Raw genomic sequence first — 53450 nt, forward strand, 5'->3', positions numbered from 1 at the left:
ATTTATTTGGTTCTCACAAATTGTCCACTGAGTACCAAAAATTCAAAAGGTACTAAGCACAGAATGAATCAGTAAATGGCACATTTCACAGATAAAACTCTAAAAGAAAAGGGGACAAGGGATGTCCCTGGTGGTCCAGTGGTTAAGAATCTGCCTTCCAATGCAGGGGGCCTGGGTTCTATCCCTGGTTGGGGAACTAAGATGCCACATGTGAGGGGGCAACTAAGTTCTTGCAACCAGAACCCATGCACCACATCAGGAGGAGCTCATGCAGCTAAAGGAAGACCCAGGGCAGCCAAAAACAAAAGGGGAGGGGCAAAACAGGGCTATTAAGAGGTACTAGCTGTTCTTTATAAAATAAGCTATCAGGATATATTGTACAGCATAGGCCATATAGCAAATATTTTATAATAACTATAAATGTAGTATAACCTATAAAAGTTTTGAATCAATATATAGTGAATCTAGAACAACATACTATTAAAGGAATGTTCTACATTTGTTATAGCTTATTAAATTTTTGCCATTTTTATGTTTAATCTAAAATAATGTTTGTTTTTTAAATAGTTTTTTGAGGGAGTTCCCTTGTGCCCTAGTAGTTAGAATTCCACATTCAATCTCTGATCAGGGAACTGAGATCCCACAAGCTGGGTGGTGTGGCCAAGAAATAAATAGTATCTTGCATAATCTTTTTTATCATGGGATGGACAGATGGACAAATAAGTGGCTGTTGATATACCCATGAAACAGCTCTTAAGGACGAATTTATGCAAATTCCTTTTGGATATGTCACTACACTGCCCCTGACATTATGGCCAGTAGTCAGGCAAGTATGTGAAATCAATGCCAAATTCAATCTTTAAGTAGATTGATTATACAATCAAGTCCAAATGAGGGTGGAGGGGGATGATTTGATCCTCCCAAATCAGGCAAAAGTCATAAGGCTGGCAAAATTACCTCCACTAGTGTGAAATGGGATTAAGTTTCTCATTGTTACAGAGACTTAGAGGGAAAAAAGAAAGTTCACAGTGTCCCCAGAGGCTCAACAATTGCTGGAATCTGCCAGGTAAAGCATGCAAACAGTTGTTGGTTCAGGTCAGAAACTCTGGCCAATCAGAAACCTTGGTCCTCTGAGATAATATCTGAATTCTTTTGGAATGTTAATATCAAAATTTTTTGAGATAATAAAACCTTTCTGTTATAAGCATCTTTTTATACAGGGAAATTTCAATTTAAAGACTTAAAACTTTCATATTAAGAATGCTTTGTACATATATATGTTATATGTTAGTCACTCAGTTGTGTCTGATTCTTTGTGACCCCAAGGACTGCAGCCTGCAAGGCTCTTCTGTCCAGGGAATTCTCCAGGCAAGAATATTGGAGTTGGTAGCCATTCTCTTCTCCAGGGGACCTTCCTGACCCAGAGATCTATTCAGGTCTCCTGCATTGCAGGTGGATTCTTTACCATCTGAGCCACCAGTGAAATCTACTTTATACATTTCTGTATTTAAATTGTAATGTTTAAAGGAACTTGAGGTACTAGAAATTCAGGTAAAAAAATATGATTAAGTAACTGACGAGATTTGTCATTTTAATTGGAAAAGTATAAGACTACATTAGAATATTTTAAGAAAATTTAAAACACCATATTTGTGATTTTAATTTTTTAGGTTTAGAAGAGTTTATATACTTGTAAAAGTTTTAAAGCACTCAAAAATAACACATTAAAAAAAAACACCATGTTAAACTGACAAAAGCATACTAAATTTGAGGACATTTATCTAACATAAATGGGACTGATTTTTTGAAGGGAGTTTAGTCCATTCAATTTGAATTCAACACAATATTAACAGAAAAAGTGAAGATGATTCTAATATTCTAGTTAGATTTATAAATAAAACAAATTTTCTAAGTCAGTCTTAGTCTCAAGGAAACTAGATTAAAATGCACTTATTCTATACATTGAATGTTAACTTTTAAAATGCAAGTATGAAAAATAGCATCTTCTGTCCATAGAAGTCATACATGAATGTTAAAAAACTCACACTGGCAAAATATATTTAATTATCAGCCAAATTCTCTAAGCATAACATCTGCTACCTTCTTTATCCCAGGCCCTTAGTTAGCCTATGGTCATCTCTTCACAAGTTTTAAGATAGAATGATATTCTTGGTGGCGATGATTTAACCCAATTAACTTCGAGGCAAAAGAATTGAGAACGTAATGATGAAAGGGGAAGGAGTCCATGAGCCAGACAGAGTGAGAGTTTTGCATGGTGAATAAAAAGCATATCATATTTTTAATATTTTTTTAAATACATAAAAATACTTTCATTTTAGAGACTGAGTTTTCCAGTTGGTGTTTCTTGTTTGTGTGCTAAATTGCCAGGTTCACTCTGATCATTCTGGGACAGAAAACAATTTAAGGGATATTCAATACTCAAGTACGGAGAAGGCAATGGCAACCCACTCCAGAACTCTTGCCTGGAAAATCCCATGGACGGAGGAGCCTGATAGGCTGCAGTCCATGGGGTCGCAAAGAGTCAGACGCAACTGAGTGACTTCACTTTCATGCATTGGAGAAGGAAATGGCAACCCACTCCAGTGTTCTTGCCTGGAGAATCCCAGGGACGGTGGAGCCTGGTGGGCTGCCGTCTATGGGGTCGCACAGATTCAGACACTACTGAAGCGACTTAGCAGCAGCAGCAATACTCAAGTAACTGAGAGCTTAAAATATTTCTCTTCTCAAATAAGAAGTCTAGAGATTAAAGTCAGATTCTGTGCAGTCATATTCCCAAACAAACAAAATTAAGTAGGGACCACCATCTATGTTTTAATATTTTCACAATTAACAAGTCACAACACTAGAATTAAAGGGAAAAACAAAGGCAAAGGTTAGCTTGTCTTTTCTAAAATAATTGTGTTTCAATATAATGTGATGATTTTCAACATTCAAAAAATGAAAAACATCTGAGTTTTCAGGAAAAGAAGTTAAGGGAATATTACTAATTATGCAAAATCTATTAATTCTCTAAAAGAAACACCTAAGTGCAAAGTTAATCTGAAATGCAAAGCCTCTTTACACCAAGATTTCCTCTAAATATTTTATTTAGAGATAATAGAAGTTAACGTTTTTGAGGATTAAATATTTGCCAGGCATTTTACATGGCAAAAGAGGCTATTACCTCATTCAATCCTTTCTATACTCCTATTAGGCCTTCATTCATCCATTCATTGATTTAATGAGTTTCTACCTGCGCATCTGGCTAAGTGCTGACAGTTCACTAGTGAGCATTACTGGCCTTCCTCACTAATAAGAAGTTTAGTAATTATACTCTTCTTCACAGGAAGAAATGGAGGGTAGGTTCATTTACTTGTCCAAGGTCACAGTATTGAAGCAGCTAGACAAACTCATCTCAAAGCTTTGCAGTCAATCATTAAGCTGCCAACAGACTTCTAGATTTTCTCTCAAGATTTTTTTGTTTTTAATTTTTTTCTCTCTAAATTTTTTCAACCATTTTTATCTTAAAGTCTTGTAGACAATGACCTCTGTGCTCTCCGCTTTTTCACCGTGTAGACCAAAGAACAAGTGGTGACTGTACGTTGTAACTGCCATGCATCTGGGAGACTTCAGGGACAAGGAGCCAAGTCCCAGGGGGATTACTGTTCACTGGCTAAGTCGTGTCCAGCTTTTTGCGAGCCCATAAAATGCAGGTTTCCTTGTCCTTCACTTTGCTCGGCTTCATGTCCATTGAGTACATACCCAGGGGAATGGGGTACATTTCTGAAAAAACAATAGCAACCCCCACACAAGGTCAGATTATAAATTCGAGGGGCACAGAACTGGACCACGCCTAGGGATGCAGTGTTTTTTCACCTTCTCTTTGCCTTTGCCCACTGCTTCCAAGGGTATTTTGAAGCTAGGCAGCCAACACGGTGCCTGGTCCACTGGCTCCACAGGCCGAGAAATCTTTTTGTTTCACACTCTTAGCCCCCTACCCCTGAACGTCTCTTTTCATCTTCTCTCTTGCTTGCTGTTCACTCCGTCTTCACCCTTGGCAGATAATCTGTATAAGAGCCTTTTCGTTTTATTCTAGAGCCATATGGACTAGATTGGTTTACAGCGACCTTGACAGACACCTGGGTGGGAGGCCTGGGGGAGGGGGCAGCCGTCATCTCAGAAACCTTCTGATAGCTCTGGGGCGGTGGCCACGAGGAGGCGGCGACCACTGAACTCCATTCAGTGATGAGTTTTCTGGAAGATTGACAGTACGTGTACCAACTGTCTTTGCGCTAGCAGCTTGCGCGATCTCGCGAGATGTGGACGCTGATCAGGAGTATGGACTCAAAGGCGCCTTTCTGAGTGGGGGATGGGAATATCTGTGGCGCAATCATTGCGCGAGATTGGGCCATAGTCGCTGGGGGCCGATGCTTAAATCTCGCGATATTTCCGCTGCTCCGGACTGGAATTAGGAGGTGCTTCTCGCGAGAGCCCGTGCTGAGGGCTCTGTGAGGCCCCGTGTGTTTGTGTGTGTGTATGTGTGTTGGTGACTGTGAGTACGGGGAAGCTGCGGCCGCCATTTCAGAGAGCTTGCCGACACTGTCGCAGGGGTGGATCCTGAGCTGCCGAAGCCGCCGTCCTGAACTCCCGCGCGGGCTTCTCTAATCCCATTGTCTCTTTTAGATTCGCTTGGGCCTGTCCGCTCTCTGAGCCCGAAATTCGGGCTGGGTGGTACCGCGGCCTGGGCCTAGCGGCTTAACAGTAGCAACAGCGGCGGCAGCCACAGCCCCCCTCTTTCTGAATACGAGCACCGCAGGGACCCGGAAAGCCCGCACAGGTGAGGAGGCATCGCGGACCCGCGTATTTTCAGGGCTTTTTTGAGGTTTGGTTCTTTTCTGGGTTGAGGGGCACTCGTTAGGCGATTTTAAGCGACCGGGTTGGGGGTGGGTGGGGGGAGGTTTTCTAGAAATCGTCGTCTTTTCGACGACCGCGCCCTTTTCCGGTCGAATATTTTTCAGGGTTTTCTGGTGGCGTGGGCTCGAGAGAGGCTTCGGGCAGATGGCGACCTGTCCCTTCGAGGCCCGGGCCGACCGCGACCTCCCAACATGGCGCCAGCCGAACGCTGCCATGGCACACAACCCCTCCCAGCCGAGGGAGTTTCCCTTTGCCCCTAAAATGGCAGCGCGGGGTTTTGCGCGAAAGCGGCGCTTTGGCTCGAGATTCTCGGGTTCTGTTTTTTGAGGCGCTGTAGGCTTTTTAAAAATAGAGTACCTAATCTGTCTAGCGTGTTTGATGTTGGGGACATTTTAGATTAATTTCCAAGCCTACTAAAGTGGTCCCGCTTTAGTCATTCTGTGGGACCTCTCTGAGGTTTTGGAATATGTCCGGTAAAAAGGAAATTTAGCACAATTTAAAATTGTTTACTCACCGAATTTTCATTCTTGCTTTTTACCTAGTCGTTTAGAGAAAATGGCAGACGATATTGATATTGAAGCAATGCTTGAGGCTCCTTACAAGAAGGTGAGAAAAAACAAGTCGGTGAGGTTTATCTATTTCTTAATTTAGCATTATTCACGAAACTACTGCTGAAATGTAAACTAACCTCCCCGGAGCCCTCTTGATTTACCTTATCAGAGATGCATTACATGTAACTTACAAAAGTAAATATATGCTATTGATGTAATAATATTGTGCAGTAGTTTCACTTCAGCGTGATGAATAAATGCCCATCTATCTCTCTTTGTAGACTTGCCTAACGATATCTCACCTCTACTCCCATGAATTCACCTTTGATTCCAGTGTGAACTGTCAATCATAAGGTAGTAATTGAGTGACTTATCGCTGTACCGTGGTCCCCTAGGTAAAATGACTCAACTAAGAATTACCAGCTCCAGTTTGGTATAGCAAAAAGGTGAATGTAGTGGTTTGGGAAAACAGCAGGGGTCCAAGAATAACCAAGCATAACCAGTCTGTGGCAAGTAAATCTTTAAATAAGACAAGTCTTACAAGAAGAAATGGGTGAGATTTAAAATTTATCCTATACATAAGACTGGTGATAGTAAATATTAAAACAGGCAGGTGATGATCTGCTGCTCAGTTAAAAATTACTAAAATTCTTGGATCCCTGAACAGGAAAAATTTCTTAAAGCAAAAGAGGCAATATCACAACTTAGAGTCACTTGATGACTGTTTAACTGTTCTCCATATTGTTTTATTTTTAATTCGTCCCTGCCATAATATTTCACACTAAAAACTACAAAGGAGTTATTTTTGCTAATAACGTAGATCCATTTCAGTATCACAGTAAAAGTAAAGTGTCTTTTCATTCTTTCACCACCAGTTGGTGGTGAAAATAGCAGTATGCATGCGTTATCACTGATGTCACAAACTGTAAGCTTTGTAAGTTAGCACTTATACTCTATACTCCTATAGCTGATGTGATCAAACTTGAAAATAAACATTTCGCTAAACCTTTTAAAAATAATACATTTGTTTTGGAGTGTATAGCTCGACCATGTGGTACCAATTTGGATGAATTCTTTAAAGCTTTGAATAGTGTACTTAGTTTGTAATACTTAGACTCTTGAAGCTCTACTTTCTATTTTAATGTTAAGATTCTGTCTTAGTTTAACATGGATGTAATTCCATGTGAACAGGTATGGAAGTAGGACTGGTGGATTATTAATTGACTTTCTTGGGTTCTTGGGAGTCAACATTACTAAAGCAGTGTGAATCCCTGTTTGCTTCAGGGCGAGATGTGTGACAGAGGTGGCATCAAGCTCTTACAGTCCCAACCCTCCAACGGAAATGGGCGAAGATCTCAGGAATGGCATCGGTCACAGGAAATCGATAGTGGCTGGCTGCTAGCATGGCCACTTGGGGCTTAGGCAGAAATAGAGCCATGGTACTGATCAAAGGGGCCATAGCACATGGAATAAAACTCAAAACAGGACTTCATTCATGTTTTATAGAAATTCTATTTAACCACTTCAACACTGTAAATCTGGATAACTTAGTATCTAACTATATAAGAAAATTTAACATGTTAATATGCATTTTTATTTTTGTATCTTGATGACTTAATTTGTAAGCAACAAAGTGGTTAAACATACATCCATCTAAATTTTTTTATAGCCTTCCATGTTAAACTGTAAATAAGTAATTAGTTTTAAAATTGTTCTGTATTTTCTTATTCCTATTCCCTTTACCCTTTGACAACTTGAAATGTTACCACTTCGTCCTCATGATGTTCTTCTATCAACCCTGCTTAGGATGAGAACAAGTTGAGCAGTGCTAACGGCCATGAAGAACGTAGCAAAAAGTAAGTTTCAAGAAGGGACCTGGGTTGGGGGGGAGGTGCTGTTCATGATTGAGACTTTAAGTTGTACCCCTGTGGTTAAAGCGTTCTCTCCTGAAGCTTTTCTTTGCCTGTTTTAGAAAAGTGGGTTCTTTGGGGAAGAGACTATTTGAGGATGTAAAACTATGGACTCTTTCCTTAGATTTCAGGAATTGGTGTCATTGGACACCTCCTCCTCCAAGTCCATCCATGACAATCTGGAGGAGTTCTTATATTCGAACTTGTCTAAAATTTGTTAACTTTGGCTTAATATTTATTACTTAATGTCATCAATAAAGCTATTATATCCACTGAAGATGGGTTAGAAAGAAGGTGATAACTGTGAGAAATGTATTTTGCCCTACATTACTGAAGGAGTCAGAACTATGAATTATTCATGCTCCTTGATGCTTTAAGATTCTTTTTGTAATAATGTTACAGCATACTTTAGTACTTCTTAATCTTAATGTTCTTACGTGGCTTTCATTGTCTTAAGCTTTTTAAACTCCGATCGAGTTAATAGAATGGAATTTCGGAAAATTATGCATGTTATTTGTGCAAATAACTAACCCTTAATAGGAACTCAGTGACAGATGAGTACAGAGTACAGTGTGAAAGAAGTCTGAATAATAGTATAAACCAAATGCACTTTATAAGATTTGATCCTATTGAGTTTTCTTTAGCTCTAAAGTAAATGATGTTAGCATCATATGTTCTATATCATAAGCATTAAGATGTTTTATTAGCCTTTGTGATGTCATATTCAAATGTTTTGTTACATTCATGACCTCGTAATACGTAACAAAAAATGATGGTAATGTGAGTCACTTACTTGATTCTTTTTGGCTCTTCTAAGAGCTCAAAGTGTTTCATAGTATACCACCTCAGTATCTCACAAGAAGTTTGTAAGGTAGGTTAATAAAATTTCATAAAATGGTTGAGATTGTCTAGACTGGATTGTTCAGGCTTTGCTGCACCAGTATTCTTAACCCTTAGAGTATTGTAGGAATTGATAAAAATGGTAAAATTTGTAGGATATTTCCTATATTTTTTCTGCATGGATGGGAGTCTGTTATCTCTCTTCACTAATCACATGTTATGGGTATTGAGTTGGGTTTAGTCTTGAATTGTTTGAGGCAGTCAGCCAACCAATCATTGCATGGTTTAGTGTCCTTTAATTTTATACTTTTTACCAAAGTATGTTTCCTAATTAACAGTTCTGATTTGCAATTCTGCAATTAAAAGGTAGGAAGGGGTATCTATATAAATTGAAATTATCCAGTCTCTAGATAACATGCCTAGTGGACCAATAAAGATCTCATCTATAATGAAGACATTGGTAGTGCACATGCTTTCTTTGTTGTACCATCTTTAGATGTCTTGCTACTAATACCATCTTTATCTGTTATCTTCCTGCAACTAAAGACTACCAAACTTTTACCAGAAAATTGAGCATCAAGCTCTCAATGGCTGGTGCTTAGTGGCTTTTATATAAAGTGTGAAGTCTTGCAAGACTAAATAGAAGAATGGACAATTTTCTTTAATTGGCCACAGGAGTCTTTGTTTAAGGAAAAAATATTTACAAAACTTCAACTGTCATCTGGTTTCTTTTTAAATGTACAAATAATTTCTGTCAGACTTCTCATCCTCAGTTGAAGCTGACGCCCTTGTTTTTCCTGAAGGGAATTAATCTTTTAAATTAATTTGAAAGTTATTTAGAAGAAAATTTTGTTTAGTTATAAATCATAAAACAATGTCCTGTGCATTAGTCTTTAGTGTGAATAAATTAAGTCTCTTAAGCAAAGGAAGGTGCCATGTTGCCAAATTTTTCATTCTGAAACTTCATTGTTCTTTAAAAGCTATTGGGTATTGGGATGTAGTTTTAAGGTAGTAAGAAAATGCACATTCTGAGAAATTGAGAGTTGACTGACTAGTAAATGTTTTCTTCTAAAAAACAGTATAATTCTCAGTACATACACGCAACTGATTTCAGGTAATAAGCTTAACACAAATTGTTTATCTTAGTCTTTCTGAAAAGCTATATCCCTGAACTTGGCAAGACCTCAAAGTATGCCTTTTTAAGTACCTGAGCTTGCCTTCGTAGGAGTATTATTAGTACAACCAGTTCTGCAAAGTCTCAACCAGCATCCATTCAGCTCTTTTGGAATTACTCAAAAAGGATTAAAAAAGAAAAAAATGACACAGTTGAAATATATTGGCTACTGTGGTGTGGATTATCTATAAATTTTGGAATAAATGACTTTTCTATTTTTTTTTCTTATTTTCCAGAGTACTTTGCATTTAATATTTAGATCTTCTTACATGGAAGAGGTCAAATCCAGTTATAGCAAAACACCTTTACAGCAGAGACCATATAACCAAAAAGTCCAAAGGCCCAGCCCAGTGGACCATTTACTTCAATGATGTTCAGTACAAAATTCCACTGCCACTAAAGACTTTGGAAAGTCCCTTTTAAGTTGTAACAGGATTTGACTATTAGTTTGGATTTTGATAACCCTTCTTTAGTTAACTTAATGTTCTTTGAAGCTTCATTATATTGTAGAGAAGTATTCTGCTTTCTTGCATCCTTAAATTTTTGTCTGGGCTTTCATAAAGAGGATTATATTTCTGAATGTCTTAGTATGTTGCTGTCTTTTTACCTGTCTGGGGTTGCCTTCAGATGTGCGTGGGGGCTCATTTATGAAAAGTCCTAGGAAGACCTTAAGTTGAAATTAGCTCTTCAATTTTTGAGTCCTTTTCCTTTGGCACAATAAATTTTCTACCTAAAAAGAGGTAAATTGGAAGGTTGGCTGCCTCTCTGCAGTGGGCCATCTATGAGCAGAGCAAATCTTTGTCCTTTTTGTGAGGGATGGAGTGTTAACTTTGTCCCCTACTTGATAATATTTAGGATTTTTGATAGCTATCTCACAGAATTCTTTAGTCTAAGAGATAGTTTCAGGTTTTTAGGTAACAAAAATGGAATGTTATCTGTTGCCCTTCTGGGCATTGCTTTGATAACGTCTATAAAAGTAATGAGTGTAGCCTAATTTTCTGTCATGTGCTACCTAGCATATACATTTCTGACAGTCAGGTGGATTATCTTGAAATTTTAGACAAAGTTTCTGCCTCCTTGGAAAGCTCTACATCTCCTTGTGATTGGAGTGTGGGTTTCAAGATTCCAGAAGGTGGGTGTCTTCATTTTCTATTTTCAATGCACTCTAAGATGACCTGCTTTACAGGTTCTCTGAGGCAGACTTCAGTTGCTCGTTGTGCTAAGCTTGCTTTGCTAAGGACTAAACAGTTAAATTTCCAAATGATGTAGTTGTCACAGTGTTTAATCTTTTTGCCACTACAAAATGACGTTTAAGTGGATAAGTTTAATTTGAAATGTCTTTCAATTTATATTGAAATATCTGAAGGCACCTCTAAAATTTAGGTGATGACAGAGGTATGAAATAGATGGGTGGTATGCTGTGAGGAATACAGAAATGAACAGGAAAAGATAATACTGAGACTTTTCTACCTTTCAGAGTTTGAAAATTTATAATATAAAGATTTATAAAGGTGTTGATTCTTGTTGATTGTATCCCACAGGCTTGTATAAACTGGCATAAAAATGGCATGCTCCAGTATCTGGTGTACTCACTGTAACTTTAAAAAGAAATTATTTGAAATGGTCACATTAAAGTCTAGGAGTGTCAGAGTGCATTTTACTGTGTTAGTTTGTCATTTATCATTATATGTAACAATTTTGCCCATGAACTCCAAAACAGTGATGCTTGTATGGCCCTTTGAAAGTATAAAATACTCATATGTGCAAATTGAGTCAAAATAGGCTTTACTTAAGAGAAATTAGTGGGTTAATGACAATTTTTATATATGATCCAGCACTAATACTTGATGTAAGAGTATTCTGTTGTTAACTTTGATTTCATATTTTGTGGATTACAGTAATACTTGGTTGGCCAGTTACATGATCGGACTTTCTGTTTAAAAGTTCAGATTTGGATTTATACCTACCAGCAAGTCCTCTCCTTGTCAAAGCTATAGCTGACTCTCAAGAAATATCATTACAGTATCTTTCTGTCTCTCAAATGATTCATTATCAGCTGACTGCTGATTTTCAGTAGTAGAAGGCAAAGGTGGGGTGTTGTTTACCTTACCTTGGAATTATTTTTCCATAAGTGATTATTATGTATCATTGCATGATAGGAAAAATAGCAAAATAATTTTACAAAGATGTTTCTGACCATAAAGGGAAGTATATTTTGGCAGATTCTTAAATCAGCAAGATGATGGTGACTTTTTTCTTCTCAGGAGGAAAAAAAGCAAGAGCAGAAGTCGTAGTCATGAACGAAAAAGAAGCAAAAGTAAGGAACGGAAGCGAAGTAGAGATAGAGAAAGGAAAAAGAGCAAAAGCCGTGAAAGGAAGCGAAGTAGAAGCAAAGAAAGGAGACGGAGCCGATCAAGAAGTCGAGATCGCAGATTCAGAGGCCGCTACAGAAGTCCTTAGTATGTAACTATAATTATGATGATTCTGGTTTGAGAGATTTCTCTCGGTATCCAGATAGCAATGTAACCAGAGTGATTTGAATTGTGGAATTTTATTTTTCACTATTATATAAGGATTTGGGCATCAAAAAAATCCAGTAGAAAAATAGTGTGTGGATAGATAAAGACTGGTTTTACTAGGCATACAGAACATTTTCTGTTTCTGCCATCTAAAAGTATTTTAACTGTGTGCCATTCCAAACTAGACTAAAGCACTAAAGTGCTTTTAAAAGAAGATTTGATATTGTAGTGCCAAATATGTGAAAGCTTGAAGTCTGTGAGCTATTAACAGTATTCTTTACTGAACATAAATTATTTAAAAATTTAAAACTCAGTTGGATACAAATTATAAATATATATAATTAGTCACATACATAATTAGTTAGCAATCTTGTCTGGCTGTTTTCAGCTGAAACGACAAACTAATTGTGAATTTTGTGTATGCTTTTTTTTTATTAGTAGGGGGGAGCTCATCACATATCTTAAAGGTATTTTAATAGCAAGAATGCAGTAAAAGTGCTCTTGAAGGTTAAATCACTGTGGAAATTTGGATATGGTTATTTGAACCAGTTGGAAATGTTTCATTATAGTTATTTTTTAAAAAGCTAAACTGTACTAATGACTTTGGAAAGAGCCTTACAACTCTTAAGCAGGGATTGAATCTTAACAGTCCCTAGTGCTTTATAATGTTCTTTCTTATTAATAAATATATTGTTGTAAGCACTGGACTATATTAAAATTAAGTTTTAACTGAATTTGATTGAATTTAAAGAGAGTCCTCGATCAGAGCCTTGGCTTTTTCACTTGGTTAAAAAGGATTCTTAAGCTTTAGTTTTCTCATCTTTTAAGAAGGAGGCGTAACTACTCATATAAGCTTTGAATGAGAAGAAGTTGTAAATTAAAGCACCCACAATACTTAGTGCTGTTGATGAAATGTTTTGGTATTCCTTGAAGCAGATAAAGTTAGTAACACTTAGACTTCTGATTCTGGTTCTTCAATGAAAAGGATTCCACTCCTTGTTCTTCAAGGTCCTCTTAGCTGATTATTTTACAAACTTTGTAACAGTTTAAAAAGGACCACAGTGTTGTTTTAAGTGCTCTTTTGGAAAATACTTTGCTTTTTGTCCAGTTTATCGAAATGTACTTCATTCTTTTTTACCAGAATGAACTTAATATTGGGGAAGATTAATAATTCTGAATACTGTTATTTCTCATCAGTGATGGATACTTAAAAGTCAGCCTGTGATTCTGGTCTGACTTAAAATTGACTTGGTTCTTATGTTTGGTTTCAGGTGATTTTTAACTACCAAGGCAGTAATTGGAACTTTTATAATTAAAGGGGAAAGAAAGAAAATAGCTTATCGACTTACTTAACCAGTAAATGTATATTCTTAATTGTCACTTTTAGTGTGATTTGCAAAGGACCTGTTTAATACAATTTTATTTGGGACTTCTTGGGTGTAATAGGTACATGTAGAGTCCATGATAACAAATCTCAGTGTGAATTGAGGACCACCATATATTTTCATTTTGCTACCCATCTGGTAAAGGATAGCAGGATGAGCACTAAGAGACATCTGACCTGACCTTTCAAGTTAGTTTGGTCTTTAAAAATAAAAGGGCCATAAAATACTGGGCCTTTTTAAAGTGTTTCAAATTACAGAGTAAAGCTTTGAAAACACACTTTTAATATAATCAAGTCCTGAAAAGAAATTTTCCTGAGGGGTTGATGAACTTCCCTCACATCTTCAGTACTGACTGTTTTGTCACTAAGAACTGAAGTCTATGACATGCTTAAATATGCTTATATGCAGTTTTGGAGACTTAACTGTTAAGTGAAAAAATTGGAATTGAATGCAAAGAATTAGTCCCCTGTTTTTTAAAAGAAGCTTCTCAAGGGAATTCCCTGACAGTCCAGTAGTTAGGACTGTGCAATTTTTCTGCCTATGGCCTGGGTTCAATCCCTGGACAGGGAACTATGATCTCACAAACCATGCAGCACGGCCAAAAAAAGTTAACTCAAAACATGAATATTGTATATATGTATGTATATATAAACATGTATATTCCTGAGGAAGGATCTGTAGAGATGCACACCAAGTTGTTAATTATTATTCCTGGTGTGAGGGAAGTTCAGGATAATTTTCACTACATGTGCTTCCCCCAACCCCCAAACCTCAGGAATGTACTCATAAATATGTAATCAGAGAAAACTAGACTGAAAATTTAAGCATTTTCAGAATATTAAAAATTTTGAGGCTGTAACCTTTGGTCTTGGCACCTCTCAGTGGTCCAGGATGGACAACTGTAAGAACAGTTTGCCTGGGATAGAGTTGAAAAGAAAGTCTTTTATTTCCTCTTCATAATTGAGGTGGAAAACAAACAGCCTAAACAATGTTAAACTTGCTGGAGAGCGCATGAACGCGATCTTAGCAAGACCCTAACCCTGTAACTAGTGTAATTTTGTGTTTCCTTTTTAGCTCCGGACCAAAATTTAACAGTGCCATCCGAGGAAAGATTGGGTTGCCTCATAGCATCAAATTAAGGTTTTTAAACATACTTCTGAATTGTTTAAATTGTTTTTCAAGGAACTAATGTGGTGTACTTGCTTGGGTAACTTTTGAAATTTTTTAACTTTGCAGCAGACGACGTTCTCGAAGCAAAAGTCCATTCAGAAAAGACAAGAGCCCTGTGAGGTAATTGTCTCCATTTCTTTTCTTTTGCATTTTTAGCTTTTGTAAAGTTTTTAAAATTTATGCTACTGTAAAATTTAATGACATTTGCTAACTTGGATCATATTAAATCTTTATTTGGTTTGCAGTCCTAGTGTTATTAATGTGAATTGCAAAGTTTTCAGTAACTTGTATCTAAGAAGAATGAGCAAAAATGATCACTTTAATTGTAGATATTTCATGTGCTTTTATTGCTCTTTATAGTAACTAAAAATTTTTTAATGGTAGCTATTGGAAACTTCAGACTTGATTTACCTTTGGAAATAATGAGTTTTTGAAATAACTTCCTGTAGGAAAATAATGAAAATAGTCATGAGTTTTATCATTTGGCTCCCTTTACATGAGAGAAGTGTTTAATCTCCAAACTCTTAACTTAACTGAATTGACTTGTGCTTTTTTACTGTTTTTGACTTTCTGTGAGGTATTTTTCTCGACTGACCTAATGCAATCTACAATTTTGGTTCAAGGAACATTCTGTTGCATGATAGCATTGTTTTTTACTTCTGGTTTCCCTTAAAGGGTGTCTTTTAACTAAGTATCTTGTTATTTGCCATATAATGATTTTAAAGGGTTTCTGTAACAAATATTGAGTTTTTACTCTTTTAATACTTAGTTTTCTCTTGTGAGAAGACTCATTTTTAGTTCTCATTCTTTGGATCTAGTCGGCTTTGTATCTCTGTTTTATCATAATAGGTTTAAAATAACTACAGATTTGTCAAGGGATGTACCTGAGGTTTGTAGGTGGAGTGTTTCAAAAATACTTCCTGAGAATGTCAGAACATGGTTAAGAAAGAGCATATTTATGTTTATATTTTTAAGGATTAAAATCTTAATCATAGTGAAATTTTATAATAGTTTTAAGTAGTGGACATTGTTATTTTTCTTTTGACTTTCATGATGTTAAATTTCATCTACTATGTTCTTTTCTCACTTATTGGGCATTTAAGTTTGCTCAGTGAATTTAGAAGTGTAAACATTTGTAAACATGAGTAAATTAAATCCCACTGTTACTTGTCTCCATACCTCCTGCTTTTTACTTTTGATTTGCTCATTGTTAGTGTCTATGCTATAAGAAGTATCAAGTGTTTTTTTCAGTTACTGAATTTGTAGTCTTAGTAAGACCAATCTAATCTAGTAAACAGCTACCTCACTATTCTTTCTGATTATCTGAGTTGGTGAAATAAAATTCTTAAGAGTCAAAATCAGTTCAGTTCAGCCACTCAGCTGTGTTCGACTCTTTGCGACCCCATGGACTGCAGCACACCAGGCTTCCCTGTCCATCAACAACTCTGGAGCTTGCTCGAACTCATGTCCGTCGAGTCTGTGATGCCATCCAACCATCTCATCCTCTGTCATCCCCTTCTACCACCTTCAGTCTTTCCCAGAATCAGGGTCGTTTCCACTGAGTCAGTTCTTTGCATCAGGTGGCCAAAGTGTTAGAGCTTCAGCGTCAGTTCATCTAATGAGTATTCAGGACTGATTTCCGTTAGGATTGAATCTTTGATCTTGCAGTCCAAGGGACTTTGAAGAGTCTTCTCCAACACCACAGTTCAAAAGCATCAATTCTTAAGCGCTCAGCTTTCTTTATTGTCCAGCTCATATAGAGTCAAAGTAGTTTTCATCATTTGGGGTTTACTTTCAAGGTATTGTTTGTGATTATGAAACTTAGTTTTATTTTATGATTTCTTTTTGGGGAAACATTCTTTCTGCTAGTTTGGACCAGTTCAACATTTGTGTCTAGTCGGGTTATTAATTGTGAATGTCAAACTCTTGGGCTTCTGATTGGCTGTTTATTATGCTGGAGAGAATAACATTTGTAAGATTGAAAGACCAATGGACTTTGGTTCTGATAATGTAAGATAATATCAGAAGAAACTTTAGAAACTCACTATGTTGAAGGCATTTGGGTCACATTGAATTATTTTATGAGCATTTTATACATATCGTAGTGAAAATGGGCTTGGGGGTAGTGACAGACTGGTTTCAGGAAAGTTTATTCTGTTTACTAAAAATAGGTATTAAATGTTACTTTGAAAGAAGTTATAAAGTTAATTCTATACTCTTTATTCCTGTTAGGGAGCCTATTGATAATCTCACTCCTGAGGAAAGAGATGCAAGGACTGTTTTCTGCATGCAGCTGGCAGCAAGAATTCGGCCAAGGGATTTGGAAGAGTTTTTCTCTACAGTTGGGAAGGTAATCTAAGCTTATCTATGGAGCTAATTTAAGTAGAAGTTGAAAGCCACAGTTTAATAATTGTCAGTGTGACAGATGAAATGAGAAAAAAATCTAAACCAAATGTGTTTGGTGGAATTTAGTTAGGGAATTTATTTTTATTTTTGGAAATTGATTATTTTGATAAATGAATTGAGCCTACGAATTTGCCTCTTTTTAATTGCTTGCTTCATAATATTGTTTATGTGCCTCTTGTCTTTTGAAATGATTATACTCAATTGTGAATGGTTGCATAAACAGAACCCTGTGTTAAGTGTGTGTTTTCTTTTTAGGTTCGTGATGTGAGGATGATTTCTGACAGAAATTCAAGACGTTCCAAAGGAATTGCTTATGTGGAGTTTGTTGATGTTAGCTCAGTGCCTCTAGCAATAGGATTAACTGGTCAGCGGGTTTTAGGAGTGCCGATCATAGTACAAGCATCACAGGTAACTTCCTATTTAAGAATTTGAGCATTGATAGTGCTAGAAACCTGCTGTTGCTTAGTGTTGTAGTGCCTTGAGCCTTATAAAATCACCTCTTACTACCTTGAATTAGATGTTCTCAGGACAGCTTTTAAAAACCAAAAAAAAGCTGATTCCTTTGATATATTTGTATTCTCAAAATTCTCTTTTTCTGTCTTAATATAAGTTGTAAATATTTATTTCATGCTGAAGAATTGAACTTGTTTTAGAATTTTATTGATTTGTGATGACTTACTTGGGGATAGAAGCATCTAAGCACATGTTTTCCCCTTTCTTTCTAATGGAATGTTTTTCACATTTTTAATATATTTTCACAATTTTTATGAAATTCTAAAATTTGAAAGTAAGATGTTTCAGACTAATTTTGAAAATGTCTTTTAAGATCATCCGAATTATAATGTAATTTCTCTTTGCTGATTCTTCACAATAATTGAGTGTTGCCTTTGGAAAAAGGAAATTAGGGTTAATACTTTAGTTCATTTAGATATGGAAAAATTGGAATACATTGCTGCTGCTGCTAAGTCACTTCAGTTGTGTCCGACTCTGTGCGACCCTATAGACAGCCCATCAGGCTCCTCTGTCCCTGGGATTCTCCAGGCAAGAACACTGGAGTGGGTTGCCATTTCCTTCTCCAATGCATGAAAGTGAAAAGTGAAAGTGAGGTCACTCAGTCGTGTCCGACTCTTAGCGACCCCATGGACTGCATCCTACCAGGCTCCTCCGTCCATGGGATTTTCCAGGCAAGAGTACTGGAGTGGGGTGCCATTGCCTTCTCCACTACTGAGTATCTAATATGGAAATACTTTTAGGATTTATCATCAGTACCTATTTATACTAAGAAACAAGTTAGTTTCTGTGACTACCAGATAACTTAGCTTTTTAAAATGGAGAATATAGATCTTAAAGATCTTTTTTTGGTCTCATCGCATGGTTTGTGGAATCTATGTTCCCCAGCCAGGGATTGAATCTGGGCCATGGCAGTGAAAACACCCAAATCCTAACTACTGTACTGCCAGGGAATTCCCAAGGATTTTAAAAATATTTTCTGAGCAATATGAGAGAACAGTATAGTTATGCTCATTCCTTTTCAGACCCCAGAAATAAGTACTTCACATAACTTTTGAAAAATTGGGTTGCTCATCAAAAGCTTTTAATACTTTATAGTTAGGCACAGGATTTAACCAAATCTGAAGTGAAATTGCAGTTTTTACTGTTAAACTCAAAATTTGGTCAAATTACTACCATCTATCTAATGTTTTAGGAGTATGTAACATTGTTGAGTACTATTTGATTATATGTAGACAGTAGGAGCCCAGGGTTCCCTGGTGGCTCAGATGGTAAATAATTGTTAAGGAGCAGGCTGTGGGTATCATTGTTCATTTCATGTGACGGAGGACAAACCTTATAATAGTGTGTACTTTGTCCTGGCGAAGGGCTGAGAAGAATCAAATTTATAAATGAGATTTTTAATTCATTAATTTTAACCTCCTGTGGTGCCCCAGTTTGTTAAAGGAGTTTGTGTTAGAATGTAAATTGAGAACTGTTTAGTTTGAGAAGGACTTGATAGGAGAAAAATGACTGCTAAACTGAATGGTTTACTTAGTTTGATTTATATTGCAGAAGTTCTATAAGATGGATAGCCAGTTGGTATACTGTATATTGAGTAACAGTGATCTTGAGAACACATTTTAGTGAATGAGTATATTTAGTTCCAGGAAGTAATCTTAAATTTCTACATTTACTACATCTGATACCAGGATGCTGCTTTATCAGTTTTGTATATGCTCTTAAATCTAAAATTTTTTTTTTACTGGAAAATACAGTAAAATCTAAAATTTTAATTTAAAAATTTGGCTTTGGAACCATTTTAGGTGTACCATTCAGTCAGTGTCAGTACTGACAAGCATATGAGGTGGAATCATACAATATTTGTCCTTTTATGTATGAAGTAACACTTAGCATAATTTGATATCAGTTGTAATTAAGCAAATCTAAGATGTGAGTGGGATTTACTATGTTCAAAACGGTACTTACTCATTGTAAATTGATATGCATTTTGTCTTATCTAACTTGTAGGCAGAAAAAAACAGAGCTGCAGCAATGGCAAACAATCTACAAAAGGGAAGTGCTGGACCTATGAGGCTTTATGTGGGCTCGTTACATTTTAACATAACTGAAGATATGCTTCGAGGGATTTTTGAGCCATTTGGAAGGGTAAGTCTCAAGTTTTTAAATGGATCCTAAATAGGTTCTTGAAACAAATGTAGCTGCATAATTTATCTGCTTTGTGATGTTTCTAAGACACTAATGTTAAGATGGGAGGGAGTGGTTCTATTAGAATTTTTTAAAAGTCAACCTGAATGATAAAATGTACTGTACATTGGAGCAAGAGGTTCTCCCCCACCCTGGTTTATTTTGGGATACTTTTCTTACTGAAAGTTTAGGAGTGTGTAATATAATTTTAGCATAGCACTATATAAGCTTCAGCTGTACAATGCAATAGTTTGACTTACATCATGAAATTAGTACTGTAATAGGTGCAGTGAACATCTTACCATCTCATCCAGATACAATATTAAAGAAATAGATAACAAAATTTTTTCTCTTGTGATGAGAAGTCTAAGCTTTACTCTACTTACTCTAAGCTTTACTCTTGGAGCCTTAGTTTATGACATATAGCTGTGTAAATATGTGTAAATAAAAATATAGCTGTGTAAGTTCTAGACATTGCATTTCTAGAACTTAAAACTGGAAGTTTGTACCTTATGACTACTTCAATCTAAATCTTCTCCACTCACACCTCTGTTAGCCACAAACGTAATGTTATTTTTCCATGAGTTTGTTTTTGAAGTACAATTAAACTGCAACACTATTTTCCCGGTACACAGCGTAGACTTTTTTGATATTTCTATATATTTATCAAAATAATCACCAGGATAAGTGTAGTTCTCCTCATTTTAGAAGAATGTTTAGAATAAATGTTATCAGTAGGCTGTGGTGTGGTGGTGGTGGAGGATTAGTGGCTAAGTTGTGTCTGACTTTTTGTGACCCCATAGACTGTAGCCCACCAGGCTCCTCTCTGTGCGTGGCATTTCCCAGACAAAAGTACTGGAGTGGGTTGCCATTTCTTTCTCCAAGGGATCCTCCCAACCCAGGAATTGAACCCACCTCTCTTATTTGGCAGGCGGATTCTTTATCACTGAACTACCTGGCTGCTCTGGATTAAACTTTTTGTGTGGCCATGAATAAAAATCTCAGTTCCTGTTGTACTTTATCCGCTACTTAATCTTTATTGCTTTTGGATATATAGTTCATTGTTTTCTTTTGCTATCCCACTCAACTCCTTTGTTAAATTGTTTTGGGAAAAAATAGAGAAAGTGTTAGTCACTTAATTGTGTCTGACTCCCTGCGACTCCATGGACTGTAGCCTGCCAGGCTGCTCTGGCCATGGGATTCTCCAGGCAAGAATACTGGAGTGGGTAGCCATTCCCTTCTCTGGGAGATCTTCCTGACCCAGGTGGAGCCCTGGTCTCCTGCATTGCAGGCCCGTTTTTTGCCACCTGAGACCAGGTAAGGCCTAAATTGGGAAACCCTAAATTATTTTAAGTGTTAATAATGAGAACATTTGGCTGTTGATTTTTAAGTTTTCATGCTTCCTCTGTGTGGCTCGCTTTGTTTCAATATTGTGATGTAACTACAATTCCTTCCTTTGTAATAACACAGTTCCCTCATTTAAGGTGAATAGTCACTATGTGGCAGATGCACAGAGTTGTACAAACTATCAACCACATCCAGTTGTTATTTTTAATTATTCCAACATTTGTGGCAGTCCATTATGTCTGGCATAATTGCATATTAATGTTTGGTATATTTTAGCATAATGTGAAGGAAACATGTTGATTTGGTTTTTTAACATATTCTCCAAAGAATTTCAGATTGTGTTTTTTCCTGGGAAAGATTAAGGTTGTTCCCCTGCTTAGTATGTTCCCAGGCCTCTAGAAAGAAGATATTCTGGGCATGAGGGATTTTTATGTTTTTGATTTCTTTCAGGGGGAGACATTTTAAAATTGTACTTCAAGAAATTTTTTGCTCCTCCTTTTCACTTGCATAAACAATAATTGTGGTTTTCATTTTTAGATTGAAAGTATCCAGCTCATGATGGATAGTGAAACAGGTCGATCCAAGGGATATGGATTTATTACGGTAAGCAGTTAACCATGATTAACATAATGACTTGAACTTTTTTTTTTATCTGAGTAGCAAAGTGTAAAACTTGATTAGTTATTCATAGTGGGGAAGGGATAAAGTTACTATTTTCAAGTGGTTTAAATTAGTTTGCTGTTAGTGGCCAATTTTTAGTAGTTGAAAATATCTTCTCAAATGCAGAACTTCCAAGTACTTTGCTATCGTCTTGTTTATGGACAGTTTGTTTAGCCAACTCCTCATGTAATTGAAGGCAATCACTTCTTCAGTGTGACTTGTGTGACCCAAGATGTTAGTTGCATTAAAGTCTTTTGGAATTCATTTTTACTTTTTATTATAGACATAATATGGTTTGACATACCATGACCAGAATTTCCTTAAGTAGCTGACCATTAGAAACCCTGTCCTTGATAGGGTATGAAGTGGCAGCTGGAATAATTGTGAATGGAGGTGTCCTTTTAAAAGTAAACTTGTACTTTTAGTTAGTTCATTTAGTTTGTGCATTTGCATTCTAATTACATGATAGCAATTTTTCAAATTATCATTTATCCCTGGAAAGTACTGGAAACACATTTTTAGTTTAAAATATAAATACTTGTCACCATTGCCACCTTTATAGACAAAATTTTAAAAATAGATCCCAGATTTTATCAAGAAATTACAATTGGATCTTATATCCAAATTCAAGTAAAATTTAAACCTGTTCTGTACAACAGATAGCGATCTGTTGCATTGATTGCTTTAGTTTACATTTAGGTTACATTGATTACATTATGTGACAAGCCTGAGCTTGTTACTCTTACCATCCTTCCAGATGTAATTATTGAATATACTAGCATTAATAAGTTGAGGTTTCTTTGCCTTGCATATAAGTAATTACCTTTTATCCCCCTCTCAATTGTATAGTTTTCTGATTCAGAATGTGCCAAGAAAGCTTTGGAACAACTTAATGGATTTGAGCTAGCAGGAAGGCCCATGAAAGTTGGTCATGTTACTGAACGTACTGATGCTTCCAGTGCTAGCTCCTTTTTGGACAGTGATGAACTGGAAAGGACTGGAATTGACTTGGGAACAACTGGTCGTCTCCAGTTAATGGCAAGACTTGCAGAGGGTAAGTTTATCCTACTGTTGTGAATATAGTAACGAGAAACATAACTGTGCAAACAACTGGAAAAGCATGCAAACAAATGGAACATGATTTTTTCTTATTTTGAGGTTGACTGTTTTCGTTGAGCAGCACACGTGGTTTCATAGGCAAAATCCTTTGCCTTTAAGTTCTAAAGTTCTAAGAATCTACTTTATGATGGTGCTTTTTGAATGCCACAACACATATTACAGGATTCCTTTTGTTTTTATAATAATTGATATCCTTCTACTTTAGTTGCAGCGTTTACTGTATGTCCTGCTTGTACAGTTGGCCTTCTGTATCTGTAGGTTCAGTATCCTTGAGTATGGAGGGCAAACTGTACCACAACTCTTTAAATATGGGATTTCAGCATTTGTGAAGTTTGACAACCATCGGGATCCTGGAAACATTCTTATCCACCTGGCTACCAAAGGGCCACTGTAATTTTTAAAAATTGACTTTGGTATTAAGCAGTCAGAAAACTAGGATTTTCCCACTCTTAACAAAGCAGGGACATTAAGACCTATTCTTTTACAGGTACAGGTTTGCAGATCCCGCCAGCAGCACAGCAAGCTTTGCAAATGAGTGGCTCTTTGGCATTTGGTGCTGTGGCAGGTAGGAATTGAATCTTTTCTATTTGAAATCATTGTTTTTTTCACCTAATTCGAAAATTTTCCAAATTTTTGCATTTAAAAGGACTTACTGAGAATTCAATTCATCAAGTACTTTTTTAACTTACAAATTTCAAGAGTAATATAAGGAAACGGTGATATAGGACAGACTTAGCTACTGATCATAATAAAATGTCAGGGTATTATTGAACCCTGCATACCAGTTTGTTTTTAGTAGAAAGTGATGTAAATTGTTAAATCTTTAAATGTATCACTTTTGTTGAAAACCAGAAAGCTCCTATTGTTTCAAAGGAAAAGTGTTTTATAATGTTTGAGATTAGAAAGTTTTATTTTAAAGGCCTTTAAATGAAGCTTTATTTTAAATAATTTAGTGCAGAAAAAACTGCTTTTCTAATTAGAACATAACTACAGTTGACCCTTGAACAACACAGGTTTGAACTGCAAGGGTTATTTAGACATGTGCCTTTATTTTCAATAGTAAATACTACTGCACCATATGATTTATGGTGGTTAAATCCGTGATTTTGGAGGGACCAAGGATATGGAGAGCCAAATAAAAGTTACATATGTATTTTAAGTTACTCACATGGTTGGTGTCTATAATTCCTTAAATTTGAAGGCCAACTGTATTTTGAGATTTTGACTTACAGAATGAAGTTCCTGGGGAGGTGAGGGGAAGGAAGAGGGAGTTGATAGTTCGTTACAATTATGTAACAATGGGCTTAGTTTATGAACACTTTGTTTTTTCTCTCTTTTGTGGCTCAGTTTCTTGAAATTAACCTGAATCTATTAGCTAAGATAACATTAAATTTTAATGTTAGAAGACTTGCTTGCAGAATATATGAGAGTAAACCATTGTATTGGACTTCAGATGACAAACACTAATCTAAGAAAGTATGGTCATTTTCAGTTATACATTGGTCCTATGATCTTATCTAGCTATAAAGTGAGACTCTGTCAATATGTAAAATATATAGGATCGTAGTACCACATCTGAATATAGGGAAAGTTCCATGTCGTTGCTTCATGATTTCCGTTTCAATTGAAAACCCATTAATTAAAGGAGACAAGATTATTTCTGCCTCTATATTATTATTTATTGTGGGCGCTTCTGTGTTTTCCTTTTTTTAGTTGAGTATTTGAGAGCTTGTTTTTAGCGTCTCATGGTTCCTTTCAAACTGACTTAAATTTTGAAATCCGATAGGTAAAGTTCTTTATAAACAACCATGCTAGTGTATCCACATAAGAAATATTGCAACTATTAAGCATTTCTCTAATTAAGAGTCATTTGGTGACTCCAGGTTTTCCTGTATTGTTTTGGTTTGACTTTTTGAACAAGTATTAGTCATTTCATTTCTTTATAGTGAACACGTAGTTATTGAATGCCACCTAGTGTGATTGAAGATACTAAATAAACCCATCACTGCAGAAATACAGTGATCTGGTTTTCAGTTACTGTTTTCTGAAAACGTGTGTCCTCCTATTGCTTCCTATTGTTAGGTCATTCTTTAAATAATTTAGAAAAATGCTTGATGATTTACCATAGTCTTGGTTTTTCGATAGAGGCTGATACCTTTAGGGATTTAATACAAAGACACACAGTTCATTTTTAAACAATCTTACCTTATATCCTGGGTGCTATATCAAGTAGATTGATTTGGTTTGTTAACAGTATCTTTGCCTAATTATAGATTTTCTGTGTTGTGGACATTGTTACTTCCCTCAGTTCTTCTGGTGAATGAAGAATGATTACACTTGCCTGGGCACATTTATTGTGTAGTTTACATTAAGGCTGATAATGCTAAACATCCATATGGGTTGCTTAAAAAATAGCCACGTAGTTACCTATTTGTTATATTCCCACTTTTTCCCCCCACTTTTTATTATTTATTGATGTGCTGTACTTACTTAGTTGCTCAGTCATGTCCAACTCTTTGTGACCCCATGGACTGTATATAGCCTGCCAGGCTTCTCTGTCCATGAGATTTTCCAGGCAAGAATACTGGAGTGGGTTGCCATGCCCTCCTCCAGGGGATCGTCCCAATCTGGGGATTGAACCCAGGTCTCCCGGCTGAGTCACTAGGGAAGCCCATTGTTCATTGATAGATGAGTCTATTTTCTTAGAACTACTTCCAATAAATTGCTATTCTGAATTAGTAATCACATATTTGCATAACTGGGTATATTTCTCCTATCATTAAAATCGTACACATTCGGTATTAAATCGCTGAATGTTAATGTATTTGAGGGCCTTGGCCTCCTAAGTTCTTTAAAGCTGTTTTTTGAAACCAAGATTGGCCCATCCCTATATCAACGTGTCTTTTGTTCTGAAAGTATAATAGCTATTTTCTAAAATAAGTTCTTATCTTTATGAAACCCATGCTTTGTTTCCTAACTGGTTACAAATGACCTGAAGAATCATTTTTGAAATTTTGATTTATATACACTTAATATAGCATGGATTTCTGATGCTTATACATTTTTTCCCATTTTAGGAAAAAAAACAAATTGTGTTAAAATTTAAAGTTTATTCCTATGGTCATATCTTCAAGTTCCTTCAGTATACACCAGTTACATTTCTTCAACTCCCTGAGATGCCAATTTTGAGCACCTAGGACCCAGGTATTCTTACATCCCTGTATGACTTGGGCTGCTGATCCCTTTTCATTTTTGCCCATGTTTTATGATTTTCTATACTAAGCAAGAAACCCAGATAGTAATAAAGTATGCAACTGAATCACATGTTATTGAAAATTAGGTAACGGAATCCAATTTCTTTGTTGTATTATTTTAAACTTAAAAAGATAGCTTTAGATACTATGACATTCTGTTTACTATTCATATTTCTGTTTTCATTTGAAATTAAGAAAGCTGCAGCTTTCTCTTGCCTTCTCATGTAGAAGTTTAATGATTATATATGAGAAAACTATATTAGAAATCACTATTATGTTCATTTTTAATAGAGACTAGATGCTTAAATTTTTCTAGTAATACATAGATTATAGTAAATCTAACTAGATTTCATTCATGCCTCATTAAATTTTCAAAATAGGCTAGGAAACCAGACCTAACAAACCTATCACCTTCTGGGCTGGACATGACAATTTAAAACTTAAAGGACTTAACAGATAGTATATACATACGGTTAGAGTAGTGTCACTACTTATTGACAGTGTTTGACATTTACTGTTGCAGTATTTATTCTTTTACTAGTAACTTTTAAATGTAAAATGCTTACCGACACTGATAGAATAATAAAAAGTTGAATAACCCAAGTACTTGGAATTGAATTCTCAAGATCAGGGTTTTCATGCATTTTCTGACCGGTGTGCTTCCCTTTCCCCATTTCCCATTATTCCCAAATGAATAGTAGTATAGTGGAATCCATTGAGATGTGAAAGAGTTATAGGACTAGGAAGAGAAAGGCATAAGTAAGTTTCCTAGGATAGGAGGAAAAGAAAAAGGCCCCAAAGCCTTGTCAATGAGGAATGGGGAAGGAGGTTTGGCTGCCAGGTTTTACTATAAGTTCGTTTTGATAAACCCTGCTACCATAGTCCTCTTTTATTAATGCTCTCCTGACATTTACCCTGTTAGTTGAGGCTCTTCATTGTTCCTGCACTGAGCTGTAGAATTCTCTTTTGTTATAGATTTGCAAACAAGACTTTCCCAACAGACTGAAGGTGAGTTGAGTTTTTTATTTGTTTTTTTTGTTTGTTTGTTTTTGAAGTGGATATATAAATGTAGTATAAGACATAGTTGTGTGTATACATATATCATTATTATTGTAGTTTGTCTTTTTGGCCCAATTTTGTCAGAATGACATATGGTGTCATTAACCGTAAGCTATCTGGTAATTCATACAAAGAAGGCCTAATATGCATCATTAGAGTTACATGGATAAAGATGGTAAATGTCTGTGCCTTTTTTTTTTTTTTTTTTTTTTTTTGCTGTAACTTAGAGTTTTTTTCAGCTTTGTATGCTTATCTTTGTGGTCTGATTATAAGTTTTATATAGATATCAGACAATGAAACTTGTCATTTAAGTAGACAGGGAGTCTGAATTTAAGGTCAGGAATAACTTCACTGATTTGCATTAACAAATCACTGACAGGATGCAACTTCCTGTTGACTCCCAATTTTGAATGTAATCTTTAGAATTATCTAGTATCATTTTAACGAATGAGAGTTTTAATTTTGTTGCATCATTTGTTGTTACTCCATTACTATAAACAGTACCAAGCAATGAGAAGATTATCCAGAACTAAGTTGCATGCAGATTTCAGAGTTTGAAACAGTTTATAAATAACCTGTTTTTTTCTTGGTCTTTATTATCAAGTAAATTCTGCCATTTTATAGAGCATTCTGTTACAGTAATTTGGAATCTTACAGGATATACTTTAAAGTCTTCTGAATAAATCTGTATTATAAAGGTCTATCCTTATTACTCGACAGTCAGGAACTGAATGTGTATCTTTACTTTTTTGGCAAATGAGACAATTGTATTCAATCTTTTTTTTTCCTAACAGATTTTTGAAAGTAGAATTGGTGGATTTTCCTTAGCTATATATTTCTATGCTGAATTTGTTGTGTTCTGCATTCATCTAGGCTGAGCTGGAATATTTGCATCATACATTTTCTACTATTTTTCAGTATTGATAGTCTATAATGACCTTGTAGTATTTTTTCCAAGCATACTACTTTGTTTTATGATAAGGTACACCGTGGGCTTCATTTTTTTTTTTTTTTTGTAATACAGGCACACTTGCATCTTTACATTTCTCCAGTAGAATTTGATGTTAGTTATTTGAGTATTTTTATTTTCATAGTTTTACGAAAGACAAATATTTATCAAAATAAAGAAGTGAAAAGCAGTTGTTATTCTACCAGAAATTTTTATGATGTATTCATGCACAGCCCTAATTTTTATTGAATGGAATATTTCTGATACTTCTCAGGTTATTGTTCAAGTACCATAATTTCTAATGTACTGTTTTATCCGTAGCTTTTTTTATTGTTGTTATGTATTGGAATGAAATTTGATCAAATATTATGATTACGGTGAGTTCTGTATCAGTTACTGGTAATGTTTTTTAAGTCACGTAAAAGCAATGGATCAAATGTCTTGGAAAATGCTGTCACTTCAAAATTAAAACCAATATTGGTTTAAATTTACTCCTAAATATTAGTATCAGTATTGTTTTTTTTTTTTTTTTAATTTTCAACAGTGACTATTAGAGATACATGTTACTCTTTTTAGTGTTTCAAGACTGTGAGACTTTGTTGTGGTAGGTTTTATAGTCCCAGGATATTAAATCTTTAATAATCTTTAAATGCTTGGATGATTTTTATGTATATTATTTTTTAAATGTCATCCTTTCTTATAATGGTTGTATATTTATAAGAAAATATGTGACTATATATTCATGGGCAGATAACCTAACAAAATTTTTATTTAGATTTAGTCAGGATTTTAAAGATTGTGTTTTCCTCACCCCCAGAGTATAAACTCTTAACAGTCAGTACTGTTTCCTTGAACTGTATTGATATTTGTCTAACTGAATTAATATTTGCTACACTTGAGGTTTAATTTCCCTTATAAAGATAAAATTCCCAATTTATTCAAGATCAGTTATCTGAAATACTAAGTTGCCTCTGCTTTCTGGCAACATTTTAAAATAGAATGTTGGTATATATGTTGATACTTGATAGCATTATCAAATATGGGGAATTAGTAAATGAACTGATGGCCTTATTTTCACTTGGGTCCAGTGGTTATATTTGGTTTTGTTTTATTCATAGGGATATACTCTGATGCATTTTCCATGAAACTAATTTCTGTTTTTTGGGTGTTTTTTTTTTTTAGCTTCAGCATTAGCTGCAGCTGCCTCTGTTCAACCTCTGGCAACACAGTGTTTCCAACTCTCTAACATGTTTAATCCTCAAACGTAAGTAATTTACTTTGGTCGAGTTCAAAGGGTCTTAAATTATCTGTAACTTGTCTAAGTTAATACTTAGGGCCTTTCAACATATTTCATAGTTCAAGTATTGCTACAATTCTGGTCATTTTACTCCCGTTATTTTTATGCACTTTACTAATTATTTCCCTTGAATGTGTCAGTAAGGTTGGAATTCAGTTGAAAACTTTGCATTTTGTTTTCCATTTATACCTAGTAGTATTTCTGTGAAGTTTGTATCAGTATTTAATTTGTATTAACAGGGTAGTGTTCCTAATCCTGTGAAATGATGATAAGCTTGGTATAAGTATCTTTTGAAATATGTCAGTTAACCATTTTAAAGGGCCCATGATTTTTAAAATAGATTAGAATATATATTGTATCATTTCATCAGTTTGAGTTGTCCTAATGGACTTAATATTAATACTTTGTTACAGAGAAGAAGAAGTTGGATGGGATACAGAGATTAAAGACGATGTGATTGAAGAATGTAATAAACATGGAGGAGTTATTCATATTTATGTTGACAAAAATTCAGCTCAGGTATTTTAACTGTTACCTTCTTGTGTCTAATTTTCAAACATACTTGGGTTGTGGTTTTTCCTTAAAGAAGATAGTTACATGGCTAGTTTTGTGGATAATAAACTATTTTCAGTAAATTTCTAGGTACATATTAGCTAGTGGGGCAATTATATGGTTATAGAGCGGTTTTTGTACAGTCAATTTGAATAATCCTGTTGGTATCCATGTTGTATATATCACAGCACGTTAAATATTTTTTGTTGTATTTTAGGGCAATGTGTATGTGAAGTGCCCATCAATTGCTGCAGCCATTGCTGCTGTCAATGCATTGCATGGCAGGTGGTTTGCGGGTGAGTTTGACCTTTTTCTGAGTGATTTTTTTTTTTGACGGTCTAAGTGAAGATGCTAATCATTATATCTATTTCTTTCAACAGGTAAAATGATAACAGCAGCATATGTACCTCTTCCAACTTACCACAACCTCTTCCCTGATTCTATGACAGCAACACAACTACTGGTTCCAAGTAGACGATGAAGGAAAATATAGTCCTTTATGTACATAGCTTTTTTTCTTTCTTGAGAATTCATCTTGAGTTATCTTTTATTTAGATAAAAAATAAAGAGGCAAGGGTCTACTGTCATTTGTATACAATTCCTGTTACCTTGGAAAAATAAAAATGTTAACAGGAATGCAGTGTGCTCATTCTCCCTAACTAGCAAATCCCACTGTATACAAAGCTGTTCTCTTGTTCTGCCTTTTAAATGTACATGTAGAAAATTACATTAAGGATCTATAGGAATAGTTGTAGGGGAACAAATGTGCTTAACATAAAAAGGCAGACAGGGATGTAATATTTTTAATGTTTCAGAAGCCTAACTTTTTACACAGCAGTTACATTTCACTAATGTTGATATTTGGTTAATGGTTTAGCAGAGGTTTCTGGAATACCTAGTTTATGGAAATTCAAGACAGCTAAACGGGCTGTTTAACATGTCATCTTGCATTCTGATCAATTGGCAAGAAAAGGTTTCAAAAATACATTTCTGGATGGTATCTTTTCAATTAATGTATCTGTAAAAGTTTCTTTGTAAATATTATGTGTTCTGGTGTGTCTTAAGATTCCAAACAAAATGATCCCTGCATTTCCTCAAGATGTTTAGTGACAGTCTGGTAAGCAAAGCAGTCTGAGAAAGAAATAGGAAATGCAGAAATAGGTTTTGTCTGGTTGCATATAATCTTTGCTCTTTTTAAGCTCTGTGAGCTCTGAAATATATTTTTGGGTTACTTCAGTGTGTTTGACAAGACAGCTTGATATTTCTATCAAACAAATGACTTTCATATTGCAACAATCTTTGTAAGAACCACTCAAATAAAATTCTCTTAAAAAGGCCACAAGAAATCTTCATTTTTGAGACGTTTTAAAGTCATAGAAACTTGGAAATTACAATAGACTAATAATTAGTTTCTCTGACTTTTTTAGTTGATTCTTCAGAACTTAAGTGAAACTGTTGTCCTCGAGTTGTCCCTCTACATTCCTCTGTATTAGTTTTAATACACTTGTTATTTAGGATAGTGTATAAAAATTGAGGGATTTATGATACAAAGAAAACCCAAACAGGTTTGCTCAGGCCTCAAATGTGGGCATTAAGTTTCTCCTGTGTTGTCTGGGCATTTGGGGCCAGGCGGGCTTCATTATTTAAAACTAAATAATTGGGTAGATTCAAAGTGGTTTCCCAAATTAACTGCAGTTTTGAGCTTTAATTTCACTTGGCCAGCAACCCTTCCCAATTCATACTCTGAACTCTGCTTCAAGTTTTTGTATCTAGATTGAATCTGAGTAGGTGGTGCTACTCCTAGTTACTCCTTCCAATATGGATTTCCTCACCTGATTTCTAAACCCTTAAAATTGTTAGGGATGAAGGACAAGTATTACAAATTTAGTCAGGTATCAAGATAACTGGTTTGACTTTGGAGGCATCACAGTTTTCTACCACCCCTTTTGAGGGATGTTTGTAATTTCTTTTCAGTTACTTAACCTGGAGAAAAAAAGTCAAGATAATCTTTATTTGTGAACACGGAGTGTCAGTTTTTGGGTAGCAGAGACACATGACAATTTTTTTTTTCCAAACTATGTATCTTTGTAATTAAAGATTTTATTCTTGAATCAAGTACTAGCAGGTTTCTTTCTAGGGAACTGGGCCAGCAAAGGTAACTTCAGGTATTTAATCTCATGAAAACAGTTAACTACCATTTTTTATTGTTTTTTTTTGGCTGTGTAATGAGGCATCTTCGTTCTGGACTAGGGAGGGATTGAGCCCATGCCCTGAGCACTGGGAGTGTTGAGTCTTAATACCCGGGGTAGTCCCACCATTTTCTTAATGACAAATACTTGAGGGGCAACTTGGAACACTATCAAGGAATATGTTGCCTGTACAGGTGAGGAGCACTTCTCATGATGGAGAAACTACCTTAACAAGCCAGTTAAAAGGAGGGAGACTCAGCCGATAAGTTTACATCCTCATTGATGACTGGTTAGAAAATCATCTGAGATGAACCTGTGTGAGCTGCGTGCCAAGTTGCTTAAGTCGTGGCCAGCTGCAAACTCAGGCCTCTGCCCATGGGATTCTCCAGGCAAGAGTAGGGTAGTGGGTTGCCAGGCCCTGCTCCAGGGAGTCTTCCCAACCCAGAGACTGAACCTGTCTCATGCCTCCTGCATCAGCAGGTGGATTCTTGACCGCTAGTGCCATCTGAACTTGCGAGGCTACAAAAGTGGTTTGAATTTGTTCTTTTCCTGATCAAGTCATATCTGAAGACAATATTTGGGTATACAATGTAATAGCACTGGAAATAAGGCTGGTTAATCTTGCAGTGTGACCTTGAGGAAATGTAGACAACATTTTAAAGGTGAGAAACTAAGCATCAACCTTAAAGGACTGAATAATAAGGATTTCCAAGAATCTATGAACAGTCTTAATGCATGATAAATAATTCCAAGTTTGGATTAACAGAGAAAGCTCTTGTGAAACAAGAAACCAAACCTCAGCCCACTTACGAAGATCTTTAAGCAAGCTGGGTAACAGGCTGTGAGAGGAAAAAATGCTTCTAAACAGAAACTCCGAATACTCAAAGACTTGCTTTATTATAGTACACATGGGATGGAACTGATGGGAGGGGGTGGATGTTGTGGGCAACCACTGCCCTGATTAGCATCGGATGCCCATCCCGATGGCCATGAATGTGCCAAAGGTGCCGCCACTCTGCATCATGGTTTTTCCGATGCCGCCCATCAGCTCCCGACCCCGCATTCCGATCCTGAGGGAGGAGGAAACCAAGATGGGGCCACTTGAAAACAACAATACAGGGAGGAGAATTAACTAACCCTTTCCAATGTATAATCAGGCACTGCTGAAGTCTGGCAGGACATTATTACCTCTTGCCACATGGAGTGAGTAATGCTAAGGAAAAGGATCCATTAGGATCTCTAGGCAACTGACGGGTTTGTGGGAGGCAACAGAAGCAGTATAAAGTACAGAAACAGGGAAATCATTTTTGGGTGCTGGTTTTGCCTCCAGGGTATACATGACCCAATACAACGTTTTTTAGATGGTGTTTAAAACAATGATTGGGGGCTCAGACCTGGGGTCAAGAACTACGTGCAATTTACAGGCTGTGTCAAGTGTATAATGAGGCTCTTAACATTCACAGCAGTGTTGTGATAACAGGGCATTCACTGACAGTAGACGCTCGGTAAACGATAATTTACCAGGAACAATAGCATCTTTTATATGTGAAAACTAGAGTGTAGAGTTTATCTGCTTAATTTCTACATCCTGTTCCCAGTGCAGTGAAATTAATCAAGTTTGTTTCGCCATGCGCCTAACAGGAGTAAAACAGAACAGCCATTTATTGAGCACTTAATATGTGCCAGGTTCTCTGTTAAGTGTGGTCTGATTTGAGCTTAGAATTCTACATGATGTAGAGGTTTACTGACCTCATTTCTACGTGAAACCCGGGCTCCTACTTGCCTAAGGTTACAGAATAAGGGTCAGAAAGCAGTTTGAATCAGAGCTCGTACTGTCCTCCCAGACTAGACTGAAGGTGCTTAGGAAAATAGTCTCGTTCGTTACAGGGCAGAGACAGAATTGGAAAGTAGTAAGCTCTATTCGGGCTGTAGGCCGAGAGCTGTGGGCTGGAAAAATCAGGTAGTCCCCAGAGATCACCGCCCGCGCCCCTCACCTGAGACAGGAAAAGGTGCCGAAGAGCGCCCCCGCAGCCATGCCCACGGCGCAACCCATCACGAAGCCCATCTTCACGCGGTCGAAACAGCTTGGCTGGGACTGTCCATAGGGACCCACGGCCACCGGCATCTGCGGGGTTCGAAGGTTAGGGGAAGTGTGGGCCTAGCCGCCAGCCCGAGACTCCAGCAGGGGCCAGAGGAGGTGCGATAGGGAACCGGCCCAGGGGTTCTGGGAAATCCGAGAAAGAAAAGAAGGGTGTAGCCTGACTCCATCACCCACTGTGCGTTCGAGTCCCCGCGCCACGGTGCCCCCACCTCACCTCGTTCGTGGCTTCGGTCGCTCAGATCTACGTCTTACACGGAACGCGAGCTGGAGCGCACTCGAGATCCGAGGAAGCGCTTCCGGGGCGCGGAATAGTACTTCCGGGAATCTGTAGCTGAGGACTGTAGCGGCTTCGGGCGGGGGGCTCTGCCACCGGGACCATGCTGCTGCGAACCGCTTGGAGGCGGGTGGCCACGGCAGCGCCCGCGGCTCCGGGGCCGAGGGCCAAGCCGCCCATTTGGGGGCTGCGCCTGCGCGGTACGCTCGGGGGCCCGCTCGCCGCCACCTTCCTGGAGCGCGGAACTTTCTCCTGGGCTAGGCGACTTACCTGCATATTCAGGCGCCTTCCTCTTCCGCTACCCCGACCCTCTGACCCTTCCTCTTGACTGCATCCCTCAGGTTTTCTCATACCGGCTCTCTGAACCGTTGACTTCGCCGCATCCCCCGACCCGCACTTCACATCCTGCACCGCAGGCCCTCAGAGCCCTAAAATTCGACCATCGGACCTCTCCTGACCCAATTGTAGAGATGCTAGTGGTCCAGCCAGTAACCTTTGAAGGAGATCTTACCTACCGTCTCCACGTTCCTTCTCAGGGGCTTTGCCCTTTCGGAGATTTCCTCACTCCAACGACGCAATTTGAATGTTGTCTCAGCACCCTACCCTAAGAACCCTGTCTCTCTCCCTTACCTCTTTTTTTACAGTTTGCTCAACTTTATCGATGTTCTGTTTCCTTTTGCGTTGAGATTCGCTCAGCATCGCTTAAACTTATGTCGCCTCCGTCCAGCCTTTCCATTCTGTTGTTTGGGATGCCCTGTGTGCAGAGTTGGATCCTCTCTCACCTGGCCCCTCCGTTCCATTTTTTTTGTCAGGTATAGACCTTACTCCCCAGTCTGCTGTTGCCTCTGATGCAGCCACTGCTCTGGAGGCGGAGTCAGTGCTGCGACCTCTGTACATGGATGTGCAAGCTACAACTCCTCTGGTAAGGATGGAGGGGCAGCTTTCCCTGAGCTGTTTAGTAGAGTTATACTGTAGAAGTGGCAATGCACAGAAATGGCTGAATCCCTGTAGAAGTGAGAGCCATTGAGAAGTGTGTGCTGGGAGAGCAATGAGCCAGGAGACTGGAGGCTTACATTGTAGTCCACTAGAAGTGTCTTTACTGCTTACTAGCTATTGATCTTGGTCAAGTCACTTCATTGCCGGCACTCTCCTAGTAGTTAAAAGCATAGGGTCTGGAATTACCGGACCACTGCTTACTATATGCATTTGGGCAAGAATTAAATAGGTTAAAAGATATAAAGTAGCCCTTAGAATAGTGCCTGGCGTATGATGAGCACTGGAATATTAATGCACGTTTTCATCAACATCCTCTCCTAGATATCACATTGCTTGGCAGTGAAAACACCTACAGACACAACTGTCAGGAAAAAGCAGTGTTTGTAGATTATTTGAGGAGATGGTAGAATAATCTGATTTAAGACGGATTGGGAGGAGAGTGTATTAAGATAATATTTGGTTAGAACCTGGGGGGATGGGAGAATGTTTGAGGCCTAATCTAGGCAGGGTCTGAAGGATTGGGGGTGTGTTGAGGCAGATTGGGTAGGTCAGGGGATGGAGTGGGGCCCGAGTTAACTATGGGCTCAAGGAGACTGGTCTGTTCTGTTTTGTCCAGGACCCTCGGGTGCTTGATGCCATGCTCCCTTACCTAGTCAACTACTATGGAAACCCACACTCCCGGACACATGCTTATGGCTGGGAGAGTGAGGCTGCCATGGAATGTGCTCGCCAGGTTAGTACAGAGGACTCTAGGAAGTTCTGATGTCAGAGGTTTCAGTGACCTGTGGGTGGCATTTTTTTTTTTTTTTTTTAGTATCTGTGGGTGAAGGTGGAAATGGTTTGGGGCTCTCTCAGCAAGAGATTCAAAGAACAGGCCTTTGGAGTCCTTCTGAAGGCATTCGATTAGTTTCCACATTTCCTGGCTAACTGACCTTTGTTATTTCGTTATCTGACTTCTCGAAGCTTCAGTTTCCTCACATTGAAAATGGAGGTTGAGGGGAGTCCAGTGGATAGAATTCTGGGCTTTCGCTCCTGGGGGTCAGGATTTGATCTCTGTTCAGGGAACTAAGATCCAGCAAACTGTGTGGCACGTCCAAAAGAAAATGGAGATTGTAGTAGCTCCTACTCCTTAAGGTTTTGGGGTGGATTAAATCAGACAATACTAGTGATATGTTTGTAGACATGATGCCTGTGCATACTAAGAACTCATAAGTGCTTTTTCAAAAACACCAAAGTTGTTATTAATTGGATTTGGGATGTAGTTGAATATATCCCTTTGTCTGATCCTAGTGGGTACAGAACTGCTTCTTGAGCAGTTGACAGATTGCGGTGGAGCTCTTCATGCTCCAGACTGCTGTCTTAGTTGTCACCACAGCCCCGTTCCTGCTGAGGAAACTGATGCTCCTTATTTCTGCTTCTCGTCTTGACTTGCAGCAAGTAGCATCTCTGATTGGGGCTGATCCTCGTGAGATCATTTTCACTAGCGGTGCTACTGAATCCAACAACATAGCAATTAAGGTAAGAGAACCAGAAGGCATATCTGGGCTTTCCTGACCTGGGAGATGGTTTCCTGCCATCATTTAGGCTCATGTGTCTTTCCCAGTCACCCACTTTCATCATATCATGAAAAAAGACACAGACACACCACCCTTTTTCTAATTTGTTGCTTCCTTCAGCCCTGTGTAGTTGACTCTATCTAAAGTTTGCTCCTGGTGAACTGAATTCGGTCATGTAGTTGGATAGGAAAGGAGGTGGCTCTTGGGTCATCAACCACGTGGTGTTTTGGATGACAGCTACTTCAGAGGATAAATGGTGACTCAATCCTTTTACCCATCCTTTAGATCTACTCACAATGAAGTCCAGAATACACTCGTAATTGAATAGATTTCTCTGCTTATTACCAAGTTTACCCTTATATCTATGATTTCAGGGCTGCCTTTTTCTCAGCCTTCCTTTTCTCTCCAGTGAGATCTGTTTGCAACAAGTTCTTCCTGTTTCTTGAGATGTCCCTGTTTTTAAGTCCTGGTTGCCTAGGTGCTGTCTGAAGACATTTACTTAATCACCTGTTCTGAGATCAGTCACTCTGTCCTTGGGACATCTTTGATGCTAATGAAAGTAAAATTCCACTCTCAGTAATCATGTCAGTGTTTCATAGAACATAGTCATGCCTGACTGGGGCCTGGTTACCAGGGTCACTTGTGTAAATACCAAGGCTCTGATAAATTGTGGGCTGCTGTAGGTTCAGCGCTGGCTCTATCCCCTCTCATCATGGTCTCTCACCTGTGTTGCCAGTATTGTTTTTTTTTTTTTTTTTTTTTTTTTAAACTTTACATAACTGTATTAGTTTTGCCAAATATCAAAATGAATCCGCCACAGGTATACATGTGTTCCCCATCCTGAACCCTCCTCCCTCCCCATTCCATCCCTCTGGGTCGTCCCAGTGCACCAGCCCCAAGCATTCAGTATCGTGCATCGAACCTGGACTGGCAACTCATTTCATACATGATATTTTACATGTTTCAATGCCATTCTCCCAAATCTTCCCACCCTCTCCCTCTCCCACAGAGTCCATAAGACTGTTCTATACATCAGTGTCTCTTTTGCTGTCTCATACACAGGGTTATTGTTACCATATTTCTAAATTCCATATATATGCGTTAGTATACTGTATTGGTGTTTTTCTTTCTGGCTTACTTCACTCTGTATAATAGGCTCCAGTTTCATCCACCTCATTAGAACTGATTCAAATGTATTCTTTTTAATGGCTGAATAATACTCCATTGTGTATATGTACCACAGCTTTCTTATCCATTCATCTGCTGATGGACATCTAGGTTGCTTCCATGTCCTGGCTATTATAAACAGTGCTGCGATGAACATTGGGGTACACGTGTCTCTTTCCCTTCTGGTTTCCTCGCCAGTATTGTTTTTTCTGACCTTGGACTCTGTAGGAGGCCTAGGCCTGGGCCAGGTTCCAGAGTCATCAGCACTCACCGGATCCTGTTAACAGGAGTGTCCTTCCTTGGGACTGCAGAGACCTCAGAGCCATGCGTGTGGTCTCTTCAAAGATGAGGATGGTTTCTGGAATGGGGAGTGTTTTCAAAACTTTGAAAATATTTGCTTTGAAAGTTTCCACAGATTCTCAGACCTCAAGGTCAAGGATTGCTAAGAGTGGTTGTGACCGTTTTCCCCTTAGACTCCTGGATGGGTAAATATCTGTCTGCTGGTAGAGGATTCAACATTCTGGGTAACTGAGATAGGAGGAGGGGGAGGGAACTTTTAAATGTTTTCATTTTTATGTTCCTTGTCCCCAAGAACATTTTTATGTAGTCATAATTTTGGCCTAATTAGTTTCATATTCTGCTTTTAACATAGTACCCTGGGAGGGGTGGGGTTGCACCTTTTATTTAAGTTTTTTAAGGAATTCATGTGTATGCAGTGAAATTTTTTTAACCCTATGGAAAGATTTATTTATTAATTTTTACCAGAGTATAGTTGCTTTACAGTGTTGTGTTTATACTGTACAGTGAAGTGAATCAGCTATAAATACACATATATCCCCTCTTTTTTAGATTTTCTTCCCATTTAGATCACCACAGAGTACTGAGTAGAGTCCCCTGAGCTATACAGGAGGCTCTCATTATATGGAAAGGTTTAAACTCGAGTGTAGATCTTCCATTTCCTCCTCCCTACCGAAGAGACCTCAAGTCTGTCTAGTATTGTTCCAGAAAACAAATTGTACACACATATGCGTTTGCTTTTAATAGTTTCACATACTGTAGCATCCACATTTATTTTTCCATAGCCAATAATAACATATGTTATATTTTTCCATTATATTTTTTCCTACATTATTTTTCATGGAGTTGTATTATTGCAGTTTACTCTTTATTCCTCTATTGTTGGATGTGTTTAATCTCTCCATTTTTTTTAAGGATTGTGAATACAATGAAAGCATATTTTGTCTCTATAGCATCATCTATGCTTTGAAATATTTCCCTAAATTCCCAAAAGAGGAGTCACAGTAAAGAGTGCTAATACAGCTTTTTTAAAAAATTTATTTATTTTTTAATTGAAGGATAGTTGCTTTGCAGAATTTTGTTAATACAGCTTTTAAGACATCTTTATAAATAATTCTCTGAAGAGTTTGTAGTGTAAGTACTGCCGTCAGCAAGGAATGAGTGTATGAGTTTCACTTCTACGCTGCCAGCTTTGGGTATCAGTATCACCATATTTATATGTTTTGTTGTTTACACAGAAAGAAAACATATATACCCTACCATGTATAAAATAGATAGCTAGTTGGAAGCTGCTATGATAGCACAGGAGCTCAGCCCCGTGCTCTGTGATGACCTAGAGGGGTGGGATGGGGGTGGAGTGGGAGGGAGGCTCTAGAGAGAGGGAATATATGAATGTTGTTGTTTAGTCTCTAAATTGGTCTGACTCTTTGCAACCCCATGGACTGTAGTCTGCCAGATTCCTGTGTCCATGGGATTTTTTTAGGCAAGATACTGGAGTGGGTTGCCATTTCCTTCTACAGGGGATCTTCTTGATCCATGGATCAAACCCTCTTCTCTTACATTGGCAAGATGGATTCTTTATCACTGAGCCACCAATTCTCTGCTGATTCATTTATGGTACAGCAGAAACTGTTACTAATACAACATTGTAAAACAGTTATCCTCCAATTAAAAAAAAAGAAATAAATGAGAAACACTTTTCCTGGGATACAAGGATAGGGATGTTTTCCATTTTCCATCTATGATATAATAAAAAATGTATTTGGTCTTTGTTCTCTGTTCCTAGCACAGGGCTTCAAAAACCCTTGTAGTTTTCTGAATACTAGGAATGTCTTTGTTATTCATAATAAGCCCCCTTGGACCATAATGTGTTTCTGGTGATGAAGTGACTCTTGGTGGGCCCTTAGATAGTTTTAAGATTTAGGCTGGTCACTCCAGAAGGACGAAGAAAATGTGATTAGAGGGTTGTAACTTTGATCTGGGGAAGAAAAGGGGTTGGAGATTGAGTCTGGTCATATGGCCAGTGATTTAATCAGTCACGCCTGTGTTATATGAAACCCCTGTAAAAACTGGAAAATGAGGGGGAATTCCGTGGTCCAGTGGCTGGGACTCCATGCTCCCAATGCAGGGGGCCCAAGTTTGATCCCTGGTCAGGGAACTAGGTCCCACATGCCACAACTAAGACCCCAGTACAGCCAAATAAATAAATAAAAATATTAAAAAACAAAACAAAACTGGGAAACAAGAGTCAGAGGAGCTTCCAGGTTAGCTAACACGTGGATGTGCTGGCGGGTGGCATGCTTGATGCTCTGCGCCCTTCCCTGCCTCAGACCTCATCTGTGCAGCTCTTCCGTTTGGCCATTCATGGGCTTTATCTTCTGTGATAAAGCTATGATAGTAAGTGTAGTGTTTTCAGTGAATTCTGTGAATCATAGGGGATTACTGAATCTTAGGGGGCTATGCATCACCAGCTCAATGGACATGAGTTTGAACAAACTCCCTGAGATAGCGAAGGACAGGAAAGCCTGGAGTTTTGCAGTCCATTGTGTCACAAAGAGTCAGACTTGACTTAGTGATTAAACAACAACAACAAGGGGGCTGTGGGAAGTCTTTTATTTGTAGCCATCTGGGGAAATATGGATGGGGAGCTTGTGACAGCTAGGCCTCACAGCTGGCATCTGAAGTGGAGGCAGTCCTGTGAGACTGAGGCACTTAACCTGTGGGATTTTCACTAATTGGGATAGTTAGTGTCAGAATTAAGTTGAATTGTAAGACACACAGTTGTCAGAGAATTGATGTTGGACCATACCACCCTTATCCACTTACTCAAGTCACTGCTGTCTCTCTGAGTATATTCTTCATTTTTCCACCACCACCAACTTCTAGGGAGTGGCCAGGTTCTACAGGTCCCGGAAAAAGCACTTGATCACCACACAGACAGAACACAAATGTGTCTTGGACTCCTGCCGTTCACTGGAAGCTGAGGGCTTTAATGTCACCTACCTCCCGGTGAAGAAGAGTGGAATCATTGACCTGAAGGTAAGAGGGCATGATAGGGGGAGCCTGGCTTCAATCTATGAAACTGTCTCTTTAGCCTCAGCTGGAGCTTGAAAGACTAGATCTAATGGTGAGGGAGGGCTTTAGAGAAATAGGTCTCTCAGTGGGACCCAGAGTATATTCTCCTTGAGTGGGCACAGTCTTCCTTTTGTCTGGAGGATTTGTTTCTCAGTTTAGTTGGTGCTTCCTGGTCTGTGTGAGAGCCACTGACCATGTATGCAGGATGCCAGAGACTAACACTCGCCATGGGAAAGCTTTGGCCTCCTTCACCCTTCACTGATGTTTCTCATCCTTCTAAAGGGTAGGTGTAGTTTTGTGAAGAATATTTCCCTTTGGGACCCATATATACTTTTTAAAATTTTATTTATTGATTTATTAATTTCTGGTTGCGCTGGGTCTTTGTTGCCTTGTGTGGGTTCCCCATAGTTGTGGTGCACAGGCTCCTCATTGTGGTGGCTTCTTTTGTTGTGGACGATGGGCTCTAGGTGCATGGACTCAGTAGTTGCAGCACATGGGCTCAGTAGCTGTGGCTCAAAGGCTCTAGAATGTGGGCTTAGAAGTTGTTGTGCACAGCTTAGTTGCCCTACAGCACGTGGGATCTTCCCGGACCAGGAATTGAACCCTTATCCCCTGCACTGGCGGGCAGATTCATATCCACTGTGTCAGGAAAATCTGATTCACAATTTTCAAAAGGTATATTCCATTTATAGTTATTACAAAATATTGGCTATATTCCCTGTGTTGTACAATATATCCTTATAACTTATTTTATACAGTTTTTGCCTATTTTTATTTTATTATTTTAAAATTTTGGGCTGCACCCTGTAGCATGTAGCATCTTAGTTCCTTAACCAGGGATCAAACCCACACCCCCTGCATTGGAATTCTTTAACCACTGGACTGCCTGGAAAGTCCCTTATTATTTTTATTCCAACAGGTTTTTTGGGGTTTTGTTTTTTTTTTGCTGCACCTTGAGGCATGTAGGTTCTCAGTTCCCTGATCAGGGATCGAGCCATTCCCTTTATTTTATTTAATGGCTTTTTACTTCTTTGCTCTGTTGTGTGCCTGTGCCTATTTTTCCACTAGGCTTAGCTTCCTGAACTTGGGGAGTGCGTATTTTCTGTATTTTCATTTCTCGTAATACTTAACATAATGTCTTTCTTTCACTCTCTACTATTTATTGTGTCATAGTGCCAGGCACTGGGGATAAAGGGACGAAAAAGACAAGCCTAGTCTGTGCCTTCAAGGAGCTTATATTCTAGTGAAAGGACAGGTAACATGTAAACAGATGTATAAATAATTATGAATTGGGATATATACTATAAAGGAAGTAAAGAAGAAGCTGAGAGAAATGAAACATTGAGAACTTCCATTAGCCCAGTGTCAGGGAAAGCATCATAGATGCTGGGAGGTTGATTACTAGTTTCTTTAGGATAAATGTTTCCGTCAGATGTGGTCCCTATGTCAGTGTTAATAGTAACCTTGTTTTTTACTACTTATTTTGTTCTTTGCCACTTACTCTGACAACCTTATGTAGGAAAGGCTCCCCCTCTTTTTTTTTAATGAAGTTTTTAATTTTTAAATTATAGATTCTCATGTAGTTGTCAGAAGTAATATAGACAGATCTCATGTATCCTTTATTCATTTCCCTTAAAGATAACATCTAGCAAAAGTATAATATAATATTAGTTGATACAGTCTACTGGTCTTGTTCTGATTTCCCCGGTTTTACTTGTACTCACTTGTGTGTGTGTGTTTAGTTCTATGCATTCTAGTTTCATCACATGTGTAGGTTTATGTAACTATCACCACAGTGATGCCTTATTTTTTTTTTTTCTAAATATGTATTTAGTTTTGGCTATGCTGGGTCTTCACTGCTGCCTGGAGGCTTTCTCTAGTGGTGAGCGGGGGCTACTCTAGTTGCATTGTGAAGTCATCTCATTGCAGTGGCTTCCCTGCTGCAGAGCACAGACTGTGGTGTGCGGGCTTCAGTAGTTGAGACATGTGGGCTCAATATTTGTGGCTCGAGGACTCCAGAGAACAGACTCAGTAGTCGTAGTGCATGGGTTAGTTGCTCCATGGCATGTGTGATCCTCCTGGACCAGGGATTGAAGCAGTGTCCCCTGCATTGCCAGGTGGATTCTTAACCACTGGACTACCAGGGAAGTCCCATGGTATTCTTTTAAAACCACTAATTTGATCACCATTTCTTTAATTTTGTCATTTCAGTAATGTTATGTAAATGAAATGTTAGTAATATAGTGTGTAACCTTTTGGGATTGGCTGTTTTCACTTAGCATAAGTCTTAGGCGAATCATTTAAGTTGTTGCCTGTCTCTGTAGTCCGTTCCTTTTTGTTGCCAAGTAGTATTCCACAGAATGGAAGTACCACAGTTTCTTTAACCATTTCCTTATTGAAGGACCTCTGGCTTGTTTTTAGATTTTGGCTATCAAGAATAAAGTAATCATGATCATTTATAGGTTTCTTACGTGAATTTAAGCTTGCATTTCCCTGAGTTAATGCCCAAGAGTGCAGTTACTGGGTCATATGGTAATTTCATGTTCAGTTTTATAAGAAACCAAAGCTGACAAACTGTTTTCCAGTGTGGTTGTACCATTTTATATTCCCGTCAATAGTGCATGAGTGATTGGGTTTCTTGGCATCCTAGCCAGCATTTTGTGTCATTGCTATTTTAATTTTACTCACTCTTGTAGGTGTGTAGTGAAAGGCCCCTGTTCACAACTAAGCTTGCTTACATTCTGAGTTAGAGAGGACTCTGTTCATACTATATGGTCTCTTTACTCCTGATATTCTTAGGAACTAGAGGCTGCCATCCAGCCAGATACCAGCCTGGTCTCAGTCATGACTGTGAACAATGAAATTGGAGTGAAGCAGCCCATTAAGGAAATAGGTAAGTATCATGGGTGGACCCTGATGCTTGCCCACCACTGGGATCCATCTAAGGAGCAGGACTGGACTAGGAGCTGAAAGACTATATAGAATGTAGTAAGGAAACCCAGGGAAAGAGGGCTTCAGTTCCTTGTTCAAGGACATATTGTAAATGGCAGAGCTAGTATTTGAACCCAGGTCTAATACCACTTGAGCTTCCCAGATGGTGCAGTGGTAAAGAATCTGCCTGCCAGTGCAAGAGATGCAAGAGCCTTGGGTTCGACCCCTGGGTTGAGAAGATCCCCTGGAGGAAGAAATGGCAACTCATTGCAGTATTCTTGCTGGGAGAATCCCATGGACAGAGATGTCTGGGGGCTGCAGTCCCTGTGGCCATAGAAGAGTTGGGCACGACTGAGCACACGTGCGCTGCAGTGCTGTCCTTTTCATTTTACCGCAGCTGGTGCAGAAAGCACAACAAAGAACCTCCGCCTTTTTTTCTCTTCCTCTTTTAACTTTTTCGTTTTAGAACATCTGTTCACTGTGCTCATTTGGAGCCAGAGACATGTACCCCGTAACTTCTTAGGTACATTAGCAAATAGATCTATTAATTTTTGCTTCTTTTAAATCAATAAGAATCTAAAAATTAATCTGATATATTGAAAGGCCAGTGTTAATGAGGTAGGAAGAGTCTTATGAATCAGAATATCGGATGTATTTTGATTTGATGCTTTGTGCTTTTTTTTTGACCACCATAACTTTTATTTTATTATTTTTGTAAGTTGGACTGCAATTGCTTTACAATGTTGTGTTAGTTTCTGCTGTACAATGAAGTGAATCAGTTGTATGTTTACATATGATCCCCTCTTTCTTGGACCTCCCTCTGACGCCCCTCCCCCGAACCATCCCACCCATCTAGGTCATCAGAGAGCACCAAGCTAAGCTTCTTGTACTTTACATTGGTTCCCGCTAGCTATCTATTTTACAGGTGGTAGTGTATATGTGTCAATCGTAATCTCTCAATTAATGCACATTATGTGGAATCTAGGAAAATGGTACAGAGGAACCTATTTCCACGCTAGGAGTAGAGATGCGGGCATAGAGAATGGATGTGTGCACTTGCCCTTATTTATTCTAGTCAAGGACACGAGAGCTGAGAAGGAGAGAGAGACAGAGAAAGAGAGAGAGAGAAAGAGAGAAGTGATTTACTAGGTGGCTAGGGCCAATACCAGATGTAATTTTGCCTCAGAACTCATAGTATATTATAGGACCACTGCCAGGTTACTTCCTAACATTGTGCTCTGGTTCTTCCCCTCTGTTGTTTTCTCAGGGCAGATTTGCAGTTCCAGAAAGGTGTATTTCCATACCGATGCAGCCCAGGCTGTTGGAAAAATCCCACTTGACGTCAATGACATGAAAATTGATCTCATGAGCATCAGTGGTCACAAAATCTATGGTCCCAAAGGTACTAGCCCCTCCTAGGTTTCCTCCTCTCTGCACCACCCAACCCTTTGACAGGTGTTCCTGAGATTCATTTGGGACTGTCACTGCTCTCAGAGGAAGAGTGCTCTGCAGAATGCAGGTGTCATTTAATAATAGCCAGGAACAGTTGCCTATTTGCAGATTCTAGCAGTTACTATAAGCAGTCCATCCTTCACTGGTCTCTTTAGAAAATCCTTTCATGTAGATGTTAATTTGGTTGAGGAACAAAGGTTTTGTCATATCAGATTAGCTTGATAAGTCCAGTTATCTTGTCTAGTCAACTGTGATTTGCAGATCAATATTCTTTTTTTTTTTTTTTGACTGTGTGGCATGTGGGATTATAGTTCCCTGACCAGGGATTGAACCCATGGACCCTGAAGTGGAAGCCTGGAGTCCTAACCACTGGACTTCTAGGGAAGTCTCAGATCAATATTCTTTGAGTCCTTCATTCCCTCGTGTTTTGCTTTAGCCTTAGGGGAAGATTGTATGGGCTTTTATGTGTTTTGGTGTTTGTTCCTAGCTTTATTAGCCTTTGCTCCTGTTAATCTCTCAAGGTACTTGTCTGTGTCCTATGGTCCTATTGGCATAGGAATATTTTCCAGCCGTAATTCTGCCTTTGCATGCCAGCCTTTGGGAAGAGACTGTTGTCCTCTGTTTTACGGAGGTAGCCATCCAAAATGAACAACTCTTCCTCTCTTTCCTGGGTGAGGGCCTGTGGTGGTTGCTTATGCCAGTACGCTTTCTGTGTCTGCAGGGTGTGTCATCCGGATGGACACCCTGTGGGAAAAGGTGTGATAATTCCTGAAAGTACATAAGATGGCTTCTTCTAAAGCAGCAGGCCCCAGCCTTTTTGGCAGCAGGGACCAGTTTCATGGAAGACAATTTTTCCATGGACCAGGGATGGGGGCAGGATGGTTTCAGGATCCAAGTGCATTACATTTAATGTGGACTTTGTTTCTGTTATTAGTACATCAGTTCCACCTCAGATCATCAGACATTAGATCCCAGAGGTTGTGCTTCCAGAGGTTGTAAAGAGTGTGTTTTTAAGTTAATTGTTTTTAAAAGCTCAACAGTCATTCTATCTTTAACTAAAATTGGCTTACTGGCTTTTATTGTAGATAAATCTGTTTTAATAAAACTAATTAACTCATATTGAGCAGAAGCTCTGTTCAGCACTAAAATGTATGCAGGTATCCCTCACTATCCAAACTCTTGCTTTTTGGACTCAGAATCTAAATAGATTTAGATGACATGGTGCCCTCACTCTCCAGATGTAGTGTCTGAGCCCTTACTCTCTGAACTTGGGAACTGCAGAGACTCAGATAGTGTCAGATACCTGAATATGATTTTATTTTCATGGGGAAATGGAATATGTCTTAATAAATGCAGTTTGGTACATCCTGCATTAGTGTCCCCCCGCCCCAACATTTTTTATTTTGAAAATTTTGGAGCTAACAGAAAAGTTGAAAGAATTTTTTGACCCCTTTGGAAAGTGATATTTTGTTTCATCTGCCTTTTCCTTTTTCTCTTTTTTTATAACAAACTTTGTTTCCCAGGGGTCGGTGCCATCTACATTCGCCGGCGGCCCCGTGTGCGTGTGGAGGCCCTGCAGAGTGGAGGGGGGCAGGAGCGGGGTATGCGGTCTGGGACAGTACCCACACCCTTGGTGGTGGGGCTGGGGGCTGCGTGTGAGGTGGCACAGCAAGAGATGGAGGTATGGGGAAAGCAGTTCCCTCCCACAAATTCTTCCCCTGTGCTGGGTCTCCTGTTTAGCAGCTTCTTGGCATGACTGGGTCAGATCTTTGCCAGAAGAGGTGGTTTAAGAAAACTGTCTTTCTCCGAGTGCTGCTGGCATCCTGTTCTGAGGGAGGTGTCGTCGTTGCTGTTTAGTCACTCGGTCGTGTCCGACTCTTTGTGATCCCTTGAACTGTAGCCCATCAAGTTCCTCTGTCCATGGGATTTCCTGGGCAGGCATACTGGAGTGGCTTGCCATTTCCTTCTCTAGGGGATCTTCCTGACCCAGGATCAAACCCGCATCTCCTGCATTGTAGGCGGATTCTTTGCTGCTGGGCCAGCTGGGAAGCCCTGAGGGAGGTCTTTTGGGCTCCAAATTCCAGGTCCTTTACTGGAACCACGTGTCCAGTATTTGAGCACCTCTGTGCTCAGTGTTGTGGATACAATGGTCTCCATGAGTAACACAAGACCATAGGTGGTTAAATGCACAGTCACTTCTGGGCACAGGGTAGGGTTCCTCATCCTTTATGTCTCTGAGCTGTTAATGGTCACTATGCTTAGTCCTCCCTTGCCTGCTCCTCAGTATGACCACAAGCGAATCTCAAAGTTAGCTGAGCGACTGATACAGAAGATAATGAAGAGCCTTCCAGATGTGGTGATGAATGGGGACCCTGAGCACCATTACCCAGGTATGGTCATGCCCATTCTGTCCTCGCCTGGAGGAGCCCTAGACTCTGAGCCTCCTCTCACAGTAATTCTCTCTTTCAGGCTGTATCAACCTCTCCTTTGCGTATGTGGAAGGGGAGAGTCTGTTGATGGCACTTAAGGATGTTGCCTTATCCTCAGGGAGGTGAGTTGGACTGTATAGGCAGGGTCTGTGGCAGGATCAGTTAGTCTGGCTTTAAGTGTCGGGTTAATAAGCTTCCCATTGTGGAGATGACACGCACAGGAGCTTTTGGTTGAGAATAAAAGTCATTTTGTAAGCACCTATTTTTAGCCAGTTGGGCACAGGCTAAAGTTTGCCACCTTCGGAGGGCTTCCTGTGGTAGAGCTTTGTGCCTTTTGTGGTCCCAGGAGATGCCTGTATCTGTTCTAATGTTATTCTAGTAGTTCTGTTATAGCCCTCTAGAATTCAAGGATGTTCCAGAAGACACCAAGTGTTTAGCTGCTGTCTAGGCTGCTACAGATGATGCATTTGGTTGTAGGGAAGTGATCCCATGGTTCTCTGCCACTTCTTGTTACACTCAGCTCTTGTGGTATCACACTCTGTCATGCTTTGGCTGTGTCCTTGCTCATGGAAGATATCCTCCACAGGGGCCAGAGGAGCTCGATCCACATACTAGAAGGTGCAAGCAGCATCTGTCTCTTTAGCTCTGTCAGATGAGAATGTCTCTTTTGTCGTGATATGACTTCAGGGCTCTGGGGGTAGGAGCAAGACTAGGGGTTTGTGGCCAGCAGCAGATTGGATGCTGAACTGAGCAAGGCTTTGTGTCTTTCTCCTCAGTGCCTGCACCTCTGCATCCCTGGAGCCCTCTTACGTCCTTCGAGCAATTGGCACTGATGAGGATTTAGCTCATTCTTCTATCAGGTTAGTCAACTGAGCTGCAGCATTTATGAAAGGTGTGCACTTTTGTATTATTCATCTCCTGTTAGAGTCTTCCTCAGTCTAGTTTTGTTTTTTTTTTAAACAAAAAAATACCTATTTTTTATTTGGCTGCTCAGGGTCTCAGTTGTGGAATGCAGGATCTTAATTATGGCATGTGGGATCTAGTTCCCTGACCAGGGATAGAGCTCAAGCCCCCTGCACTGGGAGTGGAAAGTCTTAGCTGCTGGACCAATCTAGGGAAGTACCCAATCTAGTTTTTCTTATCCCTTCTTCATTCTTCACGAGTTTCTCAAGCAGTGGTTCTCAGACTTCACTGACTGTCACCTGGGAAGTTTATGAATGATGAAGAGGTCTGAGTGCTGCACTGAAGAGATTCTGATTTGCTAGGTTTGGAGTAGGAAACTTCTTCTTGGATGATTCTCAGGTGACCCACAGACCATGTTCGGAGAAACTGTCCTCCAGGGGAAGGACTGTGTCTCTCCATGTCTTTTGTGGAGTAGAGCCTCATTGGGTATTTGCTGAATGAATTTACCCTGGTGCCACAGGTCTGATGCAGAGTTCCTCTCTGCGTCTTTTTCAGGTTTGGCATTGGCCGTTTTACTACAGAGGAGGAAGTGGACTACACAGTGGAGAAGTGCATTCACCATGTGAAGCGTCTTCGAGAAATGAGGTATGCACTCTTGTTCCAGAGACTCTTCGGAGGAAACTGCAGTGGTAGCTTTCTTGTCCTCAAGCTATATATTCACCCTGCCAGAAACCAAAGTTTGAAAATCCTTGGCATTCAGGATTTAGAGGAAGTCCTAAGGCAGGAAAGTGGATTTTCTTGGCTGCTTGTCAGAAAATGAAAAGGTGTCTTTAAAAACTAAAGAACCACATAAATTCAGATTGTTTTCATTATTTTATTTTATTAATTTATTTATTTGGCCTTGAGCCTTGCAGGATCTTAGTTCCCTGACCAGAATCCAACTGTGCTCCCTGCAGTGGAAGCACAGAGTCCTAACCAGTGGACCTCCAGGGAATTCCCCGTCATTTTATTGATAATATTAATCGTTGTCTTGCAGCCATATCAATGCAGAATTCATGACTTGTAGACTAAGTTTAGGAAAACTCTATAAGATAGGGATTCTTAATTTGGGTTCTATGGCTGAACTTCAGGATAACCCTGAAATTGTATGCTGTGTTTTACAGTTGTGCATTTTCTTTGGAAGAAAGTCCATAGTTTTCATCAGATACTCAAAAGGTTAAGAACTTTTACTCAGTTTTCTTTGTAAAGATGCTTACAAAGGTCAAGAGATCCTTTACCAACCAGCTGCTACTAGGGGTTCTCCTAATAATCATAGGCTCTATGTTCATGGGAACATAAAGGCCTCTGGAATTCTTCAGAACTCTGTTCTGGTTCAGTTTGACTTTCAAGATTTTCTTGGTCTAGTTGGCAAGAGTGAGGTAGTTCAGGTACATACTGCTTTCCTTTGGGAGCTCCCCAGGCCTTTCTAGGCTGTGAATTTTCCTTCACAGAGTCTGGTTGTATTGCTTAAATATCTATAGCTTGCTTAGCTTTGTTAGGCTCAGGATTCCTCCTTGGCTTGGCTCTCTTATACTCTCACTTGGCACACTCAGGGGGCATTTCTACTGACTATGCTGCCAAGTGAGACATTCCTCATAACTGTGTGTTTTCAGCATCTTCACCCTATTCCTTCTGATGCCTTGCAAACAATTTCAACCTCGTCCCATTAGCCCTCAGCCAGAGTTTTATTTTGAGAGCCTGTGATATTAAGTCACCTTCCCTAAAGAGAAGGCTAACTTCAGAGTCTTGGAAAATGTCAAATAGAAAGGTGCTGGGGGACTTCCCTGACGGTCCAGTGGTTAAGACTGTGCTTCCACTGCAGGGCACACAGATCTGATACCTGGTCGGGAAATTAAGATCCCAGCATACCATGTGGTACAGCCAAAAATAAAGTGGGGAAAAAAAAAAAAAGTGTGCTTGGAATGCATAGTGTAATGGAGAGAGATAAACCAAGAACAGAATGAAATTGGGTAGCATAAAGTTAACTGGAGAACTCCAAATCAAAATGCTATGGTTGTAACACATTGAAGTAATATCTGGTCTGGGAACATTATCTAAGGCATTCAAGCTGAAGGGGATCAGAGTTTAGCAGAGATCTCTCAGCAGCTGTTCTTGTATGAAATGGGATGCCCAAGTCCAAGACTCAGAAGATCCTTTTGAATTGGAGCTGGGGATGTTGGAAGTAGAGTCACCTCTGGGGAGATGAATCTTGTGGGAATTGGATAATGGTGATACATACCCAGGTGATTTAGGGCCAGGTTCTGTTTCTGAGAAGTAGAGCAAAACCAAGAAGCAGGTGCCAAAAAGTCCATTTGTGTTGGGGGTTAGTAGAGAGGCTGAAACTTGCTGTTTACACTTGCTCCAAGGGTCTTGGTTCTCCCAGGGAAACTGTGTCCATAGCCTCTCACAAGTGGCTTGAGAGCTTCATGAATATAACCACACTTGACACTCTTGGAGTGGCCTCATTGGAGCTGAGCCTGGGGTACCTAGTTATTAATGTTGGCAGCTGGGGAGAGGCTAGAGCTGACAAGGACTTTCTCAGACAGCTGAGAAAGACTTGATAACCTCTTGTTTTGGGGTTATCAGGGTAGGAAGTAGAGGAGAGACAAGAACAGATGGAGGCAAGTCAGGGCTCAGTGCTATCTGCTTCCTAAGCCTTCACTCATCCAAATACCTCTTCTCTTTGGCAGTCCTCTCTGGGAGATGGTGCAGGATGGCATTGACCTCAAGAGCATCAAGTGGACCCAACACTAGAAGAGTGGGCCTCTAAGTTTGTGCTGGCTCCTCCTGCCTCATCAATTCATGCACAGCCAGGCATTTCGTTATCCGCAGTGGCTGCTCCATGTTCAGACCAGAACTGGTGTAGCCCACCTGACTTCAGCATTGGCCTGCCTCTAAGACAGAAACATGAGAAAACTGTCTTTCTCTGGCCTCAGCTCCTTTGGTGGGGAACATTCCCCATTTCTTTCCAGGAATCCTTCTCTGGTCTTATAGTGAGTGGATGTTCTCATCCTGAACCAGGAGGGACATATGCTATGAGTTGCTGCTGGACACATCTGTATCCTTGGTGGAGAGAGCCAGAGGAACTGCAAAAACGCTTTTGTTTAGGGACCCTGATGCCCTGGGTGGACATTTGAGTTGTTGCTTACCGCTGCTGAGAGAGACTCACTTCTTCCAATAGAAGCATAATCATCTATGACTTTACCTTTTTCGTGGCTCCAAAGGCTACCTCTTCATATCGTCTATAGACTGAACTGCAAGTTTCTTAGAAGGCTTGTCTCCTCTGTGTTCTTGTCCTTCTTTTCTTTTGACCTAATGGAGCTAGAAATATCTGTATGACTGAGTCTACCTAGTCTTGTAGTAATTTATGTTTCTTTTAAAAAAAAATTGTTAATTTGCAGATTAGAGGAATAAAATCATCTTCCTGTATTTATTCTATGAGAGGCTCAAGGAGAATTCCTGGAGAAGGAAATGGCAATCCACTCCAGTGTTCTTGCCTGGAGAATCCCAGGGACAGGGGAGCCTTGTGGGCTGCCATCTCTGGGGTTGCACAGAGTCGAACATGATTGAAGCGACTGAGCAGCAGCAGCAAGGAGAATTCCAAGCTTGGGAATCGTAGGGCAGACTACTTCTTGATGTCAACAGATGAGTCTGCTTGCTTATTTCTTTAGTCAGCAATTATTTGGGTGCCTCTCAGGTGCCTGACATTATTCTGGGTATTTGGGATACACTGGTTAACAATACCAAAAAGTACTCTCAGTGAACTTTCATTCTAGCAGACAGAAAGAAAATAAGAATTAAATAAGGCTATTATTATAGACTGTAATGAGTGCTGTGGCAGAAATTGAGTGGTAGAGAAAGTAACAGGGAAAGAACCTACCATGCTGGGTATACTAGGAAAGCTTTTTTGAGGAGGTGTTAATTAAGCACAAATATGATTTCTAGCCATCAAAAGAACTGGGGATTGGTGAGGAATAAGAAGGAACAGTAAGAGCAAAGGGCCTGAGGCATGAAAAAGCATGGTGTTTGAGAAACAGAGGTCAAAACAGCCAGACTAGAGTTTTGCGATTTGTGGGTTTGAAACCATAAGTGGGAGGTTACCAGCATTAAAAGGGGGGAGAAAGAAATTTTATTAGAGTACATCACATGTAAATATTTAAAAATTTTATTGAAGTATAGTTGATTTAAAATGTTACATTAATTTTTGCTGAAGAGCAAAGTTACTCAGTTATATGTAT

At 38.9% G+C, this 53450-nt stretch overlaps 3 protein-coding genes and 1 long non-coding RNA gene across 13 annotated transcripts; 2 read left to right on the forward strand and 2 right to left on the reverse strand.

Moving 5' to 3' along the window:
- Positions 1-3561: 3561 nt before the first annotated feature.
- LOC123329175 lies at positions 3562-4374 on the reverse strand. The gene is made up of 2 exons (XR_006544414.1): positions 3877-4374; positions 3562-3783 (listed from the first exon to the last, which is right to left on the reverse strand). It is a non-coding gene; the product is annotated as an uncharacterized LOC123329175 (long non-coding RNA).
- Positions 4375-4549: 175 nt separating this feature from the next.
- On the forward strand, positions 4550-31140 carry RBM39 (RNA binding motif protein 39). Of its 8 annotated transcripts, none has more exons than XM_044927703.1 (18): positions 4553-4837; positions 5457-5520; positions 5747-5819; positions 6750-7321; positions 10450-10521; positions 11654-11848; positions 14530-14583; positions 16696-16813; positions 17125-17277; positions 19390-19527; positions 21451-21516; positions 22423-22627; positions 23180-23257; positions 26904-26954; positions 29137-29218; positions 29665-29770; positions 30021-30099; positions 30184-31140. In XM_044927703.1, exons 8-18 carry the CDS (start codon positions 16751-16753, stop codon positions 30282-30284), a joined length of 1122 nt encoding a protein of 373 aa, XP_044783638.1. In that variant the 5' UTR covers positions 4553-4837; positions 5457-5520; positions 5747-5819; positions 6750-7321; positions 10450-10521; positions 11654-11848; positions 14530-14583; positions 16696-16750; the 3' UTR covers positions 30285-31140. The 8 variants fall into 8 exon arrangements, with proteins under 8 accessions (XP_006072506.1, XP_006072507.1, XP_006072504.1 ...); XM_025263564.2 differs by having other exon boundaries at positions 7272-7321; XM_006072442.3 differs by lacking the exons at positions 5747-5819; positions 10450-10521 and adding an exon at positions 14368-14433 and having other exon boundaries at positions 4551-4837; positions 7272-7321.
- Positions 31141-32870: 1730 nt separating this feature from the next.
- ROMO1 (reactive oxygen species modulator 1) lies at positions 32871-34450 on the reverse strand. 2 transcript variants are annotated; one of them, XM_025263568.3, is made up of 3 exons: positions 34308-34450; positions 33987-34216; positions 32871-33062 (listed from the first exon to the last, which is right to left on the reverse strand). In XM_025263568.3, exons 2-3 carry the CDS (start codon positions 34115-34117, stop codon positions 32954-32956), a joined length of 240 nt encoding a protein of 79 aa, XP_025119353.1. In that variant the 5' UTR covers positions 34118-34216; positions 34308-34450; the 3' UTR covers positions 32871-32953. The 2 variants fall into 2 exon arrangements, with proteins under 2 accessions (XP_025119353.1, XP_006072501.1); XM_006072439.4 differs by having other exon boundaries at positions 33987-34117; positions 34308-34449.
- Positions 34429-52650, forward strand: NFS1 (NFS1 cysteine desulfurase). 2 transcript variants are annotated; one of them, XM_006072440.3, is made up of 13 exons: positions 34429-34567; positions 35180-35289; positions 35980-36096; positions 36798-36881; positions 41270-41422; positions 44258-44351; positions 45657-45791; positions 47365-47522; positions 48126-48231; positions 48311-48392; positions 49047-49130; positions 49729-49818; positions 51903-52650. In XM_006072440.3, the coding sequence occupies exons 1-13, from the start codon at positions 34471-34473 to the stop codon at positions 51964-51966; spliced, it is 1374 nt and encodes a 457-aa protein (XP_006072502.2). In that variant the 5' UTR covers positions 34429-34470; the 3' UTR covers positions 51967-52650. The 2 variants fall into 2 exon arrangements, with proteins under 2 accessions (XP_006072502.2, XP_025119351.1); XM_025263566.2 differs by lacking the exon at positions 49047-49130.
- Positions 52651-53450: the final 800 nt, after the last annotated feature.

Source organism: Bubalus bubalis, chromosome 14, assembly GCF_019923935.1.
Source record: "Bubalus bubalis isolate 160015118507 breed Murrah chromosome 14, NDDB_SH_1, whole genome shotgun sequence".
NCBI classification, from domain to species: domain Eukaryota; kingdom Metazoa; phylum Chordata; class Mammalia; order Artiodactyla; family Bovidae; genus Bubalus; species Bubalus bubalis.

Bases quoted from the DNA above. Each gene is read 5' to 3' on its own strand.
- RBM39 (XM_006072442.3), top strand. From the start codon at position 5,470: ATGGCAGACGATATTGATATTGAAGCAATGCTTGAGGCTCCTTACAAG. The intron at 7,322-11,653 runs GTAAGTTTCAAG...TTTTCTTCTCAG, and splicing joins CATGAAGAACGTAGCAAAAA to GAGGAAAAAAAGCAAGAGCA. The intron at 29,771-30,020 runs GTATTTTAACTG...GTTGTATTTTAG, and splicing joins TTGACAAAAATTCAGCTCAG to GGCAATGTGTATGTGAAGTG.
- ROMO1 (XM_025263568.3), bottom strand. From the start codon at position 34,117: ATGCCGGTGGCCGTGGGTCCCTATGGACAGTCCCAGCCAAGCTGTTTC. The intron at 33,063-33,986 runs GTGAGGGGCGCG...CTCCTCCCTCAG, and splicing joins GGCACCTTTTCCTGTCTCAG to GATCGGAATGCGGGGTCGGG.
- NFS1 (XM_006072440.3), top strand. From the start codon at position 34,471: ATGCTGCTGCGAACCGCTTGGAGGCGGGTGGCCACGGCAGCGCCCGCG. The intron at 44,352-45,656 runs GTAAGTATCATG...TTGTTTTCTCAG, and splicing joins GCAGCCCATTAAGGAAATAG to GGCAGATTTGCAGTTCCAGA. The intron at 49,131-49,728 runs GTTAGTCAACTG...CGTCTTTTTCAG, and splicing joins TTAGCTCATTCTTCTATCAG to GTTTGGCATTGGCCGTTTTA.